Consider the following 72,089-nt stretch of genomic DNA (forward strand, 5'->3'; position numbering starts at 1 on the left):
CACTCTTAAAGTACCACAACCAACTTTCTGTTGGAGTGAACCACACTAGCTTGACACATCATATTTCATTAATTTTTTTTATTATTAAAAAACTATATTTTTCTTTTCCTTTCTCTTTTCTCTTCTTCATTACTCCAGTCACTACCAACAAATTAGAATAATAAAGATTCACTCATATTTTTCTTTTTCTGCTGCTATGCTTCTTTAATGCCTATTATGGTAGAAGATTTTTGGATGGTGACTATAATCGGTGATTGTGGGTGGCATAAAGATGATAAATGTTATAATTAAGAGGTGAGTGATGACATATAATGTATAAGTGTGTCTGCTAGGTTAGAAGAAGATTTTTTTCGGTTAAAATTTTAATACCTCCATCTTTTCTGTATGAGAAGGTTTTCTGATGATGAATTCTCCCTTCCCCAAAAATCTGAGTGTATTTTGCTTTGCTTATGAATAAATCTTTTTGAGGCTTGAGTTTGTGTGTGAAAATGATAGAAACAGGAAAAAGAAAAAGAGAATAAATGGAAGAAGAATGGTCAGACAAAGTCGCTGACGAGTGAATATCCGTCGGAATTAGAGAAAAAACGAAAAAAGAAGTAAAAGAAAAAGAAAAAGGAAAAGGAAAAGGAAAAGGAAAAAAGTAAAAAATTATATATCTCACTAAAAATGGTTTAAAAGAAAATCTGAAAATCTTATTTTCTTGCTTCTCACTCTCCTTGGAAGAGTGAAATTCACACACTGTGCCACATAAGTTTTAAGGGTGCAAATAATTTTACTTTAAAATAATTTAGTGGGATAATAAAACTTTCGTAAAGGTAGAGTGTGTAGTTGGAAATCCGCTTATAGGTTAGGGGGTACTTATGCATTTTTTCCAAATATGGCCTCGGCCGGCAAGTATGCCCTCCAAATTTGGGTGTGTACAAATAGACACTTAAACTTATTTTCACTTTTTGATACACCAACTTACAAAATAATTATCTAGTCACCTCCAAATGTGCCACGACAGTGCCACATCAACATTTGTGTTTATGTGTTTAACTTTATACAAGTTGAGGTGCCTATTTGCAGGCACCCAAAGTTTGAGGGCCTGTTTATGTATTATGCCCCTTTATTAAAAGTGACTTTCTATCTTGAAAAAACGCAGACGGAAAAAGACCAGGCATTGACTACGACTATGTCGGAGCTATTGCTCTGGCTAGCCCGAGAAAGGCTGCGTGGTTTAGTTTTGGCAGAAGAATCAGCTCCATCGATTTTATCAGTAACCGAACATTTAGATGCTTTATCAGGAGAGCTAAATCGGTTGAAACTTTTGTTAAAAGGCAGCAATAAGAATCAGCAACATACAAATGGTGCAAGGGAAATTGAGATGCGAGTTAGGCGAATTGAATATCTCGTTTATCGAATGGAGGATGTTGTGGAAATATCAAGAGGAAGTTCATCTAAAATGGGGTTTGTTAAAGGTATAAAAACGATGTTTATCAGAGATGCTGCACTTACTCTCCAGCAGATTAGATCCGAGATTGAGGTCAACTGCGAGCAAATTAGAATTGCTTATAATGCAGTTAATAAGAAGGAAGATCAAGGTCAAATGAGAAATTCTCCTATTTTGCCCCAACAACTATTTGGTATTGAGGAGGATAAGAAGAAAGTGCTTGGAGTTACGTTATCTGGAGTCGGCTCGTCTTCCCACTCAGGGTCCGGCAACCCCGAGTCGTCCTCCCACTTGGTGTCCGGTATCCCCCAGTCGTCTTCCCACTCGGTGTCCTGCATCACCGAGTCGTCGTCCTACATCCCTGAGTCGTCCTCCCAATCCGTGTCCAACATCCCGAAGTCGCCGTCCCACTCCATGTCCGACATCCCCGAGTCGTCCTCTCACTCGGTGTCCGACATCCCTGAGTCGTCCTCCCACTCGGTGTCTGGTACCCCCAAGTTGTCCTTCCACTCTGTGTCCAACATCCCCGAGTCGTCCTCTCACTCGGTGTCCTGCATCCCCGAGTCGTCGTCCTACATCCCTGAGTCGTCCTCCCAATCCGTGTCCAACATCCCGAAGTCGCCGTCCCACTCCATGTCCAACATCCCCCAGTCGTCCTCTCACTCCGTGTCCGACATCCCCCAGTCGTCCTCTCACTCGGTGTCCGACATCCCTGAGTCGTCCTCCCACTCGGTGTCTGGTACCCCCAAGTTGTCCTTCCACTCTGTGTCCAACATCCCCGAGTCGTTCTCGCACTCGGTGTCCTGCATCCCCGAGTCGTCGTCCTGCATCCCTGAGTCGTCCTCCCAATCCGTGTCCAACATCCCGAAGTCGCCGTCCCACTCCATGTCCAACATCCCGAAGTCGCCATCCCACTCGGTGTCCGACATCCCCGAGTCGTCCTCTCACTCGGTGTCCGACATCCCTGAGTCATCCTCCCACTCGGTGTCTGGTACCCCCAAGTCGTCCTTCCACTCGCTGTACGGTATCCCCGAGTCTTCCTTCCACTCGCTGTACGGTATCCCCGAGTCTTCCTCCCACTCGGTGTCCAGTATCCCTAAGTCATCATCCCACTCAGTGTCCTGCATCCCTAAGTCGTCGTCCTCCCACTCAGTGTCCTGCATCCCCGAGTTGTCCTTCCACTCTGTGTCTGGCATCCCCAAGTCATCCTCTCACTTGGTGCCTAACATCCCCGAGTCATCCTCTCACTCAGTGTACAACATCCCCGAGTCATCCTCCCACTCGGTGTCTGGTACCCCCAAGTCGTCCTTCCACTCGCTGTACGGTATCCCCGAGTCTTCCTCCCACTCGGTGTCCAGTATCCCTAAGTCATCATCCCACTCAGTGTCCTGCATCCCTAAGTCGTCGTCCTCCCACTCAGTGTCCTGCATCCCCGAGTTGTCCTTCCACTCTGTGTCTGGCATCCCCAAGTCGTCCTCTCACTTGGTGCCTAACATCCCCGAGTCATCCTCTCACTCAGTGTACAACATCCCCGAGTCGTCCTCCCACTTGGGGGTCTTGGTCTTCCCAATATTTGGAGTTGTTGGCTCAGGGAAGACAACTCTGGCTAATGTTATTCTCAATGACCAACTTGTTACTGGTAACTTTAAGTATCGCATCTGGATTTATGTACCCGAGAATTGTAAAAGCAAGGATATACTTCGACAAATACACGAACAGATCGATGGAAAGAACGGAAACATGTTGTACTCCGAAGAACAATTGCTTGAAGAAGTTAGCAAAAGCCTTAAATCTCAGAGGAGCTTAATCGTCCTAGATGATGTACGGTCCATTGAAGCTTGGAAAACCCTGCATATAACATTGCCACGGCTTAAGAAAGGTAGCAAAATACTGGTGACAACCCGGGAAGTATCTGTAGCGGAATACATATCTGAAAAGCATGAGTTCCATAATATGAGGACCTTGAATGAGGACGAAAGCTGGGATTTGTTTACTCATGTGTTCTCTCCCCAGTATCCAGGTTGGTGAATTTCCCAACCCAAACTTATCTTAAACTAACTATCTCTATAATTTTATTGTTAACTTATCATGTAGTTGGTAAAGTAAAGATAACCAAGTATTTGTTTGGATGGTTGTTCTGTATCGTTTTATAATGTATAGTATATATTGTATTGTATTGTACTGTACTGTATCGTTTTGATGTATATAATGTTTGGATAGATTGTATTGTTTGTTGTCATTTCATGATGCCATGCACCAATAATATAAAGAATAAACTTGCAATATTATAATTAAGAAGTAAGGTACTGTTAGGACCCGGTGGCACTAAACACTACTGCACAGCGGAATAAAATAAATGATCAACGAAACCAAAAATAAATGACACAATATTTAACGTGGTTCACCTAAAACGTTTAGGCTACGTCCACAAATCCGACACCAACTTCCACTAAAACATTTAGCAGGCATACAAAGAGAGACTTCCCCAATAATTTGGAGGTACAACAATTCCTGAGCTCTACCCAAAATAGTGGCGCACACAAAAGTGTTTCCCGAAAAATACCCGACTAGTATTCTACTCACTATTTTGTCACTCCCCTGTTAGGAAACATTCCTAAAGGAACTATATCTCTCTCCCTCTCAAACTCTTTCTTCTTGAGTTTTGATATTTTTTTTTTTGGTTTCGTTGATCATTTATTTTATTCCGCTGTGCAGTAGTGTTTAGTGCCACCGGGTCCTAACAAGTGGCATCAGAGCTTTGGTTAGAGTACTATTCATACGTACGAGTACTATTCATCCATACGGGCACTATTCATATCCACGGTTACTATTCACCGTCAGATTTTTTTTTTAGATTGCAGAAGTCTGTCAAATTCTGATCTAAATGGAGGCGAGGACAAGCAAGATGGTCAACCTGAATGGCACAAATTATCACTTATGGAGAAACAAGATGAAGGATCTCCTGTTCGTGACAAAGATGCACCTGCCGGTGTTCAGTTCTCAGAAACCTGAAGATAAGTCAGACGAGGACTGGGAATTTGAGCACAACCAAGTGTGCGGCTACATACGGCAATTTGTTGAAGACAATGTGTACAACCACATTTCTGGTGTGACACATGCAAGGTCGTTATGGGACAAGCTCGAAGAGTTGTATGCCTCTAAAACAGGTAACAACAAATTATTTTACTTGACAAAATTAATGCAAGTAAAATATGTAGAAGGGACAACTGTGGCAGATCACCTTAATGAAATACAAGGGATTGTCGACCAGTTGTCGGGAATGGGCATAAAGTTCGATGACGAGGTACTTGCTCTTATGGTGCTGGCAACACTCCCAGAGTCATGGGAAACCTTGAAGGTTTCAATCACCAATTCTGCACCCAACGGTGTGGTAAACATGGAGACAGTCAAGAGTGGCATTCTGAATGAAGAAATGAGACGCCGATCACAAGGAACATCTTCTTCACAGTCAGAGGTGTTGGCTGTTACGACCAGGGGGAGAAGTCAAAATAAGAGCCAGAGTAACAGAGATAAGAGCAGAGGTAAATCCAACAAATTTGCAAATGTTGAGTGCCATTACTGCAAAAAGAAGGGGCATATCAAAAGATTTTGCCGACAGTTCCAGAATGACCAGAAGAAGAACAAAGGCAAAAAGGTGAAGCCCGAAGAAAGCAGTGATGATGAAACGAACTCCTTTGGTGAGTTCAACGTTGTCTACGATGACGACATTATCAATCTGACAACCCAAGAGATGACCTGGGTGATTGATAGTGGGGCTACCATTCATGCGACGCCACGGAGAGAACTCTTCTCATCTTACACACCTGGAGACTTTGGTCGTGTAAAGATGGGAAATGCCAATTTCTCAACAGTTGTAGGCAAAGGTGATGTTTGCCTAGAGACCATGAATGGGATGAAGCTACTTTTAAGAGATGTCAGGCATGTTCCAGATATGCGCCTGAATCTGATCTCCGTAGACAAGCTCGATGAGGAAGGTTACTGCAATACCTTCCATAATGGCCAATGGAAGCTCACGAAGGGCTCATTGGTGGTGGCGCGGGGCACGAAGCAGTCAAAGTTGTACGTGACCCAGGCGAGCATCTCCCAACAAGTTATAAATGTTGCGGAGAATGATAGCAATATCAAGTTGTGGCATAGACGTCTTGGCCACATGAGTGAGAAGTCAATGGCGCGTTTGGTAAAGAAGAACGCCTTACCAGGTCTAAACCAGATCCAGTTGAAGAAGTGTGCTGACTGTTTAGCTGGGAAACAAAACAGAGTTTCGTTCAAAAGATTCCCTCCTTCCAGAAGGCAAAATGTGTTGGATCTGGTACACTCAGATGTATGTGGACCTTTCAAGAAGTCCCTCGGTGGTGCCCGATATTTCGTGACCTTTATTGATGATCATTCACGAAAGACATGGGTATACACGCTGAAGACCAAGGATCAAGTGTTTCAAGTTTTCAAACAGTTTCTGACCTTGGTGGAAAGAGAGACTGGTAAGAAGTTGAAGTGCATCCGGACAGACAATGGCGGTGAATACCAGGGTCAATTTGATGCTTACTGTAAAGAGCATGGTATTCGACATCAGTTCACACCTCCTAAAACTCCCCAGTTGAATGGCTTGGCTGAGAGGATGAACAGAACTTTGATCGAGAGAACCAGATGTTTACTCTCTCATTCAAAGTTACCAAAGGCTTTCTGGGGTGAAGCTCTAGTTACAGCAGCCTATGTGCTGAACCATTCACCCTGTGTCCCTCTTCAGTACGAGGCTCCAGAAAAGATTTGGTCAGGAAGAGATATCTCTTATGATCAATTACGGGTATTTGGCTGCAAAGCCTATGTCCATGTTCCGAAAGATGAAAGGAGCAAACTTGATGTCAAGACAAGGGAGTGTGTATTCATCGGCTATGGTCAAGACATGCTTGGCTATAAGTTCTATGATCCGGTGCAGAAGAAGCTCGTCAGGAGTCGAGATGTCGTGTTCGTTGAGGACCAAACAATTGAAGACATTGACAAAGTAGAGAAGTCCACTGATGATTCTGCTGAGTTTGAGTTGCCTCCAACAGTGGTGCCGAGACAAGTTGGAGATGATGTTCAGGATAATCAACCTGAAGCCCCTGATCTTCCTAATGAAGATGAACCAGCAGATACTGAAGGTAACGAGGACAATGGTGATGATGATGCAGACGAGGAGGATCAACCTCAACCACCAATCCTCAATAACCCTCCTTATCACACAAGATCTGGAAGAGTTGTGCAACAGTCTACCAGATATTCTCCACATGAGTATGTGTTACTCACTGACGGGGGAGAACCCGACAGCTTTGAAGAAGCTATTGATGATGAACATAAGGAGAAGTGGATAGAAGCCATGCAAGACGAGATGAAATCCTTGCATGAGAACAAGACGTTTGAGCTGGTGAAGTTGCCGAAAGGCAAGAGAGCTTTGAAGAATAAGTGGGTGTTCAAGATGAAGCATGATGAACACAATTCCCTTCCGAGATTCAAAGCAAGATTGGTCGTCAAAGGTTTCAATCAAAGGAAAGGCATTGACTTTGATGAAATATTCTCACCAGTTGTGAAAATGACCTCAATACGCACGGTGCTGGGATTAGCAGCAAGCCTCAACCTGGAGGTTGAGCAGATGGATGTAAAAACCGCCTTCCTACATGGTGATTTGGAAGAGGAGATATACATGGAGCAACCAGACGGTTTCCAGCAAAAGGGGAAAGAGGACTGCGTTTGTAGATTGAGGAAAAGCCTCTATGGCTTAAAACAGGCACCAAGGCAGTGGTACAAGAAGTTCGAGTCGGTGATGGGGCAACACGGCTACAAGAAGACAACTTCAGACCATTGTGTGTTCGCTCAGAAGTTTTCTGACGATGATTTCATCATCCTATTGCTCTATGTGGATGATATGTTGATTGTTGGCCGGAATGTTTCCAGAATTAATAGCTTAAAAGAACAGCTAAGCAAGTTCTTCGCCATGAAAGACTTGGGGCCAGCAAAACAGATCCTTGGGATGAGGATTATGCGAGACCGAGAAGCCAAGAAGTTATGGTTGTCTCAGGAGAAGTACATCGAGAAGGTACTTCAACGGTTCAACATGGAGAAAACTAAAGCAGTTAGCTGTCCTCTTGCTAACCACTTTAGATTGAGCACCAAGCAAAGCCCGTCAACAGATGATGAGAGAAGAAAGATGGAGCGGATTCCATATGCTTCAGCAGTAGGAAGTTTGATGTATGCCATGGTTTGTACACGGCCAGATATCGCTCACGCTGTAGGAGTGGTAAGTAGATTTCTTTCTAATCCAGGAAAGGAACATTGGGATGCTGTTAAGTGGATTCTCAGGTATCTTCGAGGAACCTCCAAACTATGCTTATGTTTTGGAGAAGACAACCCTGTGTTGGTTGGCTATACTGATGCAGATATGGCCGGAGATGTTGATTCTAGAAAATCAACTTCAGGATACTTGATTAACTTTTCAGGGGGAGCTGTGTCATGGCAATCAAAGTTGCAAAAATGTGTTGCATTATCAACTACTGAAGCTGAATTCATCGCAGCAACGGAGGCTTGCAAAGAATTGATATGGATGAAGAAGTTCTTAACTGAACTTGGATTTTCGCAAGACGGTTATCAGTTATTTTGTGATAGTCAAAGTGCTATCCACCTTGCGAAGAATGCCTCATTCCATTCCAGATCCAAACATATTGATGTGAGATATAATTGGATCAGGGATGTGTTGGAGAAGAGGATGTTGCGGCTTGAAAAGATCCATACAGACGAAAATGGATCGGACATGTTGACCAAGACTTTACCGAAAGGGAAGTTTGAGTTCTGTAGAGAAGCTGCAGGGATAGTGGATCCACCATATAGTTGGAAGGGGGAGAATTGTTAGTTTTTCCAACAATTATGGTGATGTATGGGAGAGGTAAGCAATGATGCAACTCTCCTTAGTGAGATAAGCAATGATGCAATGAGTGGTAGGTGAGATGGGAATATTGCAAATTGATCCTTCTTGGTAGGTGAGATTTGCACTTTTGGTCCCTATCTCAAAACTATAAATACCCCCTTCCATTTCATTGTATAACACACCAAAAAAATATATCAAAACTCAAGAAGAAAGAGTTTGAGAGGGAGAGAGATATAGTTCCTTTAGGAATGTTTCCTAACAGGGGAGTGACAAAATAGTGAGTAGAATACTAGTCGGGTATTTTTCGGGAAACACTTTTGTGTGCGCCACTATTTTGGGTAGAGCTCAGGAATTGTTGTACCTCCAAATTATTGGGGAAGTCTCTCTTTGTATGCCTGCTAAATGTTTTAGTGGAAGTTGGTGTCGGATTTGTGGACGTAGCCTAAACGTTTTAGGTGAACCACGTTAAATATTGTGTCATTTATTTTTGGTTTCGTTGATCATTTATTTTATTCCGCTGTGCAGTAGTGTTTAGTGCCACCAGGTCCTAACAAGTGGTATCCAAGTATTTGTTTGGATGGTTGTTCTGTATCGTTTTATTATGTATAGTATATATTGTATTGTATTGTACTGTACTGTATCGTTTTGATGTATATAATGTTTGGATAGATTGTATTGTTTGTTGTCATTTCATGATGCCATGCACCAATAATATAAAGAATAAACTTGCAATATTATAATTAAGAAGTAAGGTACAAGGTATAATTATTATATAGAAAGGTAGGATAAATGATAAAATAGAATTATTTAATAATAAGGAAGGCAAGATGAGAGAAAAAAATAAGGTAACGGCGCGATCACACTAAATCGATCGTTCCATAAAGTACAACAGATAACAACCATCCAAACAAGCTGTCAAATTAATCCCAATAATATATAAGAATTTCAAGATAATACTAAGAATACGTCCCAACTCCTCTCGCCACAGTACAACTCTTGGTAATGGCAAAAGAGTGAAGATGTGGATAGATAAATGGACAGGTGATAGCCCTTTAATAAAGATATTCCCAGATCTTTATTCTACTGTTACTCCAATGGGGAATGAAACTTACTTTTTGAGGAGAAAACCATGATGATGGAATGTGTTAAATGGGGACGCCGTAGACATAAAATCACATGGCATGAGTTTTTTCAAAAGGCCTAAATTTCTCAAAGTCAGTGCAACTTAAAGGAAAAAATGAACATTAACACAATGGACGCAAAAATCCATGTGGGTGCTACCAACTATCTACTAAAGCTTAGTCATGGCGATATGCTTACATTAGGTTCAGTGTTTGGTAGGAGTCGGTTTAATCCGTTTAGAGATGTAAATGTTAATAGAAGTTGTGGAGAATCTTTAGGGTTAGAGAACCACAACTCAGTGAATATCAGAAATGAAATAGGTCCAAACGGATGGTGAGATTTATATAACTTACCTCAACTAACCTGGAATTAAGCAGTAGTGACTGTTGTAAGAGAAAATACCATTCCTTTTACATTATTTCTGCAAGAAAATCAATATATAATTTTAGAAATTAAATATTTATTATTTAGTCTTGGCACACTACCTGGCATTTCTTCACCTCCAAACTTAAAACGTCGAGCTGTCACCACTAACACAAGCTTAACTTCAAGATCTTGTTATGCTTATAACTCTTCCACACTTATTTCTGTCTATGACATGACGTTTCAAGAAAGAACAGGAGACTTTTTAGTAGTTCTGTTGTCTAAAAGTATTCAGTAATGGTCCACGAAACCTTAAACTCATTCTGTTACGAGAAAATGTGAACAATGATATTTTAAGTGGAAAGTTTAGGTGTTAATTATCATGTAATTTAGCAGCTTTTGTTTTCTACTTCACTCTTATCAAAGTTTACATGTCAATTATCATGTAATTTGGCCTATGTTGCTCGGACTCTCCAAAAATGCTGCCGCACCCGTGTTGGATCCTCCAAAAATGCGTTAAATTTGGAGGATCTGACACACACACCCCAACATTTTTGAAAAGTCCGAGTAATATAGAATTTAGCAGCTTTTTGTTTTCTACTTCAGTCCTATCTGACATCTGATAAAGTTAACTTTTGCACAATGTTTAGCGGAAGAAAAGATGGTAATGGTGAGACAAATGGTAGGATCTTGTAAAGGCGTGCCACAGCTTATCAAGGAACTTGCATTTTACTTGGCACCTAAACCAGCGGAGGAGTGGGAGATAGTGTATAAAAATATCCAAACATATGTATCCGCATTCTTTTCTACGATTTACAGTGAGTTATCAGATCACTTGAAACCGGGCTTTCTTCACTTGGGTCAGTTCTCAGAAGATGCAGAAATAGAAACCGAAAAGTTGTTTCATCTGTGGATGATTGAAGGCTTTTTATCCACAAAAGAACGTGCTAGAGGGGAGAGAATGATGGACCTGATGGAACGATATCTGAATGAACTGGCACATATTAACATCATAGGGTTGCAACAAGAGGAAGTTCCTACTGAAAAGAAATTCAAGGCTTGCCGCTTTATTGGAGGAATAAAAAACTTATGTGTCGCATGGGGTGAACAAAAACTTTTTCTCAAAATTGTAAATTTAAGAGAAAATGATTGTTCGCTCTCATCTGAAACATTACCGCCTCGACTTGTCATATATCAGGGTGACCATGAACTTTCTGTTGCTTATGAAGTTGCTAATAATGTTCGGAGTCTTCGAGTTGTTGGTGGAAACAGGAAGCAATTTGAAATGCTTAATATTAAGAATTTCAGAGTGCTCAGAATTCTTGATGTTGATGGGATTAATTTTCAAGGACAGAAACTACCACGGGGTATATCTAATCTACTGCTCTTGAGGTATCTGAGTGTCAAAGGGTGTGTCCTTGAGGAGTTGCCATCGTCTATTGGCACGTTGGTGCACTTGCAAGTACTTGATCTGAGAGTGAAAGAATCAACCGAAATGGTTGTTGCAGATGTGCTATGGAAGATGAGGAAATTAAAACATTTATATCTTCCATCAAAGTTTCGGACTCAGAAAGAAGGAGAAAAGTTGCGATTAGATAGCTTAAAGGAGCTTGAAACTATTGAGAACTTCAATACAAGCGTGTGCAAGGTTAACCATGTCTCCAAATTTCCCAAGCTCCGGTACTTGGCAGCAAAGATAGAAGGGAATTTTGAGGATTTCAAGTCAATCAACAGCTACATGAAAACTTCAAACAACTGGCTTTATGCTTCCATTGATATCGTTGATTTGGATTGCTACTCGGAGGAAATGCATTCAGTTTTACGAGAATTTTTATGGTGTGAAGTACTTCAAACCTTGCACTTCAAAGGGCATATTGGCCACCTACCACCATATGATGAAATCTCTCAAAAATTAACTCAGTTGGTACTTAATAATTCTCATCTTAAAGAAGATCCTATGCCAACGTTGGAAAGGCTTCCTAATTTAGCGCGTCTAATCCTCGCTGGTGATGCTTATATGGGGAAGAAAATGGTGTGCTCTGCTTCAGGTTTTCGTCAACTCAAACATTTAGAAATCATGAGTTTGCACTTGCTGGAGAAATTTGAGGTGAATTGTACAGCCATGCCTATAATTTCCGTCCTAAAAATCACAAACTGCGAGAGATATGATCGTGTCATCCCTGACTGTCTGAACGAACGTTCGTCCCTGCACCACCTTGAAATTGTCCTCAGCTAGTTTCACTATGAGCATGGCTAAAACTGCCTTCTCCTGCTTTTCCAGTAAGACTTGTTCTAACTTGGTAGAAGTTGTCATTGGTGTGTGAGTTGGGATCATTTTCTATTAGTGTTTGGTCCAAGCAAATCCTTCTTCTACTGTTTCTCATTTTTTTATATCTCAGTGGCGGATCCAGGATTTATAGGTCGTGGGTGCGTCAATAATTTTTGTAAATTCTAAATGGTCAAACATGATCATAGTGGGTGCTTATGGTCAATAATTGAATTTTTTAGGTATTATCTATGAATATATTACACAGTTTGGCCAAAGTCAATTGGTGCTTCAGCATCCATACCTCCAAAGGTAGATCCGCCAATGTTATAACCATGGTATCTGGGCTAGCTTGTGTGTCCCTCAACTAGTTTCATGGGGTAGAAATGACACTAGGTAGCCACGCTGAAGGGGTGCTATTTAGGAATTAAGCAATGCATCTTGAATTTCAGTTTTTCAGTTTATTTTTTCAGGACAAAAATGTCCTAAATAGTCTATTTTAGTTTAAAATTTCAGGACAAAATAAGGGCTGGCTAATTTCTAAATAGCATGTTGAGAATGACTATTTGTGCACTTGCTCCTTCTATGGGTTACCTGCCCCTTTCCATTAGCAATAATAGGTATCAGATAACTCTGTCCACTAATGCTTGGACAGATAAGAAGAAATTACCTAGTGAAACGGGATACTGTTTCTCATTTTTATTTTTACAATAAATTTAGATGACATTAAATAAGGATGTGGATAATTTTGAAGGAAAAACTTTGAGTTTATTCTCTAGGTAATTATGAAAGTCAAAGCGGATTTAATATGACTACTAGTATGTAGGTAGATTTGTTGTACGTGTATTTTATATAATACAATTTTAAAAATCTCATAACTATTACTCCACTCATTTCATTTTATGTGATAGCGTTTGATTTAACATGAAGCTTCATAAAGAAAGAAATCTTTTAAATTTTGTGATATAAAGTATGCTATAGATATTTGTCTGGTGACATCAAACATAAAATTGGAAATTTAAAGTTAAATTATTTTTGCATATAAAAAATTGTCATTATATTTAGGACGTACTAAAAATAAATGTTTATTACGTAAAATGGGACAGGGAGTATTAAACGATTTGCTTGAGTTATAAAATACTAAGAAATTTTAAAGAAAATGTGTAAGTTTTGAAAATGAAAAATGTTGACTCCATTAGCCAGCTCAAGCGAGGATGAAATCCTGCCCCATAGAGAAATCCTCAAATGTCTTACTGTGATTTTTTAGAATTTTTACGAGAATATTTTATGACAATTATCATTATTTCTGTAATCTAATACTAAAAACTTAAAAGCAATTCAAAAATATTTTGACTAAATAATTTTATTTTTATTTAATTTTTGTATTATAAATATGTCACTATAATTTTGGGCAAAAAAAAAGAGCCTTAAAATTTATAATCTTAAATACGCCATAATATTTTTTGGGACTAATCTTAAACTATAACATTTATATGGTATAAAAACTTATAATTAGACGTAAAATGGTAACTGTAAGTTAAATTTCTTCAAATTTAATTTTATTTAAGGTTATTTTTTTTCTAAACAAATTAAAAAAATATAAATTGACAAGGAAAGAATAGTTATTTTTATAAAGGAAATACAATCAAAAAGAAAATAACATTGTATAGCCGCTCTCAAAATAATAGTGTATGTATATATATATTTATATATACACACACACAAAGGGGATGTAGTGTACTACCTACGGGTTCAACTGAACCCATAACTTTCGACGCGGAGTAAAAATTTGTATGTAAAAATTCATAAAAATTGTAAAAATAGTAGATATGAACTCATAACTTTAAAATATAATGGATTCAATGTTAAAAACCTTAAAATTAAACCCATAGAATTTAAATCCAGGATCCGCCTCTGCGCACACACATACATTCTATGTTATATGTAAAAATTATATAAATTTTATATATTTTTTCGGCTATCGATATAAATAGTTTCTAGCGCGTGTTAAAAGTGAAAAATCCCCCAAAATTTACAGGATGAACCGAAAAATACGTATTTGGCGCCACCTAGCAACGGCTCTCTTCTTTCAACCACTCTCGTTTTCTTTGCAAAAACAAACAGAATTTTCCTTAACCATCTATTCTTTCCACCTCTCTTTCTCTTTGTCTCAAATCAAAAACTTTTTCTTCTCTTTTTCTGCTAAAAAAAAACTTAAAATATAATGCTCATTTGCTTTCCTCTGCCGCCTGATATTTAACAAAATTCTATCATGCCGCCTGCCACCACTATGGTCCACCCTCCCCACAATATAAAAACTCAGCCCTCTCAAAAACCCGACCCGAATCCGTCACCGTTAGACGATCCGATCATCGTCGTCGACCTCGTATGGCCATTCGAGGAACTCGAAGGGCTCGATCGAGACGATTTTCGAGAGGCAGCTTACGAGATATTCTTCACGGCATGCCGGTCATCACCGGGGTTCGGTGGCAGAACGACGGCAATTTCTAATTCTCTCAATCCGTCGTCGGAGGGATCGGGAGATGGAAACGGGTCCGGGCCCGGGCCGGGTTCAGGTTCGGGCTTGTCGGGCCCTGGATCACCGAAGCCGCCCGGGGTAGGGATGGCAATAACTAGTAGGGTGAAAACGGCATTAGGATTAAAGATGTTGAAGAAGTCGCCGTCCTGTAGGACTAGTACTTTTAATGCTCCGTCTTCCCCTAATGCCGGGACGCCGAGCCCTAAAGCGGGCTCGGCAGTGGTGCCGCAGGCGAAGATACGGAGGCCGTTGACGTCGGCGGAGATTATGAGGCTGCAGATGAAAGTGTCGGAGCAGAGTGATAATAGGCTAAGGAAAACTCTTATGAGAACTCTTGTTGGCCAAGTACGTAAATAATGTCTATATGTATTTTTACATGTTTTAGTCTTTTTAATCCCAGAAGAAAAATTTATTGGTTTAGCAAAAATAATGTTTTATTTTTTAAAGAATGAAACACCTTTTCTAAATAACCATATTTTTTTATTGAATTAATAACTTAAATAGTTGCTCATCCAACCGCTTAAACTAAAGCAGGTGGATGTATATATATATGTATAATCGATGTATAATATGTGTATAACCGTGTATAATCAACGTATAATGTATGTATACCAACTAAGAAAAGTAAACAATGAATCCACTAAGCTATTTTCATAAATAGAAAAATTAGCTACCCAACAATTTAAATTAAAAATAGCAGATGGATGTATAATATATGAATAATTCATTTATAATATGTGTATAACCATATATAATTAATGTAATAATCTCTGTATACCAGCTTGGAAAAGAAATCAGTGAATCCGACCGCTATTTGTGTAAAGATCCCATTTTTGAATATGATCACTTTGACCCTCTTTTTGTATGTAACTTATTTGTCATTATAATTGTTACCTGATTTTCTCTCTATTATTTAGTTCAAATTTTATCTATTATAATCCTTTCATTTTATTTTTTTTTTTATTTTTTTTTTAGATTTACTAATGAATTATGAAAGCTTCTTTTGAGGTTAATTTCATCATGCAGGTGGAATGTGATAATGCAGAGGTTTTGCTTGATAATTATCCAATGTAGAAAGGGCTGCCAATTACAGTTTTATATACTTTTGTAGATAAAAAAAAAAAGTTAGACCTTTACATTTTAGAAAAAATCAAATCTAAACACAAGTGATTTTTGTAATTTTATTTTTAAAATAACAATCTTCCAAACACAAATCTATGGAAACTTCAAAAAGCTATATGATTGCTATTTTTCATTTCTAGTATTGTTAAATTCTATTTAGAAATGCCCTTTGTTTTGTGGTTTTCATTCTTATTCGAGCCGTGGAAACAGCCTCTTGCAGCATCGTAGGATAAGGCTGCGTACAATAGACCCTTGTGGTCTGGCCCTTCCCCGGGCCCCCGCATAGCGGGAGCTTAGTGTACCGGACTGCCCTTTTATTCTTATTTGTACTGTTTCATCTTCTTTCTCATTCAACGTAATGTAAAATTGTAAACAGAAATACTCAAGAATTAGTACCTCTAACAAATGTATGTGAACTTTGTGCAGATGGGGAGGCGAGCAGAGACAATAATCCTACCATTGGAGCTTTTACGCCACCTTAAACCATCCGAATTCAACGATCCTCAAGAATACCATCTATGGCAAAAGCGCCAGCTTCGCATCCTTGAAATAGGCCTTCTCCTTCACCCCTCTATCCCCGTAGAAAAAGACAATGCATCCGCTGCGCGTTTAAGAGAGATCATTCAAGCTTGTGAGTACAAACCTATTGACACGAGCAAAAATTCCGAAACAATGAGATCACTCTGCAATGCTGTAGTTTCCTTAGCTTGGAGAAGTGCTGATGGTGCCCCTAACGATACTTGTCGTTGGGCGGATGGATTCCCTCTCAATATCCACATTTACACGGCTCTTTTAGGCTCGATCTTTGATCTTAAAGACGATACGTTAGTCCTCAATGAGGTCGATGAGCTTCTTGAATTGATGAAAAAGACATGGTCTACATTGGGTGTTAATAGATCAATTCATAACTTGTGTTTTACATGGGTACTTTTCGAGCAATATGTCGTGACTAACCAAATCGAGCCTGATCTTCTCGGTGCAACATTGACCATGTTAACAGAAGTTGCAAATGATGCTAAGAAGGTGGACACAGAGCGTATTTATCTGAAGATGTTAAAGAATGTTTTATCATCGATGAAACGATGGTGTGAGAAGAGATTGTTGAATTATCATGCAAGTTTTCACGCGGAAAATATTGTACTAATGGAAAATATAATTCCTCTTATGTTCTCTGCGTCAAAAATATTAGAGGAAGATGTTCCAGGATCTGTATCTTCTGCTGCTGAAAAAGGGGACGTGAAAGATGATACCACAGGGAATAGAGTGAATCACTTTATCCGTTCCTCTTTAAGAACTGCATTCAGTAAGGTTTGTATTTTAGCACTTCTTTTTTAACCCTTGTCGCCTGAGCCGAGGGTCTTTCGAAAACAGCCCCTCTATTCTCTTCAGGTAGGAGTAAGGTCTCCGTACACTATACCCTCTCCAGATCCCACTTGTGGGATTTCATTGGGCTGTTTTTTTTTTTAAATCCTTGTCGCCTGAGCCGAGGGTCTTCCGAAAACAACCTCTCTACCTTCTTCAGGTAGAGGTAAGGTCTGCGTATACTCTACCCCTATGTTGCTCAGACCCTCTAAAAATGTTGCCTAGTGTATGTCGGATCCTCCAAATTAGTGCATTTTTTGGAGGATCCGATACGGGTGCGACAACATTTTGGAGAGTCCGCTCAACATAACTTTACCCTCCCTATACTAGTGAGATTACACAGGGTTGATTGTTGTTGTTGTTTTTAACCCTTGTCTATACATGTTCAGTTCAAATAATAACATCACCTTTCGTTTTTCTTAGATCTTGGAAGAACGGAATATAAACATTGTGAGTTTTGAAAGTGAAGGCGTGATCGATACACTCATTAAGTTAGCTAATGAAACAGAAGAATTGGCAACTAAGGAGAAGGAAATATTTACTCCTATCCTCAAGAAATGGCATCCAATTGCAGCCGGAGTTGCAGCAGTGACATTACATACTTGTTATGGAAGTTTGTTAAGGCAATACTTAGCAGGAACAACATTTCTCACAAGCGAAACAGCGTTAGTATTGCAGAGAGCTGGAAAACTCGAAAAGGTTTTAGTCCAAATGGTAGTAGAGGACTCGGTCGATTGTGAAGATGGAGGCAAAACAATGGTGAGGGAAATGATTCCTTATGAAGTTGATTCAATCAAAATTAACCTATTGAGGAAATGGATCCAAGATAGTTTGAAGAAAGGGAAAGAGGTTCTTGTGAGATCAAAAGACTCTGAAGTAAGTTGTTTCGTTACTTTTTCAATTTAAAAATAGGGACTTCTATAATTCAGGGGCGGAGCTAGAAGCCCGTATGCAGGTTTAGCAGAACGTAGTAACTTATGCTCAACCAGTATATTTGTGTTAACAACCACTTGAAGCCGTGATTCTAAAATTTAGAACCCATAAAGTTAGAATTCTGGTTCTGCCTCGGTCCATACTCGTACTAGAAGGCAGGGGCAGATTTAGGGGGGCGGACGGGGTTCACCCGAACCCCCTTCGCCGGAAAATTATACTGTATATATAAGGCAAAATCTGTTTTTTACCTCTATATATTAAGTTTTGAACCCCCTTAACACAACACCAAAATTTAGTTTAGTGGTCAAGGGGGTTCAAAACCTTCGTAAAGTCATAAGTTCAATTCCCACTGAACTAATGTAAAATATTTGTTATGCAGACATGGAATCCAAAGTCCAAAAGTGAGCCATATGCACAATCAGCCATTGATCTAGTGAAACATGCCAAGGAAGCAGTGGACAACTTCTTCGAGATTCCGATAATCATCACTGAGAATTTGGTCAATGATCTTGCTGATGGCATAGAAAACCTATTCAAAGATTATGTTACCTTTGTTGCATCATGTGGTAAGAACTTTTCCTTCAAATTCATAGCTCAAAGTCATATTTGATGCTCAAATAGTTTTTGTTTTTAAATGTTTTTTGGTTTTATGCGAAGAATTAACCTAAATAGCGGCTCAGCTAACTGCTTAAGCTAAGAATAGCCAGCAGATGTAGAATATATCTATGATTCATGTATAATATGTGTAAACCATATTATACTGTCTAATAAAAGTAAACAATGAATCTGACCGGCTATTTGTGTAATAATCCCTTTTTCTGCAGGATCAAAACAGAGTTATATGCCTACACTCCCTCCTTTAACAAGATGTGGTCAAGACTCAAGATTTGTGAAACTGTGGAAGAAAGCTGCTTGCAGTGTCGGATCAAACGATCCGAACCAGCATTTGACAGACGAAGACAACAATCCGCGCCCTTCAACAAGCCGAGGAACTCAACGCCTTTATATAAGGCTTAACACCTTACATTACCTTCTTCAGCAACTCAATTCCCTCGACAAAACACTATCGCTCTCCTCAAGAGTTATCGCTACTCCAGGAAGTCGTTACAACAAGAACAGACAGCTCGCATGTTGTTCCTTCTTCGATCCAACACGTTCATCCATCCAAGCAGCCGTTCAATACGTATCAGAAGTTGCTGCTTATCGTCTGATCTTCTTCGATTCCAACAATGTATTCTACGCAAGCCTATACGTAAATGATGTTGAAAATGCACGTATTCGACCAGCTTTAAGGATACTTAAGCAGAACCTGACACTTTTATGTGCCATTCTCATCGACCGAGCTCAACCATTAGCACTCAAAGAAGTGATGAAGGCATCTTTTGAGGCCTATCTTATGGTTTTACTAGCCGGTGGAAGCCGACGAAACTTCTCCAGAATGGATCATCAAATGATTGAGGAAGATTTTGAGAGTTTAAAGAGAGTATTTTGTACTTGTGGAGAAGGATTAATACTAGAAGATGTGGTGGAAAAAGAAGCTAAAATAGGTGAAGGAGTTGTGGCATTAATGGGACAGACAACTGAACAATTAGTAGAAGATTTCAGCAGTGTGGCTTGTGAAAGTAGTGGAATGGGAGTTGTGGGAACAGGACAGAAACTACCTATGCCACCAACAACAGGAAAATGGAATAGATCAGATGCTAATACAATCTTGAGGGTAATTTGTTATAGAAATGATAAATTTGCTAATCATTTCTTAAAGAAAACATTTCACTTAGCAAAGAGAAGGGGTTGAGAAAATTGGCCTAAAAGATGGTCAAAAAGGGAAAAAAAAAAAGAATTTTACTTGTACAGAAAAATCAAGAAAAATTAAAATTTTCAAGTATATATGTATTAATTCCTGGCCTTGTTATTTCTTTGTTCTTATTCTTCCTCTTGAGCCGAGGGTCTTTCGGAAACAACCTCTCTACCTCCGCAGGGTAGGGTAAGGTCTGCGTATACATTATCCTCCCGAGACACCACTTGTGAGATTCCACTGGATTGTTATTACTGTTGTAAGTATATATGTATTAAAGTTGATGTATTAAACTAGAAGGGGATTTTACTTGTACAGAAAAATCAAGAATTAAAATTTTCAAGTATATATGCTATTATTAAAGTTGATTTATCATCTTGAGAGCATTGTACTAATTTGTCTTCCTTTATGTTCATGGAACTAGGTATCATTGGGATATTTTTGGACGGGTTAAACGTGTAGCCCGAATAAGGAAACATGACAATGTATAGTCGCTTTTAAAATAATAGTCGAAAAATATATATTATTTCTATACATATATATTTCTGTATGTTACATATAAAAAATATACAAATTTTATATACTATAGAAAAATCAAGAATTAAAATTTCCAAGTATATATGCTATTATTATAGTTGATTTATCTACTTGAGAGCATTGTACTAATTTGTCTTCCTTTATGTTTATGGAGTCAGTGGCGGACCCAAGATTTTATATAAACGGGTTCAAATTTACATCACAATAGCCGACATAAAATCAACATTAGGCATAGCAAGCAAGTTAGTTACTCAATTTTTTTCCCATTCTCCACTCAAATGAAGTCACATTTTTAAGTCGGGGCTCTTTTATTTAAGAAGTGCTGCATTTTTTTAATAAAAGAATTTTAAAAATCTGCTTAAATTTATCTTTAAGATTATTTATCTACTTAATTTGACAAATTTTGCTTTAAAATTTTTAAGCTTGGTTAATAAATTAAAAGTATATTAAACTCTGCAACATATAACCAAATTTGAATTCCTTTCCTTATTACATAACAAAAACAAAGTTGTTTACAAGGAAAAAAAATCATAACTAAGAGTTGTGAAATAAACTAAACTAATACAAATAATTGGATAAAGCCTGCTTATAAGACAAATAATAAAAATAATATAAAAAAAGACAATATCTAACAAATAAACGTTTCATATAGACCAAACTAAAGTAAACTAGTAAATCATTTTCAACAAATATTCTTGCATGTTTTACTGAAAATCAGTGAGAGAAAAATAAATTAACTTTGAATTAAATTTTAAGTACTTAAAGTAAATAACCTGAGAACTTCGAATTAAATTTAAGTACTTGAAGTAAATAACCTGAGAACTTCGAATTAAATTTTAAATTCCGCCCCTGCATGGAACTAGGTATCATTGGGATAATTTTGGACGGGTTAAACGGGAGCCCGAATAAGGAAAAATAACAATGTATAGTCATTTTTAAAATAATAGCCAAAAAATATATATTATTTATATAGATATATTTATTTCTGTATGTTACATATAAAAAATATACAAATTTTATATATTATAGAAAATCAAGAATTAAAATTTCCAAGTATATATGCTACTATTAAAGTTGATTTATCTACTTAAGAGCATTGTACTTATTTGTCTTCCTTTATGTTCATGAGCCGGGGATCTTTCGGAAACAGCTTCTCTATCCATTAATGTTTAACTATATTGTTCAAATCCTTCAAAAATACCGCTGCACCGGTGTTGGATTATTGTAACATGCAAGCCGTATCCAAGCACCCGAATAATTAATTAATTAAAAATAAAATAATCGTAATTGCAAAATAATCATTAGTTATTTAACTTAATGAAATAGGAATCAGGTAGAATTAATTTTTTTACCATGCAAGATAATATCGTAGGTAGCAGTATCAATGTTTTTTCTCCCATTATAAATTAAATGTGCAAATGATTCCAACAGAACTGTCCTTGAATGCGACTGTAAATCGTATTTTACAATAGCGACTTATAATGCCCATTCACTTATAATAATTTATAAATCGCATTTATGAAATGCTTTTTATAAATCGTTTTCTCCATCAATTACTCTCTTCTCCATTTTTGTTTAGCCTTAAGTTGCATTATTCGTTATGACGTTATACTAAAGTAGTGAAAGTATACTTTCTCTTTTTCAATGTTACTCCAATGTACTTAATTTCTTTTTGGTAATTAATTGAATTTTATTACATGTATTTAATTAATGAAGAGTTTTAACCAAAGTAAGCATTGCTGCAAAATTTTAAAAGATGTGGATTAAAGTAACAGACATTCCAAAATTTTGCTTATCCTCCCATCTCAATTGAATTTTTAATGCGAAATTTTACCCTATAGATTATCAAACTTAACTATTTTTTATGATATCCTGATATTTTTTTCTCTTTTTAAATCTATATTATGAACTTGCGTATGAACAAATGGATCTTATTTTTTATATGAGAAAATATAAAGAATATTAGTAATCAAGTATATAAGTTAATGGCATTGAAAAATAAGAATATTCGCAAAATAAAAAGACTTGAGAATAAATATAATTTACTGATTGCTCGTATGTATCTTTTTATTGCTAGCAAATAGAACTCAAAAATTTATATATACAACTGAAAGCAGAAAGAAAGAACCTTATAACCACATACTTAATGCATGTAATACAAAAAAGCTTTTTAGGAATTCTTTACAACAAATTCCTAAAAAAATATTTATTGTTTAAAATTGGAGGATGAGTTAGATTTAAAAAGAATGTTAGGTAATTTAAATGATTTCTTCATGAGCTCTCTAATACAAATATTACTAGGTTTTCAAACACTTCAATTATTATTATTATTTTTTTCTCTCTCATCAATTTCTTGAATTACAAGACATCCATAGTCCTGAAGAAACAACTAATTAATATGCACTCTATACATAGTTTAAGTATTATAAGACATATATAATAGTTAATTATTAGATAAAAGAATCATTTCTTTCTAATAGTTTAATTATTTAAGTAAAATATGACTATTGACTTCAATGTGGTATTGAACGGAGGTACATATTTCAAATCTTACTAAATCTTATTATTTTAGAAAATGCATTCATGTGCTTAACTTCTTTTTATTTTTAATAATTATGGTGTCCGGACCAGCTTACATACACATCGATTATTCACAAGTTTAACTTGAGAAAAACAAATCCAATCAACAAGCCGAAGATGATCGCTCAATAACTAATAAATGTCTTGATTTGTGACTTTGTCGACATGGGCGGATGCAATGTCTTACTAGCGGGTTCAATTGAACCCATAACTTTTGACGCTAAGTAAACATTTATATGTAAAAATTTATTAAAATTGCAACAGTAGTAGATATAAACCCATAACTTTAAAAATATAATGGGTTCAATCCTAAAACCCTTAAAAGTTGAACCCAAAAAATTTAAATCCTGGAACCACCTATGTTTGTCGAGGATGATGAAATGCATATCTTAAATATATAATATAGGGGCGTAAAATGCATATTTAAAATTAAACAACTACAATCCTGTAATTTAAAACACATTTTTTTAATTTTCCCCCAAGAATATAATATCTTTCTATATTTAGAATTCTATTTTACTCGTAATGATATGATTTTATAGCCACAAAAATATTATAATCTATCTATACTATATTAAAAGCACGAAGGTCCTAAGCGAAATGTCGTTCGCCTTTTTTATCCTTTAATAGTAGAGTTTACACTGGACAAAATAGTCATTTAGTTATTTTCCTAATTGTCACACCTCCTTTTTTCTACATTCCCGTAAAGGGTGTATAAGGGAGTTTTTTCCAATTAAAGTGACAATCGAAACAAGATTATTTCATTTAAAAAAATTCAGAGTCGCCACTTGGGATAATTTATGGTGTCCCAAGTCACCGATTTAGAATCCCGAATCGAGGAAAAGATTGACTCTGTATTACAGTCCGCGAACACAGATATCCGGGTAAGGAATTCTGTTAACCCGGGAGAAGGTGTTAGACATTCCCGAGTTCCGTGGTTCTAGCACGGTCGCTCAACTGTTATAATTGACCTAATTATCTGATTTTAAAACACTTTTGAACCTATGTGCATTTCTAACTTTAAAAACCGCTTTTAATTAATTTTAGGAAAGATTTAACGTTATCTAAAACACGTCTTGAACCACGCCACATGAAATGCATCCGCGGTCCACGACACATTTTATTTAGCATTGTTGAGATTTGGATTTGGGTCACATGAAATGCACACCCGAGTTTAAGGAAGTTAATTTAAATTACGCGCCTAAAGCAACTACGCACTTTCAAGTTTGCGAGGGCCATGAAAAATTCAACTAAATGACACACCTCGATTTCTAAAGAATTAAAATTAATTAAGTGAGGACCATGAGTTTTGGGGTTTTATTTGGCATGGAATACCTCGACTTATTTTAAAAGGATTGTATTCAATTTAAAGCAAACTACAAATGTTCATTATTATTGTCCTAAAGCTAATTTGAGATTGTTCAAAGTTATGTAATTCATTGTGGCAAAAAAAAAAAAAAAAGCAAATTAGTTGTGAAGGTCCATATTAGAACTTTTATTCCAACTCACGTGATCTGTCACATATTGGCTAATTTTCTATTTAATTGAAATGAAAATTTTCATCAACAGCCAATCCCAAACCAATTGTCCTTTTGCCCAAAATCTCGATTTTCTCCTAACAACAAACTCACTGCCACTCGAGATTAACACTACTGGTAAATGAAAAAGAGTAAAAAACAAATCAAACCAACAAACCAGAAATAACATTAAGACAAGATTAAACATGCTAATTGCCCGTCTTGAAAAATATCGACATACATAAGTAATGAAGTAAACACTTTAGAAAATATCAAATTCTTTCTTCATCGTTAAAACATGTAAGGCATCAAAAGTGCATCACATTAATTAAGAACGGGTTAAGAGAAATGGACCTCAAAATTACAATTTCAATGGTGAACCATCTCTGAATATTCAAAAACCGAAAAAAATCGGCCAGCGGTCAGGACTTCCAATGGAACCTCAGACTAGCGACGTCGACCGACAACGAAAAATCCAAATGCGGCTGTCCAAGCTGCGTTTTCTTTTAAGCTTATTTGGACGGGTTTCCTACTATTTAGAGAGAAAGAAAAAGCTGGTTTGAACTGATTTTTAGAGGTCTTTTGCTGCTGCTAAGGTTCGTTTTTGAATGTGTTTTTATTTTTTAGAAGAAAAGGGCTCGTTGGTGTGAGATCCAAGGAAAGAGCAGAGGTCGTTTGGGTTATCTGTTAAGAAGAAGCTGGAAAGAGGTCCTCCATTTTTGTGAAGGAGCAGCCTTGCTTTTTAGCTTGGAGACGATGATCTCTGATTTCGCTGACAACGGCAGATCATTTTTTGGAAGTCAGACCATTTTCTCTTTTTTGACTTTTTGTCTCGTCCCTTTTGAGAAACGGCGGATCGATCTTTTTTTTTTGATGTCCATGCTTTAGGTGTATGTACTATTATATAGGGGTAGTGATTAGGTTAGAGGTATGAGCCTAGAAATTATGGGTTTGGGAATTATGGGCTAGGTTCAAAATTAGGCCTAAAGATGGGTTGCTCGAGCCCAAGTTTTAATCTTTTTTCGCGAACGGGACTAATACGACCTCACTTATTAATTAGTCCTACTTAAATAAAATAACTGTTAAAATAAGACAGACCATTAAAATAAAACTATTTTTTTGGTATTTTCAAAATATCGTACTAAAAGATAAAAAAATAGAAAAATCATTATAAAATTAAGATAACATTCCTAGAAATATTTTTGTATTGTTGAATTTAGTAGACAAATTAAAAGTAACTAGATAAAAATATTAACTAGCTAAATAAGAGAAAATATTTTTTGTAATTTTTATTTTTTGTGATAAAATAAAGCAACAACAACAACAACAACAACCCAGTATAATCCCACTTAGTGGGGTCTGGGGAGGGTAGTGTGTACGCAGACCTTACCCCTACCCTGAGGTAGAGAGGCTGTTTCCAAATAGACCCCCGACATCCTTCCCTCCAAGAACTTCCCACCTTGCTCTTGGGGAGACTCGAACTCACAACCTCTTGGTTGGAAGTGAAGGTTGCTTACCATCAGAGCAACCCCTCTTGTCGATAAAATAAAGCAAACAGAGTCAAAATTAGTTGAAATAACTATATTAAGCCTAAACTAAATATTTAACGCTAAAATATATAAAATCTTGGGGAGAGTCAAAAATCACATGTCTACACTAATATTTAAGATTTTGAAATAGAATAAATTTTTTGTTATAATATCTTTCCTTATTTAAACTAAAATCTTATATTTAGGACTTTTAAATCGATTAGGATTTTAAAATCTATAAATCATTTCCTTAATTATGTAACATAACTGTAAGGAAAAGAATATGGCAATCATACGCTTCTTAATTATGGAACAAATTTTACTTTTCTTAATTATTTTACAATACAATATTGAGAAACTTGCATATAGTATAAATAAGTTTACTCCTTACGCCTTTAAATTATAATTTTAATACCAGATATGGTGAAAGTTTCAACCAATGAAACAGTAACTATGCAAAATCCAGGGCAGATTCAAGTCAACTCAGCAGAAGAACCAGTGGAACCAGTGGTAACAAGCAAAAAAGTAGAAGAACCTAAACATACATGGGAAACACTTTTTCAGAAGCAGATTTGCTACAAATGGTATGTCACTATCTTATATTCCACTGCTAATTGTAGATGGACAACCCATGGTTCAATTAGACAAATTAGAAGTGGAAGAGGAAGAGAACAAATGGAAATGTGCTTTGATTGCTTACATCTTAGGAGAAGGGCCAGGGTATAATGCGATGAAGAAATACATCAACTTACATTGGTCACATGTCCCAGAACCAGATCTATTCTATCACGATGAAGGCTACTACATAATCAGATTCAAAACTATGGAAGATGCTCATGAAATTCTATATGATGGACCTTATTCCATAGCTAATAGACCTATAATTCTAAAGCCGTGGACCCCTGATTTTGATTTCACTGAGGAGTTTCCTACTGTTATTCCACTATGGGTTAAATTTTCCAAGCTACCTATGTCTTGTTGGGGAGTGAGGTCATTGAGCAGGATAGCCAGTGCGTTTGGGAGACTTATTTTTGCTGATGAGCGCACAACTAAGCAAACTAGAATCTCGTATGCTCGGATCCTTATTGAGATTAATGTTACCAAAGAACTACCAAGTGAAGTGTGGGTGATGGATCCAAGTGGGAAGAAATTTTTGCAAAGTGTTACTTATGATTGGAAACCTGCTTACTGTGAGAAGTGTCAAGTAGTAGGACACAGGTGCTCAAGCCAAGTGAGGCCTGTTGCACAACAACCTAACCAAGTGAAGAAAACTAAAATTACACAAGAATGGAGAACCAAGGCCCCAATACAAACAGCCCAGCTGAATCACAACAAGTTACTGTTAACAAGCTAACTGATGTACAGAGTTCTAAGGAAAGTTGTGATCTACCAAGTATGATTCCAGACGTTGAAAGGCAGGAAGATAAAGGAAAAGCAGTCCAAGGCCCAGAATTGAACCTCATTAATTTTCCTCCCCTTTCCCATATTCTTGTGAGAAATAGATTTGAAGCAGTGTCCAATAGCAAATATGAAGTGCCACCTGGGGATAGAGGTGGAATAAGCAATCAACAATGAAGTGGTTATTCTGGAATATTAGAGGTGTAAATAAAAGGTATAAACAAAAGGAAGTTAGGGAATATATTAGATGCAATAAAATAAAGTTAGTAGGATTAGTGGAAACTAAGGTAAAAGAAAATAATGCTCAAAGAATTTCAAAGTTTCTTGTTCCTGGATGGGTATGCTCAATTATAATGAAGCTAGTAATGGTTACTATGGGATGCTAATCATCTTACTGTTACTGGACTCAATAATGATCCTCAAATGATTCATTGTCTAGTAAGAAGTATAAGGGGGGATATAGATTGCTATCTCACTATTGTTTATGGTTTTAATGGGATAGAGCAAAGAAGATCACTATGGGAGAATTTGCAATAAATTTCAACAAGTATCACAAGTCCATGGTTAGTTACAGGGGATTTTAATGCAATTTTATATCCTAATGATAGACTATCTTGTAATCCTGTTAGTTACTCAGAGATTCAAGAATTTGACTACTGTCTTCAGCAAGTAAGACTAACAGAATTGCCTTGGAAAGGAGAGTACTATACTTGGACAAATAAACAACCTGAAGCTGATAGGGTATGTACCAGGTTAGACAGAGTTTTTGCAACTATGAGTGGATGATGACTTGGAGCCATGTGGAGACGATATATGACTTACCTCAAATTTCTGATCATAATCCAATGGTATTGACTCTAGCAACTTCTTCTTGGAAAGGAAGGGTCCCTTTTAGGTTCTTTAATGTTTGGGCTACTCATGAAGATTTCCATCAGATTGTGGCATCTACCTGGAACTCTTCAAATAATTTTGGTTCTCTGAAAACAATATGGACTAAGCTTAAAGAATTGAAAGCTTCTCTAAAGGCTTTGAATGCTAAGGATTTCAAGGGCATTACTCAGAGGATTGAAAAGGCTAGATTGGAACTGAAAGAAATACAAGAGCAGCTTACAAGTATCTATTCTGATGGCTTACTACATAAGGAAAAAGAAACATTACTCAACCTTGAGAAGTGGTCTCTAATTGAAGAAAGTGTGTTGCAGCAAAAAGCAAGAGCAAATTGGATCCAACTAGGTGATTCCAACACCAAATATTTTACTGTAGTCATGAAAGAAGATCACCGAAAAAATAGATTACAGAAATTACAAATGGTCTAGGAGATAAGGTGACTGATCCTGCAGCTATAAAAAGGGAGATTCTGGGATTCTACAAGACACTTATGGGCTCAGCAGCTAAATCACTTTCTGCCATAAATAGATTATATATGTCTAATGGTCCTATTCTATCTCAATAACAAAAAATGGAACTATGTGCAGAAGTAACTAATCAAGAAATTTTGGAGAGTCTTGAAGCCATTGGAGATGATAAAGCTCCAGGGATTGATGGTTATAATGTTATTTTTTTTCAAAAATGCCTGGAGTATCATCAACAACCAAGTCAAAGAAGCTATTAAGGAGTTCTTTTTAACTACCAAGATGTATAAACCAGTGAATTGTTCCACCATTACTCTAGTACCTAAAGTTCCTAAACCTATCACAGTCAAGGAATATAGACCAATTGCCTATTGTTCAGTGTTGTACAAAATGATATCCAAAATCTTAGCTGCCAGACTACAAAAGGTCATGCCAAGTATAATATGTGAAGCCCAAGCTGGTTTTGTTCCTGGCAGAAAGATAGCTGATAATGTAATCCTGGCTCATGAGTTAGTCAAATCCTATACTAGAGCCTATATATCTCCTAGATGCATGATTAACATTGATCTTCAGAAAGCATATGACTCAGTGGAATGAGTTTTTCTACAATAGGTGATGAAGGAGATTGGCTTTCCTGCCAGATTCATTAAATGGATTATGGAGTGTATCAAAACAGTTAGCTATATTGTTCTTATAAATGGAGAATCTACTGAACCTTTTGAGGCTGCTAAGGGACTCAGACAAGGTGATCCTATCTCTCCTTTCTTATTTGCAATTGTAATGGAATATTTGAGTAGATAACTTGCTAACCTGGAAAAAAAGACTAAATTCCAATACCATCCCAGGTGCAAAAAGCTGGGCATAACTCATATGAGCTTTGCTGATGAACTCATTCTATTTGCAAGAGGAGACCTACCTTCCATTGTTGCTATGTACCAGTATATCTCTCAATTCGCTGAGAGTTCAGGACTACAAGCTAACCTAGATAAAAGCTCAGTTTACTTTGGTAGAGTGAAACAGGAAGTGAAGAAACATATTCTAGATCATCTTGGATTTGTACAAGGAGAGCTACCGTTCAAATATCTAGGCATTCCTTTGTCCACTAAGAAAATTGCTTTGATACGATGGCAACCTTTAATTGATAGAATCACAACCAAGATTCTCCTTATGGACTGCTAAGAAGCTATCATATGCTGGTCGAGTGCAACTAGTTCAATCTGTTATTTTTGGCATCCAAGCATACTGGGCTCAGTTGTTTATCCTACCAGTTAAAGTGCTGAAGATGATTGAGGCTATATGCAGAAGCTATATATGGTCGGGAAGAAACAATATCACTAAGAAAGCATATGTGTCTTGGGAGAAAATGTGTACTCCTAAATCTACTGGTGGCCTGAATCTCATCAACCTACTTCTGTGGAACAAGGCAGCAATTGCAAAAGTCTGCTGGGATTTATCTCATAAAGAAGACAAATTATGGATCAGATGGATTAATGCCTACTATGTTCAACAACAACAACTGAAGGACATGCCAATTCCTAAGCAGGCTAGTTGGATAGTCAGAAGGATAATTGCTTCAAGAGATATTCTGCAACAAGCTCAAAGTTCAAATGATCACATTGGCACCATCAAACAGATATACTTACAGCTATTAGGAGACCTACCAAGAGTAAGTTGGAAGAGTCTGCTATTTCAGAATTCTGCTCGACCAAAGGCTGTCTTCAACTTATGGTTACTGCTACAAGGAAGATTACCTACCAAGGACAATTTAGTTAACTGGGGATTGAACATTAACCAACAATGTGTGCCAAGGACATATGGAGACAAGGGATCACCTGTTTTTGTTATGCTCATATATAGCAATGTTGTGGAAACAAGTAATGAGGTGGATTCAAGAAGATCAAGTGAATAATCATAACTGGGATCAACATCTTCAATGGATCATCAACAAAGCCAAAGGGAAGTCAAGTAGGGCCAACATTTTTAGATTGGTGGTTACTGAAGCTTCATATGCATTATGGACGGAAAGGAATACACGTATTTTTGAGCAGAGATATTAATCGCAGCCTACTCTGCACCACTAATAAGTAGAGAGAGAGGGTCGCAATAGCTTTTACCCGATTTTGGGTCGGGATAGATTTCCACAGAGAGCTAGAATTGGAATTGAGTATCTATTTAGGTTGGGATTGCGTATTGGTTCCAAATTGCACTTCTATTCATTTTTGGTTTTTTTTTTTATAATTCTACTATTATCAAACTATAAATTATAATTGCAACTAGATTAAGCTAAGAGTAAAATGCTACAAGTCGTTCAAATATTCTAAGAGGCACTAGGGTAGTGACTTTCACCTAGGTGGCCAATTGACGGGTAATTGCGTCTAAGACACGATTGACATGATTGGGGAATATGTTATAACCGTTGCTCGATATTACCTACTCTCTCACCTCTCGGCAGAAAAAATGATATTGCCCAATTGACTTTCTCAAGACCAATTGGGTATGCATATTTGCTCAAGCAACTAGGGTTCAAGTCGGGTATTACTCTCTCGAGGTTTAACCATTTAATTGGGACTATCAATTCTCTTGAGTCCATCCCAATTCCTTGTTGGATCAATTTCGGAGACTTAGGCTCTCTTTCTCAAGAAGAGTCCAAGTCAACCTAGCACAAACTAGTGTTTGTAACCACTAATTCAGTAACTAAACCATAAATTTGACCCAAATAGCAAACACCCATAGTTAATCTAGCCCTAAATTGCAACACCCATCAATTACACACACTAGGATTGAGCCACAACCCTAGATAATGGGTCTAGCTACTCGTACTTGAAGAGAAAAAAGAGAAATAGATGAAGATGAACACATATTAATTATATGCTAAGCTAAATACAAAGATTCAATGATAAAAAGTAAGTAAAAATGCCCAAAATGGCTACAAGATATGTTCCCACGAGCGAAGAAGCTATTCTAAAATGTCTGATACCCTAAAAATGGAAAAAGATTCTATTTATACTAAGCTGTAAAAACTAGACAAAAATGCCCCTGCGGGGTCAATGCGGACCCCACAAAATGGTGTGTTGCCGCTCTAGGCTCTTGAACTTGAAAACTTGGCTCTCTGAACTCAGGATCCGCGGACCGCACAGAATGGACTGTAGCCGCGGAGGCTTCTAGTGCGGTCCACACAAACTGGACCGCGGACCGCATAGGCTTGAAAGCTCCAACTTCACCCTTTCTGAACCTTGGCTCTACGGACCACACAGAATGGTAGTGCGGCTGCATTGCCTTAAGTGCGGACCACACAAAACTTTCTACGGTCTCACTACCTTAATGCCTGAAGTACCATCTCTCTGAACCTCCCTAGTGCGGACCGCACGAAGTGTAGTGCGGCCGCACTAGGCCTGTTTTTCCTGAGTTTGTCTTGTCTTTGGTACTTGTGCAAGTTTCACTCCTTTTGAGCTGATCTTTGATATCTTGTCACTTTATTGATCAAACCTGCAATCAAGTATAACTTATGAGCCTTTTGGGACTATTTTGTATGAATTTATAATCAAAGCGTAAGCAAGAAGGAGTATAAAATGCGTCAAAATCCCTAGTTATCAACTCCCCCAAACTTAAGCTTTTGCTTGTCCTCAAGCAAACAAAATAAGACCACCCCTTAAGGGAAAATCCAAGAAATTTTTAGCTGTCCTAAAGCAACCTCTCTAGCATCAATTGGGACTAACAATTGACCTCAATACAAATGAGTCATTAATAACATTTAACCTTTGAAAAACCGTGGATCAAGTGCGACACAAGAGCTTCAAGAGTTGACTCAACACATCAAAGAACTCTTTCAATTACTTAGGTCATTGTGGAACCCAAACTCACACATCCTCAACTCTCCCTAATCAAACCTCACCTTTAGAATATTGGCACACAAAACGAGGCCAATGAAAATTCACCCATCTCTCTCAAGAAAAAGTCACAAGTCCGGCACTAGGTACTATATGCTTGCCCCTTATGTGAGTATCCACTAATGTAAGCTTCATTCAACTCAAGATCATATAGGCTTTTGTGGAGATATTGTGAAGGCTTTTGGTTCAGGGTAGGACATGTTTTGGTCTAAGTAGGTTCCATCTTCCCTTAAGCACTTCTTTTGATTCATTTGGCACACATTCTCTTGACTCTTTGAGTCATTTCACTTCTTTCTAAGAGGTTAGAGAGACATACTGTCACTCTATCTTATGCATGTCAAACCTTTTTCTCCTTTCTCAACTTTCCACACCTTTCATTCTTTGCTTTTTCTTGAATCCCTTTTTATTCTTTTTCACTTTGAAAATTCTTTTTTTTTTTTGTCTTTTTGCTTTTCTTTCTTTTTCATTGCCTTTTCTTTTCTTCATTTTTGTGCCCTTTTACCACTTTGTTGCAATCCTTATCGCTTCCCCCAATTTTATACTTTTGCCATGTGCTAAAGGAAAGATCGGGTGCCAAGAGAGGATATCTTTTATAACGGGTATAGGATTGTATCTGGTTCTTGAAAGAAAAAGGTCTAAGGCTCAAAAGGGTTAACTAGGGATCATATCATTGGTAGGCTATGGAATTGTTCAAACTATCATTTGGATCAAGGAAAGCCTATAATCATGCCTTAAGTCAATATTCACTTATGATTTCGCCTCAACAAATATTCAGGGCAAGTTCTAGACCAATGGCTCGGGACTTGGACTTGTAATTCAATTACTCACCACACAAGCTAAGGGATTGCTAAAGACATAGAGTCAGGGGCCCACAACGACCTTAGATACGATTTGAGCACACAATGGTCCCAGAAAACCACTTGATGATTATCAGTCAACACAAGAGTCTCAAGGTCACGACTTTCACCATCCTAAACACAACAATTTGTTTTTGACCATGAGATCAAAGGCAAATGTGCTAGGCCCAAGTGAAACTTTGCTTGAGGCACCCTTAACTACTAACTATTAAAAACAAAAAAAGAAAAACGGACTCAAACCCTTAAGAAGGTTGTCACGCCATCTATCATTGGGAAGAGCCACCCGGTTCACAAAACACTCCACCTTTGGAAAGAACCGTGTCATTAAGAAAACCAAAGGCTTATTGAAAACGTCCAAAACAAAACAAAAAGCTACAAACATAAATAAGAAGCTAAAAATGAATTTTTTTTGCAAAAAATAGAATGAATATATACAAGAGGGGATTTGAATATACAACGGATGTGATGAATATATACAATGTGATATAACTTTATATACAGACCCAAAGTAAACTAAAAGTGCAATATATATAACTAAATATCAAATTATATACAGACCAAAGATGAAAAATCAAGAAAGCATAAAAATGTATCAATATATATACAGTCATCCATCAAATGAATAGTAGGGTATACCCTCTCAAATGAAAGTTGGCATTGTCCCCAATGCCAACTAGTCTAAATAAGCACCAAAAAGATAGAGAAAAAGCATATAGAAGACTCCCTAAGCATTGTCGGTCTGCATAGGATCATGGGTGGTCCCTGGGTCCTCTGTGTTCTCGGGAACCTCAGACTGGTTCCTGGTGGTCTGCTCCTCTGCTACTGGGATCTGGGCCTGGACCTCGACAGGCTCTGGAACTGGTGCATCCTGTGGCTGACTGGAGGAAGTCTCTGGTGTGTCCGCCAACTGGATGATAGCATCATCAGCTCTAGGAATCCTCCTCCTCCTCCTCTTCGGAGGCCTCTATGTATGCTCCGGCTGTGGGTGAGCTACTGGCACTAGGTTATCAAGCAACAAGTCTAAAGGCAACTGGTATGCCTTTAGTCTATCAACATCTGCCTGCAGCACCTTCACGGACTTCTTAGAGGCCCGTCTCTTCCGCAACTTCTTATACTCCTTAGCAAGCTCCTTGAGAGCCTTGCTATGTGAATCGACTACCTTTGAGAGCGCAGCCTGAGTATCGAGGATCTTCTTCTGGTTGTCAAGTATCTCCTTGAGCACATCCTCTATCGACTGTGGCACTTGTGGAGCTAGGGGAACCGACTGATCCTCTACAGTGGTAGTCAAAATGGACAAATTGGATGAGGCAGTCCGCATCTAGTTGTTGATACTCAAAAGTGCCTGGCTCAGATGGTGGGCAGTAATAGGATAGGCCCGGGTATATGGGATCTCCAGGCCTGCTGATGTGGATGGGCCAGGAGGAATGGCTGAGGATGTGGATGGACCGGGAGGGATATCTGGAGATGTGGAGGTATGCTCAGCAGAAGCCACTACCTCAACCGGCTCCTCAGACTGGCCAGTTGGAGCAGTAGCTGGTACTTTGTAGTTCTTGCTCTTGGGGTTGTCATCCCCGTTCATGCTATACCAGGAAAATGGGGCTGTCGCCTTGACCTTGATGTCATAGGGCCTTTTGTCCACATTCAGGTCCCGAAAGTACATTGTAAGGAAACTGGGGAAAGGATAGTTCCGATCATGCTCCACGCCCACAACAGTGATAATCCGAGGCATCACATTCCCCACATTTATTGGGTACCCTGCCATAATCGAAGCAACCAATATAGCTCGGTGGAGAGGAAGGGTGTTGTCATGAGTGGTAGGGTCCAACTGGCTACAAACAAAAGTCTCCCATCCCCTCGCTTCAAAGTTCAAGGTCCTTCTCAATATTTTGACCCCAGCAGTCAACCAATCGGGGATTGTACCTGGGATTTCCAGGTATTGTGATAGCCATGGATGAACCTCCTCGCCCATCTCCATCTTCACCATATATACAGAGTCTCATCCTCCTCATTAAAGCCCAGATATTCATTAATCGACATCCCATCAAATAATACCTTGAGGTTCCGAACCTTGGTCACTTTGGAGCCCTTTTTGATGTGGGCTACATTGCAATAAAACTCCTTGACCAAGTGTTCGATGGCATCCACACAAACATCTAGGAAGTGCTCCTAGCCCACTCTAGTCTTAAATTGTGTCTGTACGTTGGGGTTGTGGGGTAGTAGGTCTCTATCTATGAAGCTCTTCTCCGGAATTAATTTTCTCACCGGCCACCACTCTCAAAACTTATGGTATGCCACCTCACTCACAAATCTATCCTCCCAAGCTTCGGGCTTCCTAGTTCTAGCTACGCCTCCTACCTGAGGCTCACCTCCTTCAGCTACCTCCTTATTTCCCTGTACTTCCTCCTCACCTCCTTCTGTACCCTCCCTGGATAATGAAGTTATGCGAGAGGTGAAGTATTCCCCACTACCTTCACCTGAGCCCTCAGACGACCATAAAGAAATGTTCACTGATGCTTGGGCAGCGGGGGAAGAGGGAGGAGTGTCTCTGTGTTTGGCCCTCTTCGGATACAGGATGTATTCTGAGATTGAGTCCGAAGAGATCTCCCGAGAGGGCTCGTACTCACTCCTCGACATGTCAAATGGCTCTGTCAGCCGTTTTATGGCCTTCCTCATGTTCTTGATGTTTTTCCTAGCTTGGGGAGTGAGTTTGACCATTTTCTGTTTCCCACCCTAGGAGGATTCACCTTTGCCGGGATGTTTCGAGCCTTTTCCTAGTTGTTTAACCATAGCCTGCAAGCACAATCAAATGAACTCGTTAATATCATTGCAGCAGTTGAAAGCAGTGTTACAGAATGAGTTGCAGATCAGGCATGAAGAATTGCAGACATTTGTAGAAAACAACCCAGTGCGGACCGCACAAAATGGAGTGCGGTCACACAGGGTCAGTGCGGACCGCACAAAATTGATTGCGGTCCGCACAAGGGTGGGGTTTAGAATACCCACCCTCTGTATCGTGACAATGCGGACCACACAAAATAGTAGTGCGGCCGTACAGGGGCCAGTGCGGACCGCACAAAATGTAGCAGCCGTACTGGCCAATGTTCAGCTTCCTAGAAGTTCTTCAGTGCGGTTCGTACAAAATGGTACCGTGGACCGCATAAGGGCACCGCGGACCGCGCAAAAACGACTGCGGTCCGCACTGAGTGCCCAAAAATGGCACTAAATTAGGGTTCATGAAATTTTGCCTTAAAGTCCAATTTTCTACCTAATTAGTGGCCCTAAATCATTTCCCAGTCCATTAAACTAACAAAGTCCTCATGAATTCAAAATTTAACTACTCTAGCCTAGGCAATTGAAATAAATACGGGAGGAAGAAGAAAAGAAGCTAAGAAAAACAAAAATTAAACGAAATTACAAAATTAACAAGGAAAAAAAATGATTTCAAAGTTACCAGTTATGAGATGAATTGAGGAATGATGATCCTAAACAGTTAATTACGAGCAGAGATACGAATGAACAGTGTTTATAAGCTTTGAGGTTCAAATTTTGTGAAAAGAGTAAAAGGAGTCCCTCAGGGTCTATTTATCAAAAAACCCTGGGGCCCATTCACACCAACCAGTGCAGACCGCATAAAATGGACCGCGGTCCGCACTGCCCTGCTTTGTTCAAGTTTGAGAAGGCAACGCTCTGCGGTCCGCACAAAATGGAGTACGGTCGCAGAGGTCCACCGCGGACAATACAAAATGTAGTGCAGCTGCGGTGGCAAGCTTCAGAGAGGCTTCATTTTACCTACACCAGTGCGGTCCACACCAAATGTACTGCGGCCGCACTAGAAACTTCAAAGACATGTGCATTTATTCCATTATGTCCTGCAGTATCCATACAATCCTGTAACATCTCACAACCAATTATCCCAACAATCAATCCTCTACTACAAAGAAAATCAATGAAAACAAGAAGAAAAACATATGGGTTTCCTCCCAAGAAGCGCCTGATTTAACATCGTGGAACGACGCATGTTACCATCACATCATTTGAAATGAAGGAGCGCCACCATGTGGTTGTCTTCAATTTTCCCAAGATAATGCTTGTCCCGATGCCCATTAACTCTGAAGACTTCACCATTTTTATTTTTCAAATCAAGAGCACCAAAAGGGGTCACAAACACAACTTCAAACGGTCCACTCCATTTGGATTTAAGCTTTCCCGGAAACAGACGTAACCAGAAGTTGAACAAGAGAACTAAATCACCTACTTTGAACTCCTTTCCATGAGCATATTTGTTATGAAGGTACTTCATCTTGTCCTTATACAAGGACGAACTGGAGTAGGCATGGAATCTAAATTCATCGAATTCATTGAGTTGCTCTACACGAAGATTGGATGCAACATCCCATTCAAGATTCAACTTCCTCAAAGCCCATATGGCCTTGTGCTCTAACTCAACCGGAAGATGGAAAGCTTTCCCAAACACCAACCAATATGGAAACATACCAATCGGAGTTTTGTAAGCCGTCTGATAAGCCCATAGAGCGTCATCCAACTTCTTCGACCAATCAGTCCTATTTGCATTGACCGTCTTTGACAATATGCTTTTGATTTCCCGGTTGGAGACTTCCACTTGACCACTTGTTTGAGGGGGATAGGGGGTAGAAACTTTGTGATTGACACCGTACTTAGAAAGCAACGTGTCGAAAGCTCTATTGCAAAAGTGAGACCCTCTATCACTGATAATCGCACGAGGAGTGCCAAACCTTGTGAAAATGATCTTCTTAAGAAATGCAATAACACTCCGGGCTTCATTGTTAGGCAAAGCCACGGCTTCAACCCATTTTGAGACATAGTCAACCGCCACAAGAATGTAAGTGTTCCCACAAGAGCTAACAAATGGGCCCATGAAATCAATGCCCACACATAAAAAATATCAACCTCAAGGATGGTATTGAGAGGCATCTCATCTTTCTTTGAAATTCCACCCGCTCTTGGAATTCGTCGCATCTCTTCAGAAGCTCACCCATATCTTTGAACAAAGTTGGCCAATAAACCCACAACTAAGAACTTTAGAAGCTTTCCTCACCCCGCCATGATGGCCACCATAAGGTGAAGAATGGAAAGCCTCTAAAATACTTAATTGTTCTTCCTCCGGGACACATCTACGAATCACACCATCCGTGCAAATCTTGAACAAGTATGCCTCATCCCAATAGAAATCCAAACTATCCCGCTTGAGTTTCTTCCTTTGGTTAGAAGAGAGCTCACACGGGGTTATTTCGGTCACAAGGTAATTAGCAACATCGGCAAACCATGGCATATCATTCATTGACACCATAAGGAGTTGTTCGTCGGGAAATGAATCACTGATCTCAAGGACATCACAAGGCCTCCCCTCCTCCTCCAAACAGGATAAGTGGTCCGCCACTTGGTTCTCACTACCCTTCTGATCCACAATTTCTAGATCACACTCTTGAAGTAGTAGCACCCATCAAATCAATCTTGCCTTGGAGTCTTTATTTGTCATCAAATACCTAAGAGCATCATGATTGGTGTGCACTATGACTTTGTCCCCCATAAGATACGACCAAAACTTTTCCATTGCAAACACTATAGCCAACAACTCTTTCTCTGTAACTGTGTAGTTCCTTTGAGCCTCATTCATGGTCTTGCTTACGTAGTACACCGGATAAAACATCTTGTTAACCGTTTGACCCAAGACAGCCCCAACCGCAACGTCACTTGCGTCACACATGAGCTCGAAAGGCAAGCTCCAATTTGGTGCGGTAATGATTGGGGTAGTGGTCAACTTAAGCTTGAGAAGCTCAAATGCTTGCATACATCCCTCATCGAACACAAACTTTGCATCCTTTTCTACTAGCTTGCACAAGGGGTTTACCACCTTTGAAAAATCTTTTATAAACCTCCGGTAGAACCCCGTGTGCCCAAGAAAAATACTCACCCCCTTGACGAAAATGGGGGGAGGAAGCCTTGAAATCACCTCTATCTTGGATTTGTCAACTTCAATTCCACGCTTTGAAATCTTGTGGCCCAACACTATGCCTTCCTCCACCATGAAGTGGCATTTTTCCCAATTAAGCACGAGATTGGTGTCTTCACATCAGGCTAATACTCTATCTAAATTTCTGAAACACTCTTCAAAGGAATCACCAACCACATTGAAATCATCCATGAAGACCTCCAAGATATCTTCCACTATGTCGGTGAAAATAGCCATCATGCATCGTTGGAAGGTCGCCGGAGCATTACACAACCCGAACGACATCCGAGAAAAAGTGAAGGTTCCATATAGACAGGTAAATGTGGTCTTCTCCTGGTCCTCTAGGGCTATTAAGATTTGATTATACCCCGAGTATCCATCCAAAAAGCAATAAAAAGCACGCCCCGCAAGACGATCAAGCACTTGGTCAAGGAATGGCAATAGGAAATGATCCTTTCGGGTCACCTTGTTTAGCTTTCGGTAGTCCATACATACCCTCCATCCGGTAACTGTCCGAGTGAGAATAAGTTCATTGTTGTCATTTGTTACCACAGTCATACCATCCTTTTTTGGTACACATTGCACCGGAGAAGTCCATGAGCTATCGGAAATGGGGTACACAACACTGACATCCAACCACTTGATCACTTCTTTCTTCACCACTTCTTGCATTGCCTCGTTCAATCTTCTTTGATGCTCCAAGGAAGGCTTTACATCATCCTCCAAGATAATTTTGTGCATACAGAATGCGGGGCTTATTCCCCGAATGTCAGCCAAAGTTTATCCAATTGCCCTTTTCCGCTTTTGAAGCACCGCCAAAGTAGCCTCAACCTGCATATTAGTAAGGCAAGAAGAAAGAATAACTGGTAAAGTAGAATTTGAGCCCAAGAACTCATACCTAAGGTGTGGAGGAAGTGGTTTCAACTCCAACACCGGTGTCTCCTCAATTGATGGTTTTGTTGGTGGAGTTTTCCGGTTTTCAATATCCAAAGACAATTTTCTAGGCTGATAAGAATAAGAGCCCATTCGATGTAAAGCATTCACGCACTCCACTCGGCTTGCATTCTCATTGACATCAAGATTTAACAATACGACTTTCAATGGGTCCTCCACATTGATCATTGCACTGGTGTCATCAATTATTACTGCTGTGATGAGGTCAACAAAAGAGCACACCTCGGTACTGTTGGGTTGCTTCATAGATTTGCACACATGAAAGATGACCTTTTCATCTCCCAATCGAAAAGTGAGCTCACCCACTTCAACATCAACCAATTCCTTACCCGTTGCAAGGAAAGGCCTTCCCAAGATAATAGGAACCTCATAGTCCACCTCACAATCCAAAATCACAAAGTCGGTTGGCAATATGAATTTGTCCACTCAAACAAGCACGTCATCAATAATGCCCAAAGGTTGCTTCATCGATCGATCCGCCATTTGAAGTCTCATTAAGGTTGGCCTAGGTTGACCGATACCCAAAGTTTTGAAAACCGAGTAGGGCATCAAATTGATACTAGCTCCCAAGTTACAGAGAGCCTTGGCAAAATCCGCACTCCCGATGGTGCAAGGAATGGTGAAAGCACCGGGGTCTTCAAGCTTCGGGGCCATTGAATGCACTATAGCACTAACTTGGTGAGTCATCTTTATAGTTTCATACTCCATATAACACTTCTTTGTAACCAAGTCTTTCATGAATTTTGCATAACCCGACATTTGTTCAAGTGCCTCTACCAAAGGTACATTAATAGATAAGCTCTTCATCATATCAATGAACATTTTAAACTGCTTATCATTCTTCTGCTTTGCGAGCCTTTGAGGATAAGGTGGAGGTGGCCTTGGCAAAGGAGCCTTGACTTTTAGCACGACCGGTTCCGCCATGTTAATTATGTGTTTCCTAGACGGGTTCACATCATTTTGAGTTTCCACCTCGACTTCTTGAATATCAATCCTCACTTCATTGTTCACATTTTCATCAACCACATCTTCAACTACCAAAGGGCCTTCGTCATTTTGCAACTCAACATCATCCATCATGACTTGCTTTTGCTTAGAGGCATTCACATCACCGCCTCTCCCACTTCTTTTTGTAACCGCCATAACATGATTGTTCCCACCCTTTGGGTTCACTACCGTATCACTTGGTAGAGCACCCTTCGGGGAAGTATTCAATAGCTGAGAGATTTGGCCTAATTGCACCTCCAAGTTTCGGATAGAGGTGTTGTGAGAAGCTAACTGTGCATCGGAATCCACATTCTTCTTCATCATCTGCTCGAACATCATTTCAATTCTACCCATATCATTACCCGAAGAACTAGGACCTTGAGATGGAAATGGTGGTGGATTGTTCGGTTGTTGGTACATTGGGGGACTTTGAAAGACTTGCCCCCGGTTTCCTTGGTTTCCATTGTTCCATCCTCCTTGATTATTATTGCCACCCCAATTATTGTTATTACCATTCCAATTCCCTTGGTTGCCTTGATTGTTGTTTTGGTTGCCCCAGTTGTTGTCCCCCCAATTGCCATTGTTTTATTGTTGATTGCCCCAATTGCCTTGAGGTCTCCACTATTGTTGGTTGGAAGAGTTGCCCTGTTGGCCTTGATAGTTGTTTACATATTGAACCTCTTCACTTTGGTCATCATAACCATCATTTTGAAAACCATCACATGCATCATCAAATTGCTCAGAATTCCCTTGGTTTTGTTGCCTTCTTTGCCTTCTCTTGTTGACAAGCATATTAACACCCTCAATGGCATTCACTTGGCCAAGAGTTTGAACTTGTTGTAACTTTGCCTTAGCCAATTGATTCATAGTAGTTGTCAACTCCGCTATAGCTTGCCCATGGTCATGTAATTCCTTATGCAAATGAATAACCATAGGGTCGCCTTGAGGCACATTGGCTCTACTTTGCCATGCAGAAGAAGTGTCAGCCATCTCATCAAGTACATCACATGCCTCATCATATGACAGCTTCATAAAGTTGCCCTCGGCAAGTTGGTTCACTATGAATTGATTTGTTGTATTGATGCCTCGGTAGAAAGTTTGTTGGATCATAGCGTCGGTCATATCATTATTGGGGCATTTCTTCACCATCGTTCTATACCGCTCCCAAATCTCATGCAAAGGTTCTGTGGGCTCTTGCTTGAAAGCTAATATCTCATCTCGAAGTGCCGCCATATGCCCGGGTGAAAAGAATTTAGAAATGAATTTATCCGCCAACTCATCCCAAGTTGTGATGGAATGGTTGGGGAGTCTCTCGAGCCAATCTAATGCCTTCCCCGAAGTGAGAATGGGAAAAGTCTCAACCTAAGAGCATCCTCGGACACATTCGTCTGTTTGCTCCCCCAGCATGTATCCACGAATCCCTTGAGATATTTGTAGGCATTTTGATCCGCAACACCCGTAAAGTACCCACGCTGCTCAAGTAAGGTCAACATCACATTGGTTATCTGAAAGTTGCCCGCCCGAATTCTGGGAGGGACAACATCACTTGCATAACCCTGGTTCGAAAGTACTCTAGGATCCACTCTTGGAGGTGGCGGAGGAGGGTCTGGAATATTGTCATTTGGATTAGCATTGGCATTACGGCCTCTGCATTGTCCTTGAGGTACAAGAGGCACCTCATCTTGTTCAACATCATCTACCTCCTCCCCCGCAATCATGTTTCCAAGAGGGTCATTAGCATTGTTCAATGCCATATTGGTACTTGAGTAGTAACACAAACAAGTAAGTAACAAAGAAGGAAAGAAGAACAATACACAAAACTAACTAAATAGATAGCCAAAATCGTTAGCTCCCCTGCAACGGCGCCAAAAAGTAATCGCAGCCTACTCTTCACCACTAATAAGTAGCTAGAGAGGGCCGCAATAGCTTTTACCCGATTTTGGGTCGGGATTGATTTTCACAGAGAGTTAGAATTGGAATTGAGTATCTATTTAGGTTGGGATCGCATATTGGTTCCAAATTGCACTTCTATTCATTTTTGGGTTTTTTTTATAATTTTACTATTATCAAACTACAAATTATAATTGCAACTAGATTAAGCTAAGAATAAAATGCTATAAGTTGTTCAAATATTCTAAGAGGCACTAGGGTAGTGACTTTCACCCAGGTGGCCAATTGACGGGTAATTGCATCTAAGACACGATTGACATGATGGGGAATATGTTATAACCGTTGTTCGATATTACCCACTCTCACACCTCTCGGTAGAAAGAATGATTTTGCCCAATTGGCTTTCTCAAGACCAATTGGGTATGCATATTTGCTCAAGCAACTAGGGTTCAAGTCGGGTATTACTCTCTCGAGATTTAACCCTTTAATTGGGACTATCAATTCTCTTGAGTCCATCTCAATTCCTTGTTGGATCAATTTCGGAGACTTAGGCTCTCTTTCTCAAGAAGAGCCCAAGTCAACTTAGCACAAACTAGTGTTTGCAACCACTAATTCAGTAATTAAACCATGAAATTAACCCAAATAGCAAACACCCATAGTCAATCTAGCCCTAAATTGCAACACCCATCAATTACCCACACTAGGGTTGAGCCACAACCCTAGATAATGGGTCTAGCTACTCATACTTGAAGAGAAAAAAGAGAAATAGATGAAGATGAACACATATTAATTAATGCTAAGCTAAATACAAAGATTCGATGATAAACAATAAGTAAAAATGCCCAAAATAGCTACAAGATACTTTCCCACGAATGCAGAAGCTATTCTAAAATGTCGGATACCCTAAAAATGGAAAAAGATTCTATTTATACTAAGCTGGAAAAACTTGACAAAAATGCCCCTGCGGGGTCAGTGCGGACCGCACAAAATGGTGTGCGGCCGCACTAGGCTCTTGAACTTGAAAACTTGGCTCTCTGAACTCAGGCTCTGCGGACCGCACATAATGGACCGCGGCCGCGGAGGCTTCTAGTGCGGCCCGCACAAACTGGACCGCGGACCGCACAGGCTTGAAAACTCCAACTTCACCCTTTCTGAACCTTAGCTCTGCGGACCGCACAGAATGGTAGTGCGGCCGCATTGCCTTCAGTGCGGACCGCACAAAACCTTCTGCGGCCGCACTGCCTTAATGCCTGAAGTACCATCTCTCTGAACCTCCCTAGTGCGGACCGCACAAAGTGTAGTGCGGCCGCACTAGGCCTGTTTTTTCTGAGTTTGTCTTGTCTTTAGTACTTGTGCAAGTTTCACTCCTTTTGAGCTGATCTTTGACATCTTGTCACTTTAAGGATCAAACCTGTAATCAAGCACAACTTATGAGTCTTTTGAGACTATTTTGTATGAATTTATAATCAAAGCGTAAGCACGAAGGAGTATAAAATACGTCAAAATCCCTAGTTATCAGATATCGTAGCAATGAAGTTTTAGCAAGAGAAATAGCTTATATATGTAATGTTAGAGTAGTTCCTAGAGCTAGAAAACAAATGCAACAATTTTTGATAGTAGAGTAACTTAGTTTAGCTATCTTGTAATCCAGTAGAATAGTTGATGATGAGATAGTCAGCAGAGTATTATGCTAGACTATGGATTTGTAAAGACTGATCTTTGGTGATTAATACAAAAGAAGTTAATTACCAAAAAAAATTATAATTTTGAACTTTTATATATCTTATGCATTTTGAAAAAAAATAATTATTAAAATATTTATAATTTTTGAAATTTGTATATCTTATATGTTTTGAACAAGAAAATTTAATTATTAGAATATTTATAATTGATATCGTGATTGAGAAAAATCCAAAATAAAAAGTGAGGAAAAAATTAACTGAAAGCTTGAGCAAAATGCTCTAGGCTTTAAATTTTACTTAGGTGCGCTTTAATTATCAAGAGCTCTATTGAGTATTTCAAGCAAGCAAATTTTAATTGATTTTAAAGCTCTAAAAAGTATTATTTGAAATTATTATTGAACAATGTCAAATAATTTTCTTCGTTTGAATACTTACTAATGTTGTTGTTGTTATTGTTGTTTCAATATTTACTAATGGTTGGAAAAAAATTAATTTTTAAATTAGGACTTTGAAAATTTTTTATATGTTAGATTTTTTCTTATTTGAATTATCAAATCATGATATATAAGATTTTAAAATTAATTAATATAAAATATGTTCTTATTTGAACTATGTAGCATAAATATAATTCTTATAAAATCCTTTGCACTGTGTTGACTATGCGTTGACGAATCATACACAAATTAAATACCAGACAAACATAATACTTTCATCTTTCATATTTTCTACTCCCTTTGTAGATGTTTATGATTATTTTTCCAGCATAAAAATATTTTCTTAAATGTTTTTTGGATATTAATGTGAATAATAAATCAAAAATTACAGATATAGGTTAATACATTGGAATACATTTCCAACGACACAAGAAAGATTTGAATCACCTTGGGTTGAGTACGTGTTTAAATTCTTATTTCCTAAACAATATTATCACTGCATGTACATCAGTGAGTATAGTTGCTGAAATAGACATTTTCATCGATCAGTACTTCTCATATCAAGTACATTTTATCTTTCAAATGATTAATTTCTCCTGAATTATTTAATTGGAAGTACTCAAATTCTTAATTATTTTAAGCTTGTTCCTAAATATTAGAGGAAGGACATCAAAGATATTATAGTTATGTTATATGGTTTAAATAAGGAAATTTTTTATATAAAGTGAAAATTTAATTTATTTTAAAATTCTAAATATTAGGACTTTTAAATTAACAATATTTTTTTTATATTTGAACTATGGTATAAATCCTAATATTTAAAACTTAAAATCACGTTAAATTTTACCTTATTTAATTATTTCCTTGGATTATGATATAACTATAAAATTAGAGACAAATATGAGTAGTAATAGTAAGATTGTTCTTGTGACAAAGCTATCCAGATGATAAGAGAGGCCGTATATCAATATCATTTGTAAATTAAGTGCGATAATATCATTTGAAGTGGAGTCCAAACTTATATGAATTTTTTTGTGGTTTAACATTAACTAATACAAATAGAATTTTAAATACAAATTCCATTTGAATAATACTACTGCATAGCTGAATGATTGGAATAGACTTCCAGTTAAGGCTATGTGGACTTATGTGGAACAATATATCTTTCGTTATTGAGTTAGTAAAATAGAATGAACGTTCATTATTTTTGGGAATTTACACTATTTTCTTTAAATTCTATTTTATGACTCAAAACTTAAATTTTTAAATAAAAATTATGTGGGGTTTTAAAATCTTTTACTTAGCGTCACAAGGTACACGTGCAATGCGCGTACCATAAAACTAGTATAATTAAATTTTGTACCATAAAACTAGTACTAATGAAAATTAAGTTTTCTCTTTTTCTTATGATACGAAAAAAATAAAAAATAAAAAAGAAATTAAACATTAGGCTGGCCCCATTTAATACATTGGCGTGACCCCGCATTTTTTTTTGGTTTCCCACCCAGTGTCCAGTTCCTGCATTGAACTTCGACTATATCCAGATTCGCGACACGTAGGGCCCACTCGGACCCCACAATTATTACATCACGAGAAAGTTAAAAGTTCACTACATATTAAAACTAGCCGTTACAAAATCTAACGTTAACTTCCACTTTTATTCAACTTCAAAAAAACATCCAAAGTATACAAACTTTTGTTCTTTCAATTCATTCACTCACTTTCCTCTTCTCTCTCTCCATTTCCCTCTCTTCCATTTTAAGCTCAAACAAAATTCTCAATCCTCAGAAGAAAAGCAAAGCAGAATCTTGAATTTTCCTTCTTTAATTCAAGCTATTTTTAGTTCTCTAATGGCGCCAACGCCTTCGTCGAAAAATCCAAGAACCCCAACTCCATTTTCACGATTAAATCAAACCCAAATACCCAATTCAAGAACCCCTCAATCTAAGCACCGTTTAAATTTCACCACAGCAGCTGCAGCAGAACACCCCATTGAAGTAATAGGGCGAATTCGCGATTATTGTTCAGAAAAAAATAAAGAAAAGGCCATATCTTTATTACATATTAATCCTGATCGCGAGTCGTTGAGAGTTAAAACCGATAATGGATACAGAAATTTTAGCCTAGATGGTGTATCATTATCTGAAGAACAAGATCTTGATGAATTTTACAAGAAATTCGTGCAGTCGAGAATTAATGGAGTTAAATTAGGAGAAAAATGTACAATTATGATGTATGGACCGACGGGTGCTGGAAAAAGTTATACTATGTTTGGGAGTAATAAGCAGCCTGGAATTGTGTATAAATCTTTAAGAGATATATTGGGTGATGGAAATGAAGAAAATGATGAAAATGGTGGGATTTTTGTGCAAGTTACTGTTTTGGAGATATATAATGAGGAATTATATGATTTGTTGTCTACTAATAATGGTGGAGGATTTGGTTTTGGATGGTCTAAGGGGAATGCTTCTAAGGTAATTCTTTGATTTTTCTTCTGATTATTATTTTTAATTGATGCACTGATTTTTGCAAATGTGGTTATTTTAAGTATTCCCCTCTGTTGCATTTTATGTGACGGCATTTGTCTAAGCACGAAGCGTAAGAAAGAAAGAAAGAAATACTCTTGAAATTTGTGGTCTAAAAAAGACCATAGACATGTGTGTAGTTATAATAATATGTCATTAAGGTAAAATTGGAAATTTAAAGTTAAATTATTTTAAAAAATAGAAATGTGTCACATAAAATGGGACAGAGGTAAATGTGTCCCATAAAATGGGACAGAGGAAGTAATTCATAATTTTCTTCTACCTAGGAAGACATTTCTAATTAAGTAATATAGGTTTCTGCTGTGACACATGATTATGTTTAGAAGGAAAAGAGAAATTATTGCTAGTTTGCTTACATTAGAAGTTGAAGTTTATATTTTTGTTCATACTGAGTATGTTGAAGAAAATGCTAGAAATTTTCAAATTTCTCCATTTTTTTTTTGGAATGGACTATATGGTATAATTGGAATATAAACAGCCTGAATCAATGATTCTCTGTCCTTATTTTTATGTTAATATTGATTGTCATTTGCCAATTGTCATCTACAAGTTGTGCTATACACATTTTTGCTATAGTTTTGTGTCATTTTTCCTCAGTGTGTGTAACATCTTCTCCTCACATAAGTTGACTTTGTGTTTTCACCTTAAATTTCTGTACCTGACTTTAATCAACGATGTTGTCACTAAGTACTGAATGCTAATGATCTATAGTACTTCACTTAATTTCTTGGATCGCCAATGATTATAATACTTTGCCTGATTTTTGTGGTACATATTTTCGCCTTAGCGCCATTGGTACACAAATGAGATGTATAAAAAGAGTGGCAAGATCTCCTTGACATTATACAAATGAGATGTATAAAAAGAGTGGCAAGATCTCCTTGACATTATAGATGTACTTACTTTGTATGTCTCTATATGATGTTGGCACTGTGTTACTTACTTTGCAGGTGAGACTTGAAGTTATAGGTAAAAAGGCCAAAAATGCAACTTTTATTTCTGGTAATGAGGCTATAAAGATATCAAAGGAGATACAGAAAGTGGAGAAGAGGAGAATAGTGAAAAGCACTTTGTGCAATGAGCGGAGTTCTCGGAGCCACTGCCTGGTATCAATTCTGAAATTATGTTTAACGACGTCTAAATGGAAAGAATTTCGTTTACTATATCTGTATTCATCTTTTCTGAAGGAAGCTAAATGTTGTTTGCAGATAATTCTTGATGTTCCAACAGTAGGAGGTCGACTAATGCTTGTCGACATGGCTGGTTCTGAGAATATAGAACAAGCTGGTCAAACCGGCCTAGAAGCAAAAATGCAGGTCAGGTTTCATTTTCTTTTACTTAACTCACTTCTTTTAACTTTGTTATTAAATTTCCTACTGCATTAATTCTAAATGTCTCCTACTGGTAATTGACAATCAAATTTTGCAGACTGGAAAAATCAATCAGGGTAACATTGCTCTGAAAAGGGTGGTCGAGTCCATTGCTAACGGTGATTCTCATGTTCCATTCCGAGACAGCAAGTTAACCATGCTCTTACAGGTATATCTCGTGTATACCATCGATAGTTTGGCAGTAACTTTTTGAAAGTTATACTAGTTGTTGGAAGAAGTTGATTCAACTATTTGATGTAGTTGACTCCATTAAAAGGGAAATCTGCACTATATAGCCGCCCTCCAAAGTAATAACCGGAAAATGGTTTTGTATTTTATTATTAACAATATACATATTTTGTACATAATCAGTGTGCGTACAATAGACCCTTGTGGTCCGGTCCTTCTCCGGACCCCGCACATAGCGGGAGCTTAGTGCACCGGGCTGCTCTTCATACATAATCAGTGTATATATTTTTGTATACTTGGGCTAGTGGTTGTTACTATTTTCGGTCGATGGGTCAAATGTGTTAAAAGCCCTTTGGGAAAGTTACACATTTGACCTCTCGGCCGAAAATAGTTACATTCGTTAGCCAAATATACATATATTATACACTAATTATACATAACATATACATTTCCCAGCTAATTTTTTGCTATTTAAGTTAATTTCTGCTAATGGTTATTCTCATGTGCCATTCAGAGACAGCAAGTTAACTATGCTCGTACTGTCTTTACAGCGATATCTCGTGTATGCTACAGATAGTTTGGCAGTTAGGTTTTGAAAGTTATATTAGTCGTTGTAAGAAGTTGATTCAACTGTATTTGATGTAGGATTCTTTTGAGGACGACAAGTCCAAAATTCTCATGATATTGTGTGCAAGCCCGGATCCTAAAGAGCTCCACAAAACCATCTCTACTCTAGAGTATGGCGCCAAAGCGAAATGTATTGTCCGTGGCCCTCATACGCCGTTGAAAGAGAAAGGCGCAGAAGATTCCTCAACGGCAGTTGTTCTGGTGTCGAGAATTGCAGCTATGGATCAGTTCATTTGCAAGCTGCAAATGGAAAATAAACTCAAAGAGAAAGAGTGTAATGAAGCTAAGAGAAAGATTATGAAGAAAGATGAAGAAATTGCTACACTAAGGTCTAAGCTTGAATTAGCAGTAGTACGAGGGGGAGTGGAGAAAACTGATGAGGATATCATTGTTAAAGTTAACGAGCGAACTCAGATGTTGAAACATGAATTCGAAAAGAAGATACAACAATGTCAGGAAACGGCAAATGAATTTGTAGAGACGGAAAGGAGGAAGATGGAAGAAAGAATGTTTGAACAGCAACAAGAGTTTGAAATGCTCAGAAGGCGTTTGGAGGAGATCGAGGCTGAGCTTTGGCGTTCAAGGGTTGACGACAACAGGTCGACAGAAGTGGAGGAGGAGAACTGTTTCGCGAAAAGGCTGCTGGATATTTACTCTGAAGACGCAGGAATGGTGAAATCTATGGATTTGGACAGATCTATCGACATGGACTCAGGAAAGCGGGACACAGTGGTCTATAATCCAAGAGAAGTTGAAGATCCTTCTATCTTATTGCAACATTTTACCAACAAATCGTGCTTGTACACTGTATTTGAGGATGAAGAAGAAGACGAAAGCGATGTTAGTGAGGGGGACAAAGAGAATCCTCATGTTGAGGAGGTGCAAAAAGAGGTTATTGAGGAAAAGACAATATGTTCTGATGATCTTTCTAGTGATGCAGCCCCGTCGAGGAAAGAGCTAATTCAGAATATATTCAAACTTTGTGGAAATTCTAGAGAACTTTCTCAGCAGTGTAAAACTCCGGTTCCTGCAGAAAAGAAAGTTAAAGGCGCTGAATCGAAATCACCTCCAGTTAAGGAAATTATAGAGGATTCACCTATAAGAAAATGTCATAATGATTCAAAGGAGAACTTCAACCCGACATTTGAAAGCATAGGCGCTGCAGATCTGGAAGTGCACGTGAAATGGGAAGCTGCGTCGTTAAAGGAAAATCCTGAGTTGATCACCACACTAAAGGTTGTTAAAGGTTCAACTTTAGCTGATTTGCGCAAGCTGATTGAGATATATCTTGGTGCTGATAATCAAGCACTCAATTTCCTGGTACGATATGTTACTTCACTTGCCTTCACACATTCATTCACAATTCTTTGATATCGTCTGCATGTATGAAGAATAGATTTCTAATATTGAATTGTTGAATTTTGTGTAAATAGGACATGTCTGGTGCTCCAGTGCCTAAAGAACAGGAGGCAATCACACCAGTAAGTGAGCTGCCGAGGTTCAATAACCAGTCGAATGGACACCTAGCTTGTTTGCAGCCAGTGAAGGGAACGGAGCGGCTTAGTTACCTGCCATTTACTCCGTTGGAAAATAAGCTTCCATTGACTATGTCACATGGCATAGAGGCAGGTATTTGAATTTTGCCTATGTTGCCGGAATTCACACCCTTTGTCACTATCAAAAGATATCTCTGTGACTACTAGTTGATATGGTTGTATAAATTTGTGAACACAAGTAATCATTGTGCTCAAACATATGTCTTGTTTTGGTTTGGAGTACACTTGAAAGATTGGGCATGTAAGTATTTGGTTTTACTATGGAGTAAACCTGTAATCATGCGCTCAAATATATGATTTGTTTTTTTTATATGCTCAAATATATGATTTATTTTTTTCTGTCTTAACATGTGCTGAATCATAAATCAAGAGCTGTCTGAATAGGTCGTCTCTTAAAAACACCAGAAGAAGTATAGTGTTAATATTGATCTTTGTTTAAAACATCAAGCAAGGTGAGCTCAACCAGTGACGAAGTAAGAAAATTCAATTAGGGCGTTCAAATTGCGATATAAGGGTGTTCAATAAGGTCAATATATTTTTTCGGCAAATGGTGCTCAGTTGACCACCCTTAGCCACATATAGCTTCGCACCTGATCCTCAACCCCTTGAATTTATTCTATGCAATAAGTTTTCTGAAACACTCTTATATCATTATTGTCAAATATTCAAGTATTCAAGTTTTCGAGAACTGACAAAACTATATGCCTTACAAACTCAAAAACCAAAAAATGGAACAGGAATTGGCAACACAAAGATTCAATCCTATCTTTCTCTGTCCCTCTATTTACTCATCAATGTAACTCAACTTCGCAAGCATGGTACAAAAATGGATCAGGAGTTGTAAGAAGACCTCTGCGACATGTTTTTTCTTTTGGTCATTTATACCTCCAGAGGCAGCATTATGCCATCTTCTTTGATTGTTGAGCCGAAGACAAATATAAGTGGGGTTGGAGAGGGTAATGTGTACGCAGACCGTAGAGATGCCGTTTCCGAAAGACCCTCGGCCCGAGAGAAAGAATAGAGCCAACGAAGAGATAGATGAGTTAAATATCGAAAAGCTAATTCGAGACAATAGTGAAGGTCAACTAATCCTTCACCATTTTATGTGCAGGGTTTAAAGTAGCAGAATTAAAGTACCTCTCTTTTCATGTAAATTCTAACATATTTTCTTCAATTCTGTTGAAATGCCATTTAATTATTTGATGAAAACTATGTGAAAAGTACTATAAATCAAACATAATTAATAATTCAAAATTTTATAAAAAAAGTTTGAGAAAATCATAGTCAAAGAATAATACTAAGTATGGACTTTAAACCTTTTCTATTTCATAGACTCGATAACTCTATTTTTACAATTTTCGGGTAGAGAACTAAGCTCCCGGGAAGGGTCGGACCATAATGGTTTATCTTACGCAGTTTTACCCTGCATTTCTGCTGTTTATGGCTTGAACCCGTGGCCTTATGGTCACATGGCATCAACTTTACCAGTTACGCCAAGACTCCCCTTCTCTTAGTATTATGAAACTCCTACTAATAATAGATTGATTCAATAACCATGATAAAGGACATAGCTACAGAAATGCAAAGCAAAGCTACTTAAATAGGGGATCAAAAACAGCAGATAAGCTTTTAAAACACCAAAAGTTCATAACCAACCAAATTTTGAAAAACAAAACATGTTCTGGAACATAATTTCATCTGTCGCTGACGTTGAGTGTGTGTAGGATTCTCGGTTTAATTGCGATCATTCAAATGGAGGGTCGAGTCATTTTCAATATCGTAGCTAGCTAAATCCCAGGAATCAGCTAAACTTTTCCCCGCAAACAAAAGACCTTGCAGATGAACTGGTATTCCTAGCTTATTTTGAATCATGCCCTTCACATTCTTGATCAACTCGTGCTGGTGCACGTCGAGTGTTATCTCTTGACCATTAGATTTCCTGATAACGATCTGTATTACTCTAGGCACCCCTTGTAAGAGAGAGTCTTCTTTGATATCATACTGATATAATTCCTTCAAATCTTCCAGTTTCTGTTTTCCCAAAAACAGATCCATATCGTCCATCGACTGGCCAACTCTGCTCTCTATAACTGTTATAACATCAACAACAACAACAACAACAACAACCCAGTATAATCCCACAAGTGGGGTCTGGGAAGGGTAATATGTACGCAGACCTTACCCCTACCCGGGGGGCAGAGAGGGTGTTTCCAGGAGACCCTCGGCTCAAGACATCAACAAGAGACGATAAGTTAGTACTATCAATAGATTCATACTAAAAATAACATACAGTGCACAACATAACATAAAATAATAAAATAGCAGCAATATAAGAAATATAGGAAATACGAAATAGATGAAAGGTATACTAATATCCAACAAATAACTCCCTGTATCGGTAGCTGATCAGTAACATTCTAAGATTACCTCATAACTAGCTAGTCACACTCTAGTGCGCTGTAGAAACATCCACAGCTTCCCCCTAACCTACAACTTTAATGCTCGACCTCCACAATCCCCTATCAAGGGTCATGTCCTCAGTAATCCTAAGACGTGCTAAGTCCTGCCTTATCACCTCTCTCCAATAACTGTTATAACATCGCGAATAAATAAAGTAACCTTGACTTCTATTTGTATGATTTCATAAGTTGGCATTACGACAGGAATAAGAAACTTGTCTTTAGGATTGAGCACGATATGAAGGGTCGATCCATCGTCAATATTGTGAAAAGCTAAGGTTTTGTCATCTTCAATAAACTTTCCATCATGAATAAGAATGCGTTTGAGTTTATTCCTTCTTTGGCCCCAATCCTGGATTTAACATCCTGGATAGTTTCATAAATCATTGAATTAACCATAATTGTACCTTTAGCATACGTTCTCTTTACGTATAACATCACGGGGACTGAATCTTCAACATAAGCATAAACAGTGGAGTTTTTGCGAATGCCATAATCGACTAGCTTCTGTTCATCCATTAGCCGATTATCTTCTGAAAAAAGATGCTGAAGATGTTCAGGTACGCCCTCCTTATCGCATAGTAATGCTTTGACATTTCCAATACTATCTGATTTCTTAACTTTTAACGCGACTGTTTTACTGACTCTCAAGTATATAGTTATCTGCAACAGGATACAAAAACAAACAAAAGTAAGATATAGTCCATAATTATGCAATTTTCACAAAAAATTTAATTCTAAGCATTAACATGGATTGCTGCACAATATTTAATAGATGCATATTGCAAGAAAGGAAATAAACTCTGTTAAAAATTATAAACATCATACAACAGAAACACCCTAAATAACAATATAAACTGTGGAGTAAAATGTAGAAGTGCATTGCTCTCTTGGTAAAAACAGGCAGAAATAACATCTCTAATCTATTTCCCGACGAAATATTGGAAATATACATAAAAACTATGAAGGGGAGCCTTGGCGTAAATGGTAAAGTTGCTGCCATGTGACCAGGAGGTCACGGGTTCGAGCCGTGGAAACAGCCTCTTGCAGAAATGCAGCGTAAGGCTGGATACGATAGACTATTGTGGTCCGGCCCTTCCCTCGACCCCGTGCATAGCGGGAGCTTAGTGCACCGGGCTGCCCTATATACATAAAAACTATATTTCCTTCATCATTTTTTACCGAAACCAAATAGCATGTGCATACTATATATGTACAGATATCGTGAAATACATGTGATGATTGATACAAATACATATAACATAGCACCACTGATCAACAATGGCATGTCCTTGCCAGCGGCAGAGCTAGGGTGATTTCCCTTCGTCGAAAAATTACACTATATACATAATGTCAAAATTAGTTTTTATGCATAAATAGTAGATGTTGAATCCCCCTGGCTTGTTTGTGTGTTTATTTTTTGATATTTTGAATCCCTAAAAATTCTGGCTACGCCACTGGTCTCCTGTCATCTTATGTTATTTCTCTTCCATTAGATTGTAGGGTATAGTGCGATGTTCTATTATCTTATTTGACACATGCAATCGTACTGGCGAGCCAAATGCATGATCACGATGGGAAATTTTCGAAGATTCAAATAAGGAGAAACTTAGATTTCTTAAAAAAAATTCTATCTCCATCTCCGAAAGATAAGACTACTAATCATCAATGTTGTACCTGTCAACTAATAATCAAATTCATTTTGTATTTGGCTGGATTCACTGGCTAAAAAATTCAAAGAACCGCATCAGCTACAGAACAATCAACAACAACAACAACAACGAACCCAGAGTATTCTCATAAATGAGATCCGGGGAGGATAATGTGTACGCAGACCTTACCCCTACTTCATAAAAATAGGGAGGCTGTATCCGATAGACCCTCGGCTCAAGGCACAATGGACATAAGGCAACAAGTAGCTACAGAACAACCAAAGTATGTTATATTAAAGAGGGCTCTTAGGTCTGTCTTTGTGTACAGTCGAAATCAGGTATGCCCGATTTCACGGGCTCGAGGCGTCGCCTTAAGCCCGAGTTCAGGATGAGTCGAGTTCGAGCTTGATGGACCAAGCTCGAGCCCGATGACAAAGTACAAGGCCCGAGGATCGAAGTACGCGATAAGTATCGAAGCGGAGTATACCCAACCCCGAGATGGTGCCGTTATGGGTTTGTAACAGAATGAGCAAGATTCCTGCCACGTCCCCAAATCATGGCGTAAATCCCGGGATAGATTTGTACGAATTAGTACTAATCCGTACTAGGCGGTTAGACAGCTGTCCCAGTAAGATTCTTTACTGTAAATAGAAATGTACCTTATTTAGGGTTCCCCTATTATATAAAGGGGACCCCAATCATCTGTAAAGGGATGAATCATTGACAAAGAATATACTCTCTCACTTTTTGGCTCATACTTCATCAGAATCGTCTATTTACTTAATTGTTCTTGCTTTACTGTTCTTACCCAACCTCGAGGCCACCTTAGCTCGAGGTTGAGACTGTCTTGCACACTAGTTTGATTTTTCTTATTTTCTTCATTTATACGTTAGTTTCCTTGGTTATTAATTAGTATTGAACTAAATCACATATCTTTAAAACCATAAATCAAATTTAATTGTTACCCGTATTTTCGAGGTAAACAGTCTTAACTCATTAATAACAAATTGACATAATTAAATGCATGATTTTCCATTTTGCATGGCAGAATGTGTATATATATAGAAAGTTTTCACTCTACATGTCAAAACTTAGGGTAAACATTCTGTAACAGATAGATTAATCGCTTTTTTATGTGATTTCTTGAACCTAGTTTAGTGCTAATGTTTCAAATTAATTTTCATAATACTTAGAATTTAATGCTCTAGTCCAATCAGCTTTCAAACAAGCATGCATTTTCTCACTAGTCGATCGATAATAAGTAATATGTACGTTGTTTTCCACAAATTTCTCTTCATTTTTCTATCATGCGTTTCATGTTTCTCAATATATTTTTTCCTCTAATAACATTTCCAAGTTGTATATCTCACAGTTTTAGGAAGGAGTAAAATGTTGTACATAACAATATATTGGATGAGTGTTCAATGTGTGCCACATTTTCTGCCAACTTGATTTTCAGTACTAAACTGAGATCCTAATAAGAAAGAATGTAGCTGAAGATAGCATTACTATGTATAATAGAGGTGAAGATTGAAAGGCCTAACATGCATCTTGCAGAAATGCGGGGTAAGGCTGCGTTGTATTGGGAAAAAACTGAGTCTGAATATTGAAGATGACGTGTCATGACACGTGGACTGGTCAAAAGGTCAAAATGTAATAAATAGCCAAGAGGCATGGGAGACAACATATATGGGGAGAAGAAAGCAACATAGGTATGGACCGTTACTCAAATGGTACGAGTCTCGTACCTATTCGAGTCATTTAAAGACCGAAGATCGGAAGAGGTTGAAGATACGAATCTGATGACGTAAAAGAGTCTAAATACAGCATTAAATATCAAATACGTTAGAAAATTTGAATTAAATAAAAATGATTGTGTAACGTTTCTTTTAATGTCATTTATTGCTCATAATTGCCTCATTAAGACAGAGGCATTACACCTTCTCCTAGAATCAACTATAAAAGGAGAAGAACTCAACATCTGTTGACACACGAAATATTATTGAGATTACACTGAAATACAAAACTACTTATTACTTTATTATTCTCAGAAGTCTCCTATTATTTTCGTCTCCAGATTATCAGTAACCCGAATTTCTCTTTATTTCTAGCTTTGACCAAAGGCTCAGATTTTTGGTTAAACAAATTGGTTCCGTTACCGGGAATCTGATAATCTTTTCTTTTAAGCTACATTCTATCCGTTGTTATCATCATGTCAACCAATAATAACAACAACAACAATAACAGTGAAAACACCTTGGGAAACCATGAAAATCAAATCCATCAAAATCAAGGAGATTTACAGAACATTGACGTGGTTCCCTCCCCTCAAAATTCACCATTTCAATCTCGTGAAGGCACTCCTGCTCCTGAATCTCGTGTTAATCAATAAGAGCAATCTGAACATTTGAAGGGGCAGATGAAGCTTTACAAAAAGTAATTGATGCACGGGTTAGCAAAGCTCTTCAGGCTCTAGTTAGTCGATTACATGTTGCACCACCCACACCTACGCCTAATAATAATACATTGGAGAATCCTCGTTCTGTCCTTGTTAATTCTGGAAATGGAGGAACCCCCAGTGAACCACAGGAAGGAGAACCAGGTAATTCAAATAATTCTCATTTGTAAAATTTAGTACTAACTTTGCAGAAATAGCTTAAGAAACAAAATGAGCGCATCGAGCAAATCCCTGGAGTTCCCCCTATAATCAAAGGAGTGGATGTGGATAAATACTCACAACAACCTTGGAAACCAAGTGCTGCTCCCCTTCCAATCCCTAAAAAGTTCAAAATGCCTGACATCTCGAAATATGATGGCACAACAGACCCACGTGATCGCGTAACTGCATTTACTACAGGTGTAAAAGGCAACGACTTGAACAAGCAAGAAATTGAATCAGTGTTGGTCAAGAAATTTGAAGAAACACTCACCAAAGGTGCATTAACCTGGTATTCTCTTTTACCGGAAAATTTTATAAACTCTTTTGCTGAGCTTGCAGATTCTTTTATTAAAGCACACTCAGGAGCTCAAAAGGTTGAAAAAAGAATGGAAGACATTTTCAAAATTAAACAAGGGGACTCAGAGTTGCTTAGAGATTTTGTTGATAGATTCCAACGTGAGAGGATGACTTTACCTCGTGTACCTAATAACTGGGCTGTGATAGCTTTTGCAAGCAACTTAAATGACAAAAGTTCAGAAGCCACGAGAAGACTTAAAGAAAGCCTTCAAGAGTTCCCTACAACCACGTGGAATGACGTTTATAACAGATATAGTACGAAGTTGCGAATTGAAGAAGATACCGTACCTCAGTTTCATCATGAAGAAAGGAGCAATTCTAGGAGATCAGAAACCGAAAAAAGATCAGGTAAAAACAGGTAAGAACCATATATGGGACCTGCAGGGAAAGACTCACAGTCAAAGCAGGATAGTCAATGATATGATCAAAAATCGAGGAACAGGGAATCTGGTTCTTCATCAAGGTTCAGAAATGACCAAAACAGACAAGAGTCACGAGATGATGACAGAAGTTTAAAGGCAAGGTTCGGTGGATATAACTTTAATGTCACTACCTCCGAGCTCGTAGCTGTTTTGAGGAGCATGGGAGATAAGGTACGATGGCCAAAAGAGATGCGGTCAAATCCAAATAGACGCAATCCAGACCATTGGTGCGAATTCCACAATGATCACGGGCATAAAACTTTAGAATGTAGATTCTTACAAAGTGAAGTGGATCATCTATTGAAACAAGAGTATCTCACTGAGTTATTTAGTGAGAAAGGCAAGCAAGCCTATATGAAAAATAGGCAAGAGCCACCAAAGCCCCCTTCACCCAAGAGAACCGTGAATGTTATAAGTGGGGGAGAAGATATTCACGGTGTAACATATACGACTTCCAACAAGGTTTCTAAAGTAACGATAACACACGAGAAACGGGTACGACAGGTTTTAGAAAACGAAAGTATTTCTTTCGATGATGCAGATACCGAAGGAGTAATGACCCCACATAATGACACACTGGTAATATCTTTACTTGTACATGATACTAATGTAAAACGAGTTTTGATTGATCCAGGAAGTTCCGTAAATATTATACTATTAAGGGTATTGCGTGAAATGCAAGCTGAAGACAAAATGATACCTAAGGCGCATACCTTATCCGGGTTCGACAATTCAAGTGTGGTAACAAAAAAAGAGGTAATTCTAACAACTTTTGTTGCAGGTGTTGTTAAAGAAATTAAATTTCAGGTAGTAGATATGGAAATGGCTTACAATATGATCATGGGGAGACCTTGGATCCATGATATGGATGTTGTCCCATCAACTCTACATCAAGTTATTAAATTCCCATCACCGTGGGGAATTTGCCAAATTCGTGGGGATCAGCAGACATCCAGGAGTATCAACGCTGTAACAGATACGAGCACCGTAAATAAAGAAAAATAGCAATTACAGGAAACAGTTGAAGGTATCAAGGATCAAACCTCAACTGAACAAGAAAAGACAGATTTAGACTCAAGACCTGATACAATTCAAGAACCTGAAGAGAATGAAAATATCAAAACAACAATTGAAGAGCTCGAGGCTGTGATATTATTTGAGCAATGGCCTGAACGGAAGGTTTATGTTGGAGCCAATTTAAGCTCAGACATGCGAGGTATGTTGATTGAATTTTTAAAAGCTAACGTGGACTGTTTTGCCTGGTCTCATGCTGATATGACAGGGATACCACCGGATGTGATAACTCACAAACTAAATGAAGACCCATCCTTCACACCAGTAAAGCAAAAAAAAAAAAGCAAGAAGCTTTCAAAAATCACGTGGTTCAAGATGAGGTCCAAAAGCTATTGAAAATTGGGTCAATCCGCGAGGTAAATATCCTAATTGGTTAGCAAACACAGTTGTTGTACCTAAGAAAAACGGTAAGTAGCGGGTTTGCGTGGATTATACAGACCTTAACAAAGCCTGCCCAAAAGATCTTTCCCTTTACCGCATATAGATCAGTTAATTGATGCAACTGCAGGACATGAACTTTTGAGTTTTTTAGATGCATATTCGGGATACAACCAAATTAAATTAGACCCCAGTGATGAAGAAAAAACTTCTTTCATCACAAACAGGGGGGCTTACTGTTATAAAGTAATGCCCTTTGGTCTCAAAAATATTGGAGCAACCTATCAAAGGTTGGTCACCAAAATGTTCCAAGAACATTTAGGAAAAACCATGGAGGTATATATAGACGATATGCTCATCAAAACCCAGTATTCTCATGATAATATTTCTCATTTATCTGTTACATTTGAAATTTTACGAAAATTTAATATGAAACTCAATCCAGAAAAATGTGCATTTGGGGTTGCCTCAGGCAAATTTTTGGATTTTCTCGCTTCTAACTGTGGTATTGAGGTAAATCCTTCTCAAATCAAAGCAATAGAGGAGATCCCTGATATCCTTACGAGTAAAAAAGAAGTCCAAAGGCTAACGGGAAGAATTGCAGCCTTGGGGAGATTTATTCCCAAATCTTTAGAAAAATGTTTTAAATTTTTCTCCGCACTCAAAAAGCAAGATCATTTTGAATGGAACGAAGATTGCCAACAAGCCCTTAGAAATTTAAAAGCTTACTTATCAAATCCACCATTATTGGCAAAACCAAAGCAAGGAGAAAAGCTACTCATCTATTTGGTCGTGTCAGAAGTTTCGGTAAGTGCTGTCTTAGTCCGTGAGGACCAAGGTAAACAATCTCATATCTATTATGTAAGCAAGTCTTTACTAGATGCTGAAACACGATATCCACAACTAGAAAAATTAGCATTAGCTTTGATCATGGCATCTAAAAAATTAAGACCTTATTTTCAATGTCATCACATTGTTGTAGTTACTGCTTTTCCATTACGAAACATTTTGCACAAACATGAATTGTCAGGGAGGTTAGCAAAATGGGCTATAGAATTAAGTGAATACGAAATCATTTATCAACCTAGGACTTCTATAAAATCTCAAGTATTAGCCGATTTCGTAGCTGATTTTAGCCAGGGGATGCATTTAGAAGCAGAAAAAGAATTACAAGTTTTTAATGGTGCAAACCCGGGGACTTGGATTTTATTCACTGATGGTTCGTCTAATGTAAAAGGAGTAGGCCTAGGGATAATTCTCATACCACCTACGGGTGAGACTATTAGACAAGCTATAAAATGTCATTCTATAACTAACAATGAAGCAGAGTATGAGGCTGTAATTGCAGGTCTTGAATTAGCACGAGAACTCGACATAACACAGATTATAATCAAGAGTGATTCTCAACTCGTGGTCAATCAAATGCTGGGGACTTATACAGCCAGGGAGACACGAATGCAAGAATATCTCGAAAAGGTACGGGAACTAATAAAGCAATTCCAAACTTGGAAGGTAATGCAGATCCCAAGAGATGAGAATGTGGAGGCAAATGCTTTAGCTAATCTCGTATCTGCAGCAGACGTAGCAAACGACGCAAATGCTTCATTCGTACATTTATTTCATTCCGTTCTCGAACCTGATAAGAACGAGGTAAATTTTAATCATTTAACATAGGATTGGAGAAACGAAATTATTGCTTGTTGCAGCGTGGAACCGTGCCTGCTGACAAAAGAAAAGCTTATGCACTTCGCAAAGATGCTCGTTATTGTTTACATCAAGGAAATCTTTATCGAAAGATGTTCGGTAGACCATTAGCAAGGTGTCTCGGACCTTCCCAAACAGAATATATGATGAGGGAAGTATATGAAGGACATTGTGAAAATCACGCAGGAGGAAGGTCGCTGGTAAAACACTGATTCGAGCAGGGTATTATTGGCCTAAAATGGAAGAAGAAGCAAATGATTTCGTGTCCAAGTGTGATAAATGTCAAAGATACGGCAATAATATGCATAGACCAGCTGAGCTACTGCATCCTGTCATAGCTCCGTGGCCCTTCATGAAATGGGGAATGGATATCGTAGGTCCATTACCACAAAGCAAAAGGTCAGGTGAAGTTTCTACTTGTACTTACTGATTATTTCACTAAATGGGTAGAAGCAGGAGCATTTAAACAGGTACGAGAGAAAGAAGTTAAAAACTTCATTTGGAGGAATATAATATGCCGCTTTGGAGTACCAAAGGAAATCGTGTGTGATAATGGTCCGCAATTCATAGGAGCTCAAATCACAGAATTTTTTCAAAGTTGGAAAATTAAAAGGATAACATCTACACCATACCATCCAGTGGGTAATGGACAAGCGGAATCCACAAACAAGGTCATTATCAACAACTTGAAGAAAAGGTTACAGGATTCAAAAGGTAATTGGCCTGAGGTATTACCTGGAGTATTATGGGCTTATCGTACGATGACAAAAACAAGCACGGGAGAAACACCATTTTCAATGGTTTATGGTGCGGAGGCCTTAATTCCAGTTGAAATAAGAGAACCAAGCACACAGTACGTTCAAGCAACGGAGGAATCAAATGATGAAGAGATGCGGGTGAACCTTGATTTGCTCGAAGGAAGAAGAGAAGATGCATTAATAAGGATGGCACAACAAAAGCAAGTAATTGAACGGTATTATAACAGGAAAGCACGCCTCAGATTCTTTAAAATTGGGGACTTCGTGCTTAAAAAGGTGTTCCAATCTACAAAGCTGCTAATTCAGGAAAGCTAAGTCCAACATGGGAAGGACCCTACAGAGTTCGTGACATTGCAGGAAAAGGAGCATACGAGTTGGAGACAATGGATGGCAAGATTCTACCCTCACATTGGAATGCTGTCCACCTAAAGAGATACTACTTTTGAGAAAGTACCCACGGTCAGGTTTCGCTATGTTACAATTTTTTTTAAATTGTTAAAATTTTACTAATGATTTTAGATGCTAGGCAGAAACCCTTACCCGTTCCAAATGATGAGTCACGACCTGCACGGCAAAATGGAATATTCTAAAATTCCAAGCCCAGGGTTACAATTAATTTGATGGAAATACACACGGGTTAGGCAGTCTTCATCTTTAATCGCACCTCCGAGTCCTGTATATTTTTCTATTTCCAGGAAAAGGACCAAATTGAGAGAAACAAACAAGTGCTCGAGGCTTCATACTTCACCACTCAAACACTTGGGGGAGTACATATACACAGATACGTGCAAAAAAAAAAAACAGATACGAAAATCGAACAAGATTGAGCAAGATTTAAGAGAAAAATCAAGCTACAAAGTGACAAGTGTTGAGCAAAAGTTATGGAGTTTTCAGCATTGATCATAGTGTTTTTTCTCATGAGAACAATAGAGTCACCTCTCAAACTCATGAGAATAACGGAGTCACCTCTCAAACCCTTCTTAATACATGAAGATAGGGTCATGACTATGTACTCAAATGGGTTATGAGGAAAAACCTTGTTTATTTTATATTTATTTTGTAAAAATCTGTTACAAGAAAAACAGTTACGAGAAAGTTATAGATGTATTTTAATACATGTAATATTCAAAAGCTTGTCCAAGTCCATGAATAAAAACTTGTCACAGTTGTTTCAAACAAAACATGTGTATTCCTCTTTCATCGTATTGTAACACCATTATAAAGTTGAGACGTCTTCTTCATTAAATGTCGATATATATAAAATGGCCCTCTTTTATAAACCTCATGTTAATAAGTCATGAGAAGAATCATAAAGCATTTTCAAAGGATAAAAATGCTAAACTATTCTATAAGCCCTAAATAGATAAGGAAAAGGCAAGAATAGAACACATTGAAGTACTAACAAACTTCTTGATATAATTAAAAAGACTAAGTACAAACTTAGTCAACAAAAAGTTTATACAAATGCCCCATTATGATAACTGGGGACTTTCACCAAAAAAATCCCTTAAAAAATAACTAAGGGATAAAACCATCATCCAACAAAGAAAGTAAAAAAAAAGTCTGGAAATTTAATTGGTCACTGAAGAGGTGGACACATCAGAAGTTGCAATATTAATTTCACTTTCAAAAATAGCCACAGGCACGGTGGCAACTTCTGAAGAAGCAGCAACATGAGCGGTTTCAGCTGGGCTTGAAGTGTTAGGTTCAACGAGGGGAGCAAGAGTCACGGAAGTTTCAGCTTCCATAGACTGAGTCGTAGAAATTTCACCCTCGGGAGCTGGAATTGCAACATCTTCAACTTCAACTGCCACTGCAACGGCTTCGTCATTTACAGGTTCCTTAGCCTCGGGAGCTTCAATTGCCGGAGAAGGAAAGTCAAATGATTGTTGGGTTCTTTCAATAGTTTCTAAAACTTTGGCCAACTCTGAGTTTAAGTCAAAGTTTTCTTGACTGGCCTCCATTAAAGCATCACGACGAGAGTTTAAGAAAGCCCAACTCACCTCTAAATCAAACTTCTCCTCAAGAAGTCCATACTCCCTTTCCCACATAGCAAGATCATTCTTTAACACTTGATGTTCAGCTAAATGAGAATCAAGGGAAGCTTCAAGGGAGGCATGGGAACTCTCTAAGGCACGTACTTTGTCAGAGGAGATCTTTAAATCAGCTTGAACTTGAGTCAAGTTCTGCACTAATTCTCCTGTATATTCTTCTTTCTTGTCCAAGAGTGCCTTAAGTTCTCTGATTTCTTCACTTGACTTTGATAACTGTTCTGAAAAGCAACATTCAAGGCGCTCCTTGTCTTTTTCAAATTGACTTGAAGAAGCTTTGGCAACTGCTAACTCAGAAGTCAGACCTCGCTTTTGTTGCTCCAGGTGATTTCTACTCTCTTGCAATTCTTCTATAGTTCCCTGAGCATTCTCAAACTGCTCTTTCCAATTAGCTGCTTCTAGCTGGGCTCCCTTGGCTATTTCCTCAGCCTCGTGGATAGACTTTTCAGACTCACGAGTTTTCTTTTCCAGAAGGGAAATTCTTCTCATCAATTCTGTACCAATGAGGTTAGCCTACAGTGAGAACTCATAGAAATAAGAATTTAGAGATAAAAAAACTTGTTAGTAAGTAAAGAAAAAATACCTTCAAAGTAGAATGAACTATGTCATTCATCAGAGTTAAGCAACTGTGACTGCTCATCTTCTTCTTCTCAATATCTCCAATCAAAGGCCCAAGCCAGGCATCTGCTCCACCAAACTTCCTTAAAAGACTGTTATTAGCAGGAACTTCAAGTGTAACGCTCCTCATGGCCAAGCTTCTGCTACTGGAACCCTCCTCTACATGTTAAACAGAGGAAGGGGGAGCTATAGAAGGAGGAGCGGTAGAAGAAGTGAAAATAACAGGAGTCAAAGGACTCGAAGCAGGTAAGGGAGCAGAGACAGGCAAGGGAGCAGAAATAGATAAGGGAGCAAGAACAGATAGAATGGGCAAGGAAGCACTTGAAACCAACGGAGGAATAGAAGGAATGGGAACAGAGGAAGAAAACTTCATCTAAAACTGGACCTAGTTCTCCACTTTCAAAACCACCAACAAAGAATCGTTGAATAGACTCATTGGTGTCCCTCGGAGTGGTTTCATCATCAGAAGGAATATGAACAGGTTCAGTAAGAGAGGCACGGACAGGGGTAACTTCAGCTTCATCCTCGGAAACGATGCGTCTCCTAACTCTTGGTCTAGCTATTAAAGAGGTGTCTTCATCTTCATCATTCTCAAAATCCTCTTCTACAACTTTCCTCTTTGATAGCATAGCTTGAGTTCTCTCCAAATAGAGTGAAGTACCAGAAGAGGCTCGAAGGGCAATAACTACTTCAGCTATCATTCCTCGAATAGCAAATCCTGACAAAAAGAAGGATGAAAAAAGTTAGAAACAAGAAAGGACTTAACATACGAAAAAGCATAAAGAGATGCATACCGTGAGTTTTCACTTTCCAACCATGTAAATTGGAAATGGATTTCCAAGTTCTTGCCTCCATAGGCACGACTTTCAAGATTGAATCTACCTAACCACGGAAATTAGGAACGGGTTCCACATCTCTCATAGTTGCTACAGAAAAGCAAAAAGAGACGAAATTAGAAAAGAAATTGAAATTCTTAAAGATAGGTACGGTAAGTAAAAAAAAACTAACGTGCAAAGTTCCACTTCTCAGGGAAGGGGATGTTTGTTTCACCTACCAAATCAACTGTGTGTACATCAACATAACGAGTGTACCACCCACGATCCTTGTCATCTTCAGGGCTTATCAAGACCCTTTTACTTCTTGCAGTTAAAGTAAAAACCCCATGGCGGAATAATTTGGGGTGGTAAAGATGAATAAGGTGGGGAAAGGTAAAGCTAACATTGGCTTTTAAGACAAATACCTCAAACAAGCCACCGCTCTCCATACAAGGGGGCCAATTTGTCCCAAACAAATTTTGAAAAAGCGACAGAAATCAAGTATAACTGGGTCAATAGCAGGAATAAATCCCAAAGTGAAGGGGTAAGTATAAACAAAAGAAAATCCAATCATAAAAGAAGATATTCTTTGGTTTAGATTAGGGATCACTATACGAAGATCACTTCTCCAGTTGCAATCTTTTCGAACAATAGAAATCAAAGGTTCAGTGATTAGAGAAGGAAAAGTGTCAGCTTTCTCTAAATTAACAACTTGTTCACGAAGAGATTTTCTATCATTCTCAAAGGATAAGTCATTGGGTACTATTTCCTCAACTAAAGGCTCTTGAAGAGGCTCAGAAAGTTCTTTACCTTTAGAAGAGGATTTTTTAGTGATAGAACCTCTAGAAATAGTGCCAAAACTAGAAGAAGGAGTGATGGAACCAGAGGAACCACCACGAACGGATCCTAGGCTACGAAACCTGCCACCTCTACCCCTTCTATGTCTTACAGGAGCGTTGGGGAAGCTATCAAGAATTGGGATTCTCTTAGGGTTAAGATTCGGAGATGCCATTGCAGAGAAAGGATGAACCAAAGGAAAAAAGGTTAAATATGTATATAATAGCACCCGTCAAACAAAGAAGTGTAATGATGGAAAGCTTATAATAAAGGCAACTATCACTTCGTGAATAGAGGGGATGAAGAAGCCTTGAAAAAAGGCTGCAGAATTATAGAGCCAATCAGAAGGTGACACGTGTGCAGAGCATTAAATAGAAAAGACAACTGAAGCGTTAGTATTGTCATAGCATTGATTACGGCAAAAATTCCTTTTTCGTGAAGATCCACTTCCCAAATATTTAACTGATAAATAAATGAAAAGTGGGGGGACTATCTATATTGGGAAAAACTGAGTCTGAATATTGAAGATGACGTGTCATGACACGTGGACTGGTCAAAAGGTCAAAACGCAATAAATAACCAAGAGGCACGAGAGATAACAAATATGGGGAGAAGAAAGCAACATAGGTATGGACCGTTACTCAAATGGTACGAGTCTCGTACCTATTCGAGTCATTTAAATACCGAAGTTCGGAAGAAGTTGAAGATACGAATCTGATGACGTAAAAGAGTCTAAATACAGCATTAAATATCGAATACGTTAGAAAATTTGAATTAAATAGAAATGATTGTGTAACGTTTCTTTTAATATCATTTATTGCTCATAATTGCCTCATTAAGACAAAGACATTACACCTTCTCCTAGAATCAACCATCTGTTGACACACGAAATATTATTGAGATTACACTAAAATACAAAACTACTTATTACTTTATTATTCTCAGAAGTCTCCTATTATTTTCGTCTCCAGATTATCAGTAACCCGAATTTCTCTTTATTTCTAGCTTTGACCAAAGACTCAAATTTTTGGTTAAACATGCGTACAGTAAGCCCTTGTGTTACAGCCCTTCCCCGGATCCCGTGCATAGCAGAAGCTTAATGCACTGGTCTATCTTTTTTTTACCAAAAGGCCTGACATGATTGATCGTATAAGTGTGATCTTGACGACAAAAAGGAAAATATTAAACATCTTTTTCATTCCTAGAAGTATACTTTCCTTGACTATAGCTTCTTTTGGATGTATAAAGACCTATCTTTTCACTTTATTTCAAATAACAATTTATTCCATGCTACAAGAGTTATCAGTTTTTGGCATGGAATTGTTTTGCAAAGCTCTGTATGTATGTACTGATGCTAAGAGGTGGATGCGATACCGAAATTGAACTTTAAAATACCGAACCATACTGAATTAGTTTTTGTATGTTAATGATATACTAGTATTTTTAAAAATAGAAAACCAAAATTATTGAATTGATTTCAAAATCGTATTATGAGCACCTTTAGATCAAACTTAGTAGCTTTGGTCTCTAACCTTGTATATGTGTTAAAAGTTCATTAAACAAATACAAATAATTGCTTTCGGACCATAATTAGAGAGGGGCTATTTGATACCTATGTAAACCAAAGTTGTAAGTATTGCTCAGGTGATAAATAAAATATTTTTGTTTCACCAAAAAAAAAAAAAATGACTTCGGACCCAGTAAATCAAATGAACTTCAACATAATCCTCAACTCGGAACCCATAAAGTTAAAATCTTGGATCCGGTTTAGCGCCTTGTGGTCCCCAAAAAACATTCAGAGAGGTGAGACAAATTACACATGCAACAACTGCTAGTCACCATTAAATTCCTTGACGAAAGAAAAAGCAACAACGACAACAAACCCGTGAATTCCCACAAATGAGATATGAAGAGGGTAGTTTGTATGCATACCTTACCCCTACTCTAAGAGAGTAGAGATATTGTTTTTGATAAATCTTCGGCTAAATAAAAGATGAAAAGGACCCATGGCAACGAAAGAAAAGAATAAAAAAAATCCCATATAAAAAAAGTTCACGTTCTTAAAATTCTATATCAATAGTTAAGATTCGCAAACAAAAAGAATAACAAATTCACAGATTTCAAAGTAATAAAAAGAAAAAAAAAATTCTCATTTGTATAAAAAGCTAACCTCTTTGTTTTCATCATCATCTTCTTCTACAGCTGTTCTCATTCGCTTCATGTTCGGCTCCATTTTTGCAAAGCTTGAATTCTCCTACAAAATTACACAAAAAGAAATAGCAAAACTGTGAAAAAAAGAAAATAAAAAGTGGTGAAACAGTTGAATTTATACACCTCCCATTAATCACATGAATTAGATTATGGTTAGACTAATAATGTAATTAGCACATTTTACAGCTAATGCTTATGTAAATTCTTTGGATGAAAACATTTGAAATTGAAATAAGAATTTAAACCGCTTAAATTTTCATTTTCCCTCTTAATAACCGCATTTTACAGCTAATATTTATCAATTTTTTTTTATATTTTTGGCGGAAGTATAAAATGAAGTTATTTCGGGATTATAATACAAAGATTAATAGCGCAAGATTTAATTTTTATCGGGCACTTTCTTCATTGTATTTAAAACTGGAGATATATGGAATAACTTAAATAATTAATGAATAAGCGTATAGGCTATACATGTATTTTTGTGGTAAAGCTATATACGTATTAGCTATACATATATTAATTAGAGTTGAGAATTGTTACGAACAATAAATAGACGATGCATATATGTGAAACACAAAATAAAATTTCATATAAATTTTTATGATTTAGATTTGTTTCCTGGAAACAGCCTCTCTACCCTTCGGGGTAGGGGTAAGGTCTGCGTACATATTACCCTCCCCAGACCCCACTTGTGAAATTATACTGGGTCGTTATTGTTGTTGCTGGATTCGATCACTATGATATGTGAAAACGAGAGTACGCAATTCGGATCAACCTACATTTATTATAGAAGTGTTAAACCTCAAAGTATAATGTAAACGATTAAGTAATCTCATTTGCATGCACAATATAAAGACACGTGGCAAAGGCGGGTCCGAAAAATTAATTTTTATTATTTAAAAACCAGAAAATGGAATTGTTAGTAAACAATGGCATAAATAGGCCAAAAATATAACGTTAATGGCATGAATAGGGCGACCTTTTAACGGATGGTGTAGATAGGCCATTTATATTAGAGCAGATCGAGATTCTCGGTTCGAGTTTCACTATCATCTATTATAAAAAAATCACGTGTTTGACTTGCAAAAAAAAAAAAAAATCAAGCCCATATGTGAGGAGCGTATCAAAAACATACTAGTTAAATAAATAAAAGTGTAATAAAATATTATTGGCTTTTTAATGAAAGAAAGTTGGCTTCATTTGTCCACTTGATTGAATTTGTCCAACGGATCGGAGCCTATTGAATATTGAAGATATAATTAAGTAAATAAATGTGTATGCTTTCTAACACTTTAACCTTTTAGATGAGATGATCGTACAATACTTCAACATTGCATAGAGAAGAGAGAGGTTCTGGTTCGAGTTTAACCGCCATCCATTATAAAAAAAAATAATTCTACATGTTTGACCTGCAAAAAAAACAAAAAGAATTAGGCCCATATACGAGGAACGTGTTAAAACTTAATTAAGTAAATAAAAGTATACTCGATATAAATAAAAGTATACTCGATATGATATATATGTGCATGTTATTGATTTTAGATCTGCATGTACAATTCAACAGAGCATCTAGAGTTCATTTACGAACTTTACAGGTCAAGTTTGATAGAACAAAAAATATTATTACATGCAGTTGTGAATGTTACTTGTATGAAAAATGTGATGTATGCTGAGGAATTTGAAGGAGTATGTAATGTAAAATGTGAAGATTTTGAATATATACATCGTAAAAACTTCTTTTACAATTTCAAAACATCGAAGTAAAGATTTATTGTTTATGATTTTTGTACATTAATGAAGAATGAACAATTTAATGTTTGAGATTAGTTACTTAATCTATTCACATTGTACTTTGAGGTTTAATTAACACTTCTGTAATAAATGTAGGTTGATCTGAATCGGTTTTCAAATATAAAACTGAATCAGACATACAATTCTAAATCATAATTTGTTTGACATTTTGTTGTGTTTCTCAGGGGTGTGCATTCGATTTTGACCCTTACCGATAATTACTTATCGATTATTGATTCATACATATACTTATCGTTAACGTTTCAATAAGGTTTCGATTTTGATTTATCGATTTTTGGGGCTTATCGATTCGGTTATCGATTACACCAATAAGAAAATTTGCGGGATTCCACGGAAAGTATATCGCTATAAACACGCCTAACTAATATGGACAAAAAGAAGCTAAAATAAGACGAACACCGTTTATAACATAAAAATTGTGTCAACAAGCACATGCAACGAAACTAAAGTAAGGGATCAAATATATGCCACCGACACTCCAACGGTATAAAAAAAAATACATCATCACGGCTAATTCTATTTTCCATTAATTTGAACTTCATTCCCTT

At 37.8% G+C, this 72,089-nt stretch overlaps 5 protein-coding genes across 5 annotated transcripts; 4 read left to right on the forward strand and 1 right to left on the reverse strand.

Moving 5' to 3' along the window:
• Nucleotides 1–1,141: 1,141 nt before the first annotated feature.
• Nucleotides 1,142–12,382, forward strand: LOC104227953 (disease resistance protein RPP8-like). The gene is made up of 2 exons (XM_070155899.1): nt 1,142–3,452; nt 10,484–12,382. The coding sequence occupies exons 1-2, from the start codon at nt 1,175–1,177 to the stop codon at nt 12,067–12,069; spliced, it is 3,864 nt and encodes a 1,287-aa protein (XP_070012000.1). The 5' UTR covers nt 1,142–1,174; the 3' UTR covers nt 12,070–12,382.
• A 1,875-nt stretch (nt 12,383–14,257) lies between these two features.
• Nucleotides 14,258–20,225, forward strand: LOC104229994 (protein unc-13 homolog). The gene is made up of 5 exons (XM_009782724.2): nt 14,258–14,983; nt 16,187–17,068; nt 17,546–17,998; nt 18,435–18,621; nt 18,880–20,225. Exons 1-5 carry the CDS (start codon nt 14,372–14,374, stop codon nt 19,848–19,850), a joined length of 3,105 nt encoding a protein of 1,034 aa, XP_009781026.1. The 5' UTR covers nt 14,258–14,371; the 3' UTR covers nt 19,851–20,225.
• Nucleotides 20,226–28,256: 8,031 nt separating this feature from the next.
• Nucleotides 28,257–29,564, forward strand: LOC104229996 (uncharacterized). The gene is made up of 4 exons (XM_009782726.2): nt 28,257–28,644; nt 28,887–28,955; nt 29,059–29,255; nt 29,376–29,564. The coding sequence occupies exons 1-4, from the start codon at nt 28,257–28,259 to the stop codon at nt 29,562–29,564; spliced, it is 843 nt and encodes a 280-aa protein (XP_009781028.2).
• Nucleotides 29,565–47,125: 17,561 nt separating this feature from the next.
• Nucleotides 47,126–52,044, forward strand: LOC104229993 (kinesin-like protein KIN-10A). Its single transcript, XM_009782723.2, has 6 exons — nt 47,126–47,920; nt 48,943–49,098; nt 49,201–49,308; nt 49,421–49,531; nt 50,197–51,498; nt 51,612–52,044. The coding sequence occupies exons 1-6, from the start codon at nt 47,297–47,299 to the stop codon at nt 51,813–51,815; spliced, it is 2,505 nt and encodes an 834-aa protein (XP_009781025.1). The 5' UTR covers nt 47,126–47,296; the 3' UTR covers nt 51,816–52,044.
• A 1,424-nt stretch (nt 52,045–53,468) lies between these two features.
• On the reverse strand, nt 53,469–55,481 carry LOC104229995 (uncharacterized). Its single transcript, XM_009782725.2, has 3 exons — nt 55,449–55,481; nt 54,601–54,856; nt 53,469–53,824 (listed from the first exon to the last, which is right to left on the reverse strand). Exons 1-3 carry the CDS (start codon nt 55,479–55,481, stop codon nt 53,469–53,471), a joined length of 645 nt encoding a protein of 214 aa, XP_009781027.2.
• Between the last annotated feature and the right edge of the window lie 16,608 nt (nt 55,482–72,089).

Source organism: Nicotiana sylvestris, chromosome 9, assembly GCF_000393655.2.
Source record: "Nicotiana sylvestris chromosome 9, ASM39365v2, whole genome shotgun sequence".
NCBI classification, from domain to species: Eukaryota; Viridiplantae; Streptophyta; class Magnoliopsida; order Solanales; family Solanaceae; genus Nicotiana; species Nicotiana sylvestris.

Excerpts from the sequence above, each read along its gene's own strand:
- LOC104229994 (XM_009782724.2), top strand. The coding sequence starts at position 14,372 with ATGCCGCCTGCCACCACTATGGTCCACCCTCCCCACAATATAAAAACT. Across the intron at positions 14,984-16,186 it reads TGAGAACTCTTGTTGGCCAA|ATGGGGAGGCGAGCAGAGAC; the intron begins GTACGTAAATAA and ends AACTTTGTGCAG. Across the intron at positions 18,622-18,879 it reads TACCTTTGTTGCATCATGTG|GATCAAAACAGAGTTATATG; the intron begins GTAAGAACTTTT and ends CTTTTTCTGCAG.
- LOC104227953 (XM_070155899.1), top strand. The coding sequence starts at position 1,175 with ATGTCGGAGCTATTGCTCTGGCTAGCCCGAGAAAGGCTGCGTGGTTTA. Across the intron at positions 3,453-10,483 it reads GTTCTCTCCCCAGTATCCAG|CGGAAGAAAAGATGGTAATG; the intron begins GTTGGTGAATTT and ends CACAATGTTTAG.
- LOC104229995 (XM_009782725.2), bottom strand. The coding sequence starts at position 55,481 with ATGCCATTGTTGATCAGTGGTGCTATGTTATAT. Across the intron at positions 54,857-55,448 it reads TCAGTGGTGCTATGTTATAT|ATAACTATATACTTGAGAGT; the intron begins GTATTTGTATCA and ends ATCCTGTTGCAG. Across the intron at positions 53,825-54,600 it reads AAAGAGAACGTATGCTAAAG|TTATAGAGAGCAGAGTTGGC; the intron begins GTACAATTATGG and ends ATGTTATAACAG.
- LOC104229993 (XM_009782723.2), top strand. The coding sequence starts at position 47,297 with ATGGCGCCAACGCCTTCGTCGAAAAATCCAAGAACCCCAACTCCATTT. Across the intron at positions 49,099-49,200 it reads GTTCTCGGAGCCACTGCCTG|ATAATTCTTGATGTTCCAAC; the intron begins GTATCAATTCTG and ends TGTTGTTTGCAG. Across the intron at positions 49,532-50,196 it reads AGTTAACCATGCTCTTACAG|GATTCTTTTGAGGACGACAA; the intron begins GTATATCTCGTG and ends TATTTGATGTAG.
- LOC104229996 (XM_009782726.2), top strand. The coding sequence starts at position 28,257 with ATGGTATTGACTCTAGCAACTTCTTCTTGGAAAGGAAGGGTCCCTTTT. Across the intron at positions 28,645-28,886 it reads AGCAAATTGGATCCAACTAG|AAGTAACTAATCAAGAAATT; the intron begins GTGATTCCAACA and ends AACTATGTGCAG. Across the intron at positions 28,956-29,058 it reads TAAAGCTCCAGGGATTGATG|TGAATTGTTCCACCATTACT; the intron begins GTTATAATGTTA and ends TGTATAAACCAG.